The 72089-nt window shown below is 41.6% G+C and overlaps 2 protein-coding genes across 3 annotated transcripts in view; one reads left to right on the plus strand and one right to left on the minus strand.

The window, feature by feature from the left end:
* The first annotated feature begins 20075 nt into the window (after positions 1-20075).
* Positions 20076-40320, plus strand: LOC106594836 (NACHT, LRR and PYD domains-containing protein 1 homolog). Its single transcript, XM_045723048.1, has 11 exons — positions 20076-20161; positions 27513-27702; positions 30678-30721; positions 32757-32794; positions 33271-33335; positions 33468-33682; positions 33867-34126; positions 34378-34512; positions 37828-37960; positions 38037-38066; positions 38435-40320. The coding sequence occupies exons 2-11, from the start codon at positions 27587-27589 to the stop codon at positions 38767-38769; spliced, it is 1371 nt and encodes a 456-aa protein (XP_045579004.1). The 5' UTR covers positions 20076-20161; positions 27513-27586; the 3' UTR covers positions 38770-40320.
* A 10624-nt stretch (positions 40321-50944) lies between these two features.
* The window catches only part of LOC106597038 (NACHT, LRR and PYD domains-containing protein 12), a 173834-nt gene continuing 152689 nt past the window's right edge, over positions 50945-72089 (minus strand). For both annotated transcript variants that reach the window (XM_045723038.1, XM_045723039.1), the window contains 16 exons: positions 66615-66781; positions 64660-66511; positions 64403-64576; positions 62687-62860; positions 62345-62518; positions 61779-61825; positions 61087-61642; positions 60725-60816; positions 58297-58334; positions 57590-57654; positions 57243-57457; positions 56795-57054; positions 56509-56637; positions 52794-52920; positions 52687-52716; positions 50945-51995 (listed from right to left, as the gene is read on the minus strand). In XM_045723038.1, coding sequence (XP_045578994.1) covers positions 51661-51995; positions 52687-52716; positions 52794-52920; positions 56509-56637; positions 56795-57054; positions 57243-57457; positions 57590-57654; positions 58297-58334; positions 60725-60816; positions 61087-61642; positions 61779-61825; positions 62345-62518; positions 62687-62860; positions 64403-64576; positions 64660-66511; positions 66615-66781 — 4435 coding nt within the window. In that variant the 3' untranslated portion in view covers positions 50945-51660. The remainder of the gene's footprint in view (positions 51996-52686; positions 52717-52793; positions 52921-56508; positions 56638-56794; positions 57055-57242; positions 57458-57589; positions 57655-58296; positions 58335-60724; positions 60817-61086; positions 61643-61778; positions 61826-62344; positions 62519-62686; positions 62861-64402; positions 64577-64659; positions 66512-66614; positions 66782-72089) is intronic.

A 72089-nucleotide genomic window follows, 5' to 3' on the forward strand; every position in this document is an offset into this window, starting at 1 on the left:
GGCCTGTAGTATAAACCTGAATGGAGGCCTGTAGTATAAACCTGAATGGAGGCCTGTAGTATAAACCTGAATGGAGGTCTGTAGTATAAACATGAATGGAGGCCTGTAGTATAAACCTGATTGGAGGCCTGTAGTATAAACATGATTGGAGGCCTGTAGTATAAACATGAATGGAGGCCTGTAGTATAAACCTGAATGGAGGCCTGTAGTATAAACCTGATTGGAGGCCTGTAGTATAAACCTGAATGGAGGCCTGTAGTATAAACCTGAATGGAGGCCTGTAGTATAAACCTCTAAGTGTTGAACTGGGTGACGTACATCTACACTGAACAAAAATAGAAACGATTCAACAATTTACAGAGTTTTTATAACTTTTATTTAACTAGGCAAGTCAGTTAAGAACAAATTCTTATTTACAATGACGGCCTAACGGGGAACAGTGGGCTAACTGCCTTGTGCAGGGTACTTGTCAGCTCGGGATTCGATCCAGCAACCTTTCGGTTACTGACCCAACACACACTAACCACTAGGCTACCAGACGCACAGTTCATATGAGGAAATCGGTCAATTGAAATAAATTCATTAGACCCTAATCTGTATTAAATGGAACACACTGTCGTACATGTCGATCCAGAGCACCCCAAACATGCTCAATGGGCGACATGTCTGGTGAGTTTGCAGGCCATGGAAGAACTGGGACGTTTTCATCTTCCAGGAATTGTGTACAGATCCTTGCGACATGGGGCCGTGCATTATTATACTGAAACACGAGGTGATGGCGGTGGATGAATGGCACGACAATGGACCTCAGGATCTCGTCACGGTATCTCTGTGTGTTCAAATTTCCATCTATATAACGCAATTGTGTTTGTTGTCTGTAGGTTATGCCCAGTGGTGTAAAAATACTTGAAAGTACTAAAATAGTTTTTTTGGGGTATCTACTTTACTATTTATATTTGACAACTTTTACTTCACTATATTCCTAAAGAAAATAATGTACTTTTTACTCCTTACATTTTCCCTGACACCCAAAACACTGTTACATTAGCAGCATTTAGGCTGTCCACTTTGAAGAGCTGAGACAGAATGGCTCTATAAGGAATTGGAACATATAGGACCAAGCCCTGCTATCATTATAATCGAATCAGAAGCAGATATGAGCGTTATTCTCGGAACTAGAAGATAATGGTGAAGAACGGTCTAGGGAAGTTATTTTCATATAGAGAGGAAGGGACTCTATACGTTAAGCAAAGACAGAATCCTATAAAGAGAGGACTGTAATACGAGAATTTAGTCTTTTTCAATGGAAGGGCTCGGCCCTGTTGCGTGTGTAATAGGGTCCTTCCATGGAAGGGCTCGGCTTTGGCTACTCTGTATTAAAGTCTATATTGAATTCACAAAGTTCTTGCAAGAGTATTATGTTCTTAAGACAATTTTCCACGACAATTGTTATTCTGGAAAGGGTAACATGCCAAAGCGTACATTAAGCAGACCGAACAAGCAGGAACAGCCAAGGCCATGAGTACATTTACAACAGCTAACATTCCAATGTCAGAACGACATAGGAAGGAGGCAAGGGGACCTAAAGGAGCTGAAACCTGAACATACAATGCATTTCTTTGTGTGTAACATGAAGGGGTCCTGCCACCATTATAACCTAAAAAGGAATCAGAGATGGGCGTTATTGGGCGTGAACAAGCGTTATTGAGCGTGAGGGAAGTAACTTTTACATATGGAATGTACTCCCATACTCTATGTGTATAAAAGCAGAGCCGATGCTCAGGAAAGGCAGTTGATCCATCGACCGGCTCGGCTTTGCAACTCTGTATTAAAGTCTATATTGAATTCACAAAGTTCTTGCAAGAGTATTATATTCTTAAGACAATTTTCCACGACATATTTGGCGAGCTTGCCAGGAGATCGAAGAGACCTCGGACAGTGTCGTTCTTGGCTGGTGACGGTTTCTCTGGACAATCTCACAAACGGGTGGCCACCCAACTATAAACAGGTAAGCTTGTTCTTACGATAGTTTGAAATGTTTGTGTAGATTGCTTCAGGGATTCTGTCTCAGCGGAGGGGACGTCACGTAGGTCTCTCTTTAAAAACTCCTAAAAACACAGAAATACTAAGAGCTTTTGAATTCAATAGAACTGCATGCATGCATGAATTTTGGGGGGTTGTTAAATGTAATTAAATATGTACATCTGTGAGGGCTAAAAAAAGTGTGGTAAACTGTGAACTTTGCTGGTGTCGGGTGTTTAGCGGAGGGGGCTTGCGCCTGCGCTGATCGGGCAAAACAAATAAATAAGTAAATTCACAATATCGCCCCAAGATGGGGGTCGGTCTGGGTGAATAGTTAGAGAGCAGGAAAACGTCGACCCGATTAGGTTCACCACCTACAGATAAAACGCTCCGTCTAGCTAACGGGGTCGGTAAGTCTGAATGAGTGAAAAATAAAGGCCTTGAATGAGTGAAAGTTTCTCTGGAGTGGGAGTGAAACAGGACAGGGAGAAATAAAGATTGTGTGTGTGTGTGTCGGTCGGTGGAATGGAGGAGGAATGCGCAAGCCTTTCTGTGACAATAGATCGAGTGTAATAGGAAAAGGATTGCGTATAGAGCATGCTGGGAAGAAAAAAAATAAATGAAAGGATATTGATGAAAAGGAAACTATGAAAAGGTAGAACATTTACATAATACAGGTGTTAAATAACTATTCTGGAATGCATAGAACTTGTTGAATAAAGTATTAAATAAGCCACATATAGTATATACTGGTGTGTGAAGTAGAGCGATTAAAACCTACAGATAAGGCATAAGATATATACTATATGGTAAAAACAATTAACTCAGGCTATTTAGAATAAATAGTATCAACAAATACATAGAGAACAGCATCATGGTATAGGTCTATAGAACCTACTAGAGATATTACTGCACCATAAAGGACAGTATGGGGGAAGCAGTGGCCAACTAAACACTTTGAAGCTGCAGGACCCTAATGGAGCTGCAGCCTGGGAAAGGACGAGAAGAGTCAGATTACAATAGGAGAGAGAGAGAGAGAGAGACAGAGAGAGAGACAGAGAGAGAGAGAGAGAGAGAGAGAGAGAGAGGGTCTGGAGAAATCTGGTAAAGTAGGAACTAGGACTGAGAATAAATAGAGTGAAACAGGAGCAAAACAATAAGTAATAATAAGGATAGGATAAAGTGAGTGAATAAATATAAATGAGAAGGATAGACATTACAAAGAATTAAAAACAAAAGGAAAAAAAATATCAAGGAGGATTTAACAAGTTAAGGCTAAACTATAGACCATCATTAAAATGAATAGGACACCGGTAGAGATTTTGGGGACTAGATACCCCCTAAGTAAAAAAGAAATAATAAAAACGTCTATAAAATGGGAAAAACGCACCAGAAAATTAAACACCAAATGGCCCGCAGTGGGAACGTTGGATGTCACTGTGTGTGAGGAAATGGAAACGCTGATAAAGAACTATAAACCCAAGGACAAGAAACAAAAAAGGAAAAATAAACGAGAAAGAGAAAACGAAATACTAAAAATGTTTAAGGAAGAAAGAGTGGGTTTGTTACAAAGCATGAAGACAGCAAGAGAAGTACTAAAGAAGAACGATAACACAAGCAAAGAGAAAACGGAGTGGGGGACCAGCCCCCCGCCGTATTCCGATGGACAGTTTCCCATGATAACTGGACACGTGGAAATAAAAGGGGAAGTGGAAGTGACGGAAGAAAAGGAAGGGATCACCACACCTAGAGCAACGTGTGCACCTTCACATTCAACAGAACAAGGCAAGAAAAGAACTATGAAGCATATAGGAACAAAAAGAAGAAGGTTTCGATTGCTATAGTGGCCTGAGGAAAGCCCTAACAGCAATGGAAACGGAAATAGGAGAAAGGGAGACGTCAGAGCTGCAAACAAAAATAACAAAAGACCAAACGGAGGGCAACTCCAGGAAAAGCCAAAACACACTAGCAGAATGGGCATCAGGTAATAGTCCGAGCGAGGCGGAAGAGGAAGAGGAAGAGGAAGAGAATGATACATCCTGTAGGGGACAAATAGAGAGAGAAGGACAAAGAATAGAAGAGAAACTGGGACGGTCAAAATCAACACACGAAGAAAACATAAGAAGGCAAGAAAGACAGGATGAGGCCTTGGCCCGTAGTATGAATGAGAGCCTGAGAAATGAGCCTGCAGGGAAATATTGCAGGGCTCGTAGGAATGGGTCTAGGAAAGAATCTGGTTATTATGAAAAACAGTGGCAGATCCTGATAAAAGGAGAGCAAGGACACTATATACCATGGGCTGCACAGGACATGGAGGGGTTGGTTTTCCGCTTGCCAGATCTCCATGAGGGAGCAGGGAAGTGGATCAGAACCTTTGAAGAATACACGATGGGGAAATTGGTGGTGGTGGGTGACATAAAGGCATTGCTAGGGAGGGTGACGAGCGTGCAGAAACTGAGAGAAATCATGCAGGATGGTGCGATCAACGGCACAGATTGGGAGGTGACGAAGGATGGACTGATGTTCGACAGGTATAGACCTGCCGTCTGGCGTGCATTAAGGGCAGCATACCCAACGAAGTTTGACCTCAAAGCTCTGAGAGGTGAAGCTATTGGAGCTACAGAAAACCCGGCCACGTACTTACATGGACATTTGGAAAGATGGAGAATGGAAACAGAACAAGATCCAGAAGGAAATGAACTAATGACAGCAATGTTCCGAACTTCTGTGATGGAAGCCATGCCCGAGCCGGTAAGGAACAGACTGGAGGATGTGGTGGGGCTTACTTCAAAACCTTACAAAGAGTTCTGTGACTATGTGATTCATGCCGTGGAAAAACACAGGAAGGACGAACAGAGACAGATTGAACAAGGAAAAGACATTCAGAGAAAGCTGGCCCAGTTGCAGCTGGATGAATTAACCAACAAAGGAAAGAAGAAAGTCCATGCCTCAGTAACCACCCCTGTGCCCGAGGTAGGAACAATGTCTGCCGTTTCCCCAGGAGGGCCGCAACCGTCAACCCCCAGGCGGGCCCAAATGCCTACCGTACTGCTAGTAGTAAATGTATACACACAGCCCCCTAATTGGAATGGTGGAAATAAACAACAGAAAAATACACAGGCAGATCAGAGAAAGGGACCCAGGAACCCTAGGGGGCCACCTGGTGTCTGTTGGGGTTGCCACCAATCAGGACACTCCAGACGAGAATGCCCTACAAACCCCTGGCAGGATCTGACTGAAGGAAACACAAACAACAGGCGGCCACCAACAAACAACAATCCAGGTGGCTGGCAGCCGCATACAAACGGGGAATGGTGGATGGCCCGGCAACCAAAGCCAACCTTCGGGCCCTGTGAACCCATGGTCAGGGCCTAACCAAACATACTAGGGATGCCCAGAGAATCCTACAGGGGAGGGTCAGTTCCCAGTGATAACCACAAGAGCTGACCAAGAACCTATGCTGCAGGTTCAAATAGAGAACAGAGGCACACCCATGATGATAAATACTGGAGCCACTTACACATGTGTAAGTTCAAATTACGCCTCTCATCTCCCCATGTCCGGTAAATATGCCAAAACAATAGGATTCTCGGGAAATACGCAGCTAATTCCAATGACTGCTCCAATTCGTCTGACTGCTGATGGTAAATCAGCCACAATTCCAATATTAGTATCGGATCAAACACCGGTTAATCTGCTAGGAAGGGATGCTCTATGCAAAATGGGAATGCAAATTAAATGTTCTCCCGAGGGGGTATTAATAGAAAGAATAGGACTACAATTACCAGTGATAGCTACAGGAGAAACAGCTAACGTATATTGGTCGGGAGGCATTGAGGCAGATATAGACAGAACTGTAAGCAGATGGGGCAGATTCATTCGAGCCCAAAATGCTTAAAGCAGCGAGAGCAAAATCTGAATATCACTGCACAATGCAATATGACCCTCATCAGGATCCCGTGTTAGAGCAACTATGGACTATGGGGGCAAATGCTAGGAAAGCACCAATGATGTCTCAGTATGTCATCATTGGAGAAACAGGGAGCGGCCATGGATGTGATGGACGGAGACGGATCTGAATTTGTGCAAAAAATGGTTCAACGTCTCCGACTCTGTCCCTCACATCACATCGCTGGTAAATCCGGAGTTCACATCAAGGGATCTAGGAACCTATGATGAAGAAAGCTAAGAGAAAGAGATGGGATGAAACAGACAATCCGTTGATTTTTCCCATTCAGAAGATAAGGCATTTATCAAGATAATAAACACTACAATGATGACTGGTGTTCCTAGGGAAATAGAGGTCAGTGCAGGCCAACAGGTAGTGTTGGGTGAAGGAATGGGATTTGATCAGTGAACTTAGAGAAGAAATGGAAAACATCATACCACCAGAGGTATGGTCACAACATGATACAGATGTTGGGCTAGTAAAATCAGCAAGTCCTGTGAACATCAAAGTTAAACCCGGATGCTAAACCCCCATGGATCAGCCCAGTATCCTATGAAGCCTGAAGACGAAGAAGGGATATTGCACAGGATTGCCCTGCGGAAGGTCCAAACCCTCACACACTGTTGACTAATGTTCCCCATGATGCCAAATACTTTACCGTGATTGACTTGTGTGGAGCATTTTTTTAGTGTACCCCTGGCGGAAGATTGCAGGTATTTATTTGCATTTAGATTGTTAGGGTTTGACCAACTAAAAAAAACAACACATAGAATAAAATATAATTTAAGATTCATACGAATACTCCTTCTAAAAATTCTAGAGTGGGAAAAGGAGCAGAATAACTACGATAGTAATTTTAACAAACACCTTAAAGGAGGTGCAGGAATTAACGGGAGATGAGCGATACATGGAGTTAAATGATATAAAATAAATATTTATTTCGGTCCAAGGTGGAGAAGGAAGTATGAATTTGATGGAAGTTTGGATGGGTTAAAGTTGGGACTAATGGTAAGAAAGATGCATAAGGTATGTGGAGCCGAAATGAGAGATACAGTTGTAACATTGGTTTTAATCTTGCGATAGAGGAAAGGCAGAACGCTGTTAGAAAAGAGGTAATATTTTTTCCTATGAGTATGTGGCTGGAAGCGATTCTGGTCTGAATAATGGAATTGTAAAAGTTCTGTGATAAATTCTGGTTATTGAGTCGTGGTATTGATTGTTTAGTAACACCGGTGAATTGAACATTGCATGGAAAAATATCAAGTCATTAAAGTGAATTGCAGGTGGAGTTAATTTTATTTTTTACAGGGACGGTGCACATTAAACACAGTTGTGTATAATGGCAGGGTATTCCTAGCAAACAGAATGGGCCGGTTTGCAGACAAACTGAAGGCGTTTTTAAGCAATCTTGGGTCAAATTAGTCAAATAGTACGTTAAAATATGGGGTTTCATAGATTGGAAGTAAAATATTTTATCCAAGGGTAGTGTAAATTTAAGTAGCTATGGAATAAGACAGCAGACGGAGAAGTCCTCCCCTGCACTGCTGAGACCTTGATGGGTTGGAAGTAGCAGGAGGAGAGCATAAGCAAGGAAGAGAAGATAAAAGAGACACAGAAGAATTAGATAACGGTTAGTGAGTGGAGACCAGCATAGTTAAATTATAAACAGGTGAGGACAGAAATAATACTGGGACAGACAGAAAAGACATAATAAGAATAGAAGATAGGAAGAGAATTTAGTTTGGATCGCTTAACTTTAGGATATTAATTCATGGAGAGACTATCGGCTCCATAGGCATGTATTTTAGTTTTGATTTTAAGTTATGTTTTGGTAAAATTCGCTAGGAAAATATATGATAATTTTGTTGGAAGTAGTTAAATCTTAAAGCAGATAAGACACTTGACAGAGAATTGTTACAGGGTAGCTAAGGATGAATGCCCCAGGGAGAATTGGACATGTGGAAAATGAAAGGGGTGTCACGCTTGTCGTCGGTTAAAGAGGACCAAAACGCAGCAGGTATGTGAATGCTCATCTCGACGTTTTAATGAATACAAAATGAACACCAAAATAACAAACAGAAATAACGATCGACTGACAGTCTGCAAAGCATAAGGCTCAACACAGAACAATCTCCCACAAATAACAAACACACCCTAATATATGGGACTCTCAATCAAAGGCAGATAGACAACACCTGCCTTCAACTGAGAGTCCCAACCCCAATTAACCAAACATAGAAACAGACATACTAGACTAAACATAGAATAACTGAAAACCAAACAGTGCCCAAAAACCCCGGAATACTTAAATCAAATGCCCCTTCAACAAACACACCACCCCGAACCACATAAAACGAATACCCTCTGCCACGTCCTGACCAAACTACAATACCAATTGACCTTATACTGGCCAGGACGTGACAAGGGGGCAATCCTACAAGAGAAGGGCGGACATAAGGATAATTTAATAACCTTACCAAAGACACTGTCTAGATATGCAGCAAAATTGATACATGGCTTGAGCCATGTATAAATAGGGGGAGTATGGTAGAGCAGGCAATAGAACAGGTTAGGATAATTACTTAAACAAGAACATATTACTTAAACAAATTATTTTTTTGTAGAATATCCATTCCAACATTTGGAAATGGACTTATTGAACTATTCCGAATTGAGGGGAAGAAGGGGTGTTTAACAATAACAGATAAGCATAGCAAATGGGTAGAAGCGTTCCCAACTTACTTGGTGGACATGATTATGGTAAAAAAAAAATGAGGTCAAGATATTATCCCTAGTGTTGGTTTACTATTATCTATCTCTTTAAATGATGGATGACATTTTAGATAATCAGGTAGAGCCTATAGAATACCAGAGTTAGAGATACCGGAACAGGTAGACATAGAAGTTAAAGATATACTAGCAGAGCACATGAGAAGACTGTTTGTTAACCAAACCCGTATGTCCAAGATTTTGTGTCCAACAGGTGAATTACAGGAGAAGGTGATTCACTCAATCCAACCAGGAGACTGGGTGTGGATCCAGTCCCTGAGGAGAAAAGACAGGAAGCAGCCCCGTGGGGAAGGCCCATACCAGGTTCTGTTAAACCACTGCCTTTGCCATTAGAAAAGCTGAGAGAGTCACTTGGGTCCACGTTACCCACTGCAAGAAGGTATGTACACATATGAGCACTGCTGATCACACACAGAGTTAGGAGAAGAACCGAGTACCAACAGGGTCCGGGGGTCACCTCCTTAACGAAGATTCCCTATCCCGACCGTTCATCACTGTGTGTGCTCCTAGAGGTGTGAGTATGGGGTGGTACCAAGCAGAGAGACTAAGGGCAGGAGAGGGTTGGCGGTTTTTGGGAAGAGTAGAGACTCTGAGCTGCATCATAGTCTAATCTTTCTGATACATTCAGATCCACCAGATTCCGGTACTAATCAAACGATACCGTTGTCATCGAGAAGAAGTAAAAGATAAACTATATAATACACTGATGAGTGACTTACATAATAAGGAGTCAAAGAAGATCAAGATGTAGGATTTAAGGTAAACATTAAACAACTTCCTAGGAAAGCAGACAACTGTACAGGGACTGGGTGGGTCAGATTGAGGTACTCGGCCAACCCACCTAGGTTCACCTTAACTCCTGATGAGTACCAGTGTTATAGATACAAGAATGGCACCGAGAACTTGGATGATTTTAATAGCTGGAAAGTAATTGTTAATGTGACTGACTTAGGTTTGAAAGATGAATAGAAAATGCTTAACCTCACAGCACCTATAACTGATGTTGGGTGGGCTAGTACCAGCAAAGGACGCATACGACAGAAATTACCACAAAGGGTGGTTAGGAGCTTGCGCCCGGGTTTATTGGTCCAACCAGTTCAAGTTAGTCATCAGAGGCCAGTTATAGGAGGCTAAAGTAGACACAGGAGGAGTTTTGACCAGGATGGGAGTAGCTTTGTCTAGATGGATGCTATTGGCATCCACAGGGAAGTTCCAGATGAATACAAAGCTATGAATCAAATATGTGAAGGCTTTAACACTACATTATTATGGTAGTTGACAATAAATAAAAATGTGGATGGGATTAATGACATCTTTTATAATCAACAGAGATTCATGAATGAAACCGGGGATGCAGTAAAGAGGTTCTCTGACCAATTATCCACCACCTCCCTCATGACCTGGTAAAATAGACTGACTCTCGATATGTTACTGGCAAAAGAGGATGGTGTAGGTAGATTGATTAGGTTCATTGCTGCACGTACATTCCTGATAACACAGCTCATGTTTGGGAAATGGAAAAGTGTTGTTATGGGCTGCTTTCACCTGTATGATTGTGTTTGTGTTGTGTGGTTGTTGTTTGGTCCCGTGTGCGAGAGGTCTCATTTCCAGGGTTCTGGAGAGATTGATAACGGAGCAGATGGGCAACCGGAATGATGCCTTTGATGGAAGTGACCCCAGAGGACACTGAATCCAGCTCTGGGCAATGGTCCTTGGTTTGCTGTTGAGGAAGTGATTGAATAAAGCTTATCCAAAATGTTCTTATATGTGTTGAATGTAGTGGCAGGTGGATGTGAAGGGTTTTAAGTTCTGGGACAAAGAGTCTGTCCCACACATGTTAGGTGTAGCCCCTGCCATAAGAAGGTCCTCTTTTTATACGTTTTTTAAATAATATGTTCTGAATTTATCCTGTGTACTATTTGTCTTTCCTGATGTGAGGGTTTGAAGTTCCTGGGTGACTGGTAGTGAACCTAGTACAAGTGAGGTGTAGCCGGAAGGACTTGAGGGTTTTTTAAACTAATCATTTAATCATTAAATCGAAAATTTACAATTGTGTTGAGTGACACCCTAGGGGGTGTCAAAAGGGGGAATCTCAAAATTTCCCTGAAATTTTAAGAACTTATGTATTCACACCTATCAGGTGTGAAAAGGGGGATTGTTAGGGTTTGACCAACTATTTGTTAGCATAACCTATATAAAATAACAGAGCAGCTATGCTATAATATGAAGTATATAAACTATAGATAATTGAGTACTGCTATATGTTAAGAGGAAGTGGCTCATGTGATGGTGGGTCATGTGGAAAGAATACTGATGCTTTAAAACAGGGTTTTGCAAGAGCTTTTTGCTGAACAACAGCAATAACAGGATATGGGTGAAATGTATGTGCATGGGGGTGTAAGGGTTTTAGAGAACTGTGCATTGTGCAGTCACAAGATGAGACATCCGCCAGGAAGCTGGAGTGCGTCTAGAGGTTGGGACCAACCTGCACGCCAACGATAGGCTGGAATAAGTCTAAACCATATTCTAGCCTCTACTATGACAGGCCCTCAGGGAGAGGGAACTAAGTCTGTCCAGTATTTAAGGAAGAACTTGTAATGTCATACCAGATCTCTGTCTGCCCTGCGTGGTGTTACAGTGAGCCCGTATATACGAACCACATATTTACCATTCAAGTGTTTGCATTAATTAAAGTACAAAGAAATCAGAAGTTACTATGTGCTGACTATTTTGTTCTGATACCAGATTCGAATTGACGCGACCTGACAGGATAAAAAAAAAATACAAAATATCTATATATTCATAACGTAAAATAAAGAAATAGTGAAATACAGGCTATCGCGTCTATGGTTGTTGCAAATGCTTGTGTGTCGCCTACTGGTTAAATTCGTGTCTTTTCGCACGATTTGAACCACACAAAAATGCACAAAAACGCACGAAATCTGCTGAAATACATTTTGTACATATATGCGCGAATTGAATGTGAGGTTGGCCTGAAAGGAATCAGAGATGGGCGTTATTGGGCGTGAACAAGCAAAGAACTAGGGATGAAAGATAATGGTGACAGAAGGACTGAGGGAAGTAACTTTTACATATGGAATGTACTCCCATACTGTATGTATATAAAAGCAGAGCCTATGCTCAGGAAGGGCAGTTGATCCGCGGACTGGCTCGGCTTTGCTACTCTGTATTAAAGTCTATATTGAAATCACAAAGTTCTTGCAAGAGTATTATATTCTTAAGACAATTTTCCACGACATCATCCCTACTGCCTTTGATCTGGAGGACTCACTAAACAGAGAACATCTCTGTTCATCCCTACTGCCTCTGATCTGGAGGACTCACTAAACACAAATGCTTCATCTGTAAATGATGTTTGAGTGTGCCCCTGGCTAGGGTCCAAAGTATAGACTACACAGTTGTTACAGGACACATTTGATTGCCTTCGTGTTCCTGTTCACTAATGACAGCCTTCCAGATGAGCTAAATGCCTTCTATGCTCACGTTGAGGCTAGCAACAATGAACCATTTATGAGAGCACCAGCTGTTCCGGATGATTGTGTGATTACACTCTGCGTAACTGATGTAAACAGGTTTACAACATTTACAAAACCGCAGGGCCAGATGGATTACCAGGATGCGTACTTAGAGCATGTGCAGACCAGTTTCTTCACTAACATGGTTCAACCTCTCCCTGACCCAGTCTGTAATACCTACATGTTTAACCTCTCCCTGACCCAGTCTGTAATACCTACATGTTTAACCTCTCCCTGACCCAGTCTGTAATACCTACATGTTTAACCTCTCCCTGACCCAGTCTGTAATACCTACATGTTTCAACCTGACCCAGTCTGTAATACCTACATGTTTAACCTCTCCCTGACCCAGTCTGTAATACCTACATGTTTCAACCTGACCCAGTCTGTAATACCTACATGTTTAACCTCTCCCTGACCCAGTCTGTAATACCTACATGTTTAACCTCTCCCTGACCCAGTCTGTAATACCTACATGTTTCAACCTGACCCAGTCTGTAATACCTACATGTATCAACCTGACCCAGTCTGTAATACCTACATGTTTAACCTCTCCCTGACTCAGTCTGTAATACCTACATGTTTAACCTCTCCCTGACCCAGTCTGTAATACCTACATGTTTCAACCTGACCCAGTCTGTAATACCTACATGTATCAACCTGACCCAGTCTGTAATACCTACATGTTTAACCTCTCCCTGACCCAGTCTGTAATACCTACATGTTTAACCTGTTAGGGCTAGGGGGCAGTATTTACACGGCCGGATAAAAAACGTACCCGATTTAAACTGGTTATTACTACTGCCCAGAAACTAGAATATGCATATAATTATTGGCTTCGGATAGAAAACACCCTAAAGTTTCTAAAACTGTTTGAATGGTGTCTGTGAGTATAACAGAACTCATATGGCAGGCAAAAACCTGAGAAGATTCTGTACAGGAAGTGCCCTGTCTGACCATTCCTTGGGCTTCTTGACTCTTCTTATTGAAAACTTAGGATCTTTGCTGTAACGTGACACTTCCTACGGCTCCCATAGGCTCTCAGAACCCGGGAAAAAGCTGAATGATGTCGAGGCAGCCCCTGGCTGAAAAACATTAGCGCCTTTGGTAAGTGGTCGATCAGAGGACAATGACACTGAGGCGCGTGCACGAGGCGACCCCATGTTTTTATTTTCTCTCTCTTTGTACTAAAACACAGATTCCCGGTTAGAATATTATCGCTTTTTTACGAGAAAAATGGCATAAAAATGTATTTTAAACAGCGGTTGACATGCTTCGAAGTACGGTAATGGAATATTTAGAATTTTTTTGTCACGAAACGCGTCGGGCGCGTCACCCTTCTTTACCCATCGGATAGTGTCTTGAACACACGAACAAGACGCCGCTATTTGGATATAACTATGGATTATTTTGAACCAAACCAACATTTGTTATTGAAGTAGAAGTCCTGGGAGTGCATTCTGACGAAGAACAGCAAAGGTAATAACATTTTTCTTATAGTAAATCTGACTTTGGTGAGGGCTAAACTTGGTGGGTGTCTAAATAGCTAGCCCGGTGATGCTGGGCTATGTACTTAGAATATTGCAAAATGTGCTTTCACCGAAAAGCTATTTTAAAATCGGACATAGCGAGTGCATAGAGGAGTTCTGTATCTATAATTCTTAAAATAATTGTTATGTTTTTTGTGAACGTTTATCGTGAGTAATTTAGTAAATTCACCGGAAGTTTGCGGGGGTATGCTAGTTCTGAACGTCACATGCTAATGTAAAAAGCTGTTTTTTGATATAAATATGAACTTGATTGAACAAAACATGCATGTATTGTATAACATAATGTCCTAAGATTGTCATCTGATGAAGATCATCAAAGGTTAGTGCTGCATTTAGCTGTGGTTTGGGTTTATGTGACATTATATGCTAGCTTGAAAAATGGGTGTCTGATTATTTCTGGCTGGGTACTCTGCTGACATAATCTAATGTTTTGCTTTCGTTGTAAAGCCTTTTTGAAATCGGACAGTGTGGTTAGATTAACGAGAGTCTTGTCTTTAAAATGGTGTAAAATAGTCATATGTTTGAGAAATTGAAGTAATAGCATTTCTAAGGTATTTGAATAACGCGCCACGGGATTCCACTGGCTGTTATGTAGGTGGGACGAAATCGTCCCACTGGCCCTAGAGAAGTTATCCTGACCCAGTCTGTAATACCTACATGTATCAACCTGACCCAGTCTGTAACACCTACATGTTTAACCTCTCCCTGACCCAGTCTGTAATACCTACATGTTTAACCTCTCCCTGACCCAGTCTGTAACACCTACATGTTTAACCTCTCCCTGACCCAGTCTGTAATACCTACATGTTTAACCTCTCCCTGACCCAGTCTGTAATACCTACATGTTTAACCTCTCCCTGACCCAGTCTGTAATACCTACATGGTTAACCTCTCCCTGACCCAGTCTGTAATACCTACATGTTTAACCTCTCCCTGACCCAGTCTGTGATACCTACATGGTTAACCCCTCCCTGACCCAGTCTGTAATACCTACATGTTTAACCTCTCCCTGACCCAGTCTGTAATACCTACATGTTTAACCTCTCCCTGACCCAGTCTGTAATACCTACATGTTTAACCTCTCCCTGACCCAGTCTGTAATACCTACATGGTTAACCCCTCCCTGACCCAGTCTGTAATACCTACATGGTTAACCCCTCCCTGACCCAGTCTGTAATACCTACATGTTTAACCCCTCCCTGACCCAGTCTGTAATACCTACATGTTTAACCTCTCCCTGACCCAGTCTGTAATACCTACATGGTTAACCCCTCCCTGACCCAGTCTGTAATACCTACATGTTTAACCTCTCCCTGACCCAGTCTGTAATACCTACATGGTTAACCCCTCCCTGACCCAGTCTGTAATACCTACATGGTTAACCCCTCCCTGACCCAGTCTGTAATACCTACATGGTTAACCCCTCCCTGACCCAGTCTGTAATACCTACATGGTTAACCCCTCCCTGACCCAGTCTGTAATACCTACATGTTTCAACCTGACCCAGTCTGTAATACCTACATGGTTAACCTCTCCCTGACCCAGTCTGTAATACCTACATGTTTAACCTCTCCCTGACCGAGGCAGTAGTACCCACATGTTTCAAAAAGACCAGAAGAAGGTAGGAGTCTGCCAAGAATGTCAAGGTAACCTGTCTCAATTAATATTGCCCTGTAGCACTCGCATCTGTAGCCATTAAATGCATTGAAAGGGTGGTCTTGGCTCACATCAACACCATTATCCCAGAAATCTTAGACCCACTCCAATTCACATACTTCCCCAACCAGATCCACAGATTACGCAATCTCTATTGCACTTCAAGTTCCTCGGTGTCCACATCACTGAGGAATTATCATGGTCCAACGCACACCAACATAGTCGTCAACAACAACAACAACAACGCGACTTCACCCTCAGGCGGCGGAAAAAGATTCTGCATTGGGCCTACAGGTTCTACAGCTGCACCATCGAGAGCATCCTGACCGGCTGCATCACCACTTGGTGTAGGAGCAACGATAGCTTAGCTTGAGTCTGTATTGTAGACACCTATCGCTCTATAGTTGAATGTACAGACAACAGAAACAAAACTGTGTGTGTGTGTCTCAGATACTTTGACCTATAGTCTATATATATATATATATATATATATATATACACACACACACACACACACACACACACACACACACACACACACACACACACACACACACTGTTTGTTTCTGTTGACATTCAACCATAGAATTCAAAATGTGTAGAAGGGACCAATTCTCTACGGTTTCTATTTCTTTGCGACGCAGTTCCTTGTATAGTACAAGGTCCCTAGATTCAATCAGTGCTGCTTTACACCGACGATAAACAACAGCAGATTATTGGTTTTTTTTGGTTTAGGTTGAACGTCGACGGTGTTACTGCGTTGGAGCGGTCAAATCGCCAAGCGTCTCCTATGGCGGACATCGGCTGCACCAGTAAAGAAGAAATCCCTTGCAGCTTTTTTTAACCAGTTGGAAACCCTGTGTGTTTTTTATTCTACAACTCTATTAGGCTGATAGAGAGTTATGATTTCTACTGTATAGACTACACTTCCTGGTTCGGGAACTTCTAACGCGGGTGGGGTGTGGCTTCATGGCATGACCACAAGAGCAGACACCGACTTGACGGCTCCAACGCAGTACATGTCCGACGTTGTCTAAAGACAAAACAATTACAGTGACAATGAGAGGATAGATAGTAAGGTAAGAAATTGTATCACGAGGTAGGAGCACATGTCAATCATAACTTTGTACTTTTGTACCAGATGCTATTTATAGTGATATAACCTCATGTTGTTTATCTTTCAGATGAGTTCATCACTGACACCCGTTCAACAAGTAAGTAAACATGAGAGTTTACTGTGCATTAGGAAAGTATTCAGACCCCTTGACTTTTTCCACTTTTTTTTTAACGTTACAGCGTTATTCTAAAATTGATAAAATATTTTTTTCCCCCTCATCAATCTACACACAACCCCATAATGACATCACAATACCCCATAATGACATCACAATACCCCATAATGACATCACAATACCCCATGATGACATCACAAGACCCCATAATGACAAAACAAAAACAGGTCTTTAGACATTTATACAAATTTATAAAGAAACAAAAAAATAGTATTCAGACCCTTTAACTCAGTACTTTGTTGAAGCACCTTCGGCAGTGATTACAGCCTCAAGTCTTCTTGGGTATGACGCTACAAGCTCGGCACACCTGTATTTGGGGAGTTTCTCCCATTCTTCTTTGTAGATCCTCTCAAGCTCTGTCAGGTTGGATGGGGAGCGTCGCTGAACAGCCATTTTCAGGTCTCTCCAGAGATGTTAGATCGGGTTCAAGTCCGGACTCTGGCTGGGCCACTCAAGGACATTCAGAGACTTGTCCCGAAGCCACTCCTGTGTTGTTTTGGCTGTGTGCTTAGGGTCATTGTCCTGTTGGAAGGTGAACCTTCACCCCAGTCTGAGGTCCTGGGCACTCTGTAGCAGGTTTTCATCAAGGATCTCTCTGTACTTTGCTCCATTCATCTTTCCCTCGATCCTGACTAGTCTTCCAGTCCCCGCCGCTGAAAAACATCCCCACAGCATGATGTTGCCACCACCATGCTTCACCGTAGGGATGGTGCCTGGTTTCCTCCAGACGTGACGCTTGGTATTCAGGCCAAAGAGTTCAATCTTGGTTTCATCAGACCAGAGAATCTTTTTTCTCATGGTCTGAGAGTCTTTAGGTGCTTTTTGGCAAACTCCAAGTGGTCTGTCATGTGCCTTTTACTGAGGAGTGGCTTCAATCTGGCCACTCTACCATAAAGGCCTGATTGGTGGAGTGCTGCAGAGATAGTTGTCCTTCTGGAAGGTTCTCCCATCTCCACAGAGGAACTCTGAAGCTCTGTCAGAGTGACCATTGGGTTCTTGGTCACCTCCTTGACCAAGGCCCTTCTCCCCCGATGGCTCAGTTTGGCCGGGACGCCAGCTCTAAGAGTCTTGGTGGTTCCAAACTTCTTCCATTTTAGAATTATGAAGGCCACTTGGTTCTTGGGGACCTTCAATGCTGCAGACAGTTTTTGGTACCCTTCCCCAGATCTGTGCCTCGACACAATCACTCTGGAAGACAGTAGTTAGTAGAACACTTCAACTGCGTCCCAAATAGTACACTGTTCCCTTTATAGTACACTGTCTGTCTGTCTGTCTGTCTGTCTGTCTGTCTGTCTGTCTGTCTGTCTGTCTGTCTGTCTGTCTGTCTGTCTGTCTGTCTGTCTGTCTGTCTGTCTGTCTGTCTGTCTGTCTGTCTGTCTGTCTGTCTGTCTGTCTGTCTGTCTTGTCTGTCTGTCTGTCTGTCTTCACAGTGTTTGTTGTCTCGTCCACCACCGTCTTCCTCCCTACCTGTCCAGACTGTTATCTGACCCAGACTATAACCACCATCCAGACTGTTATCTGACCTGCCCAGGGACTACAGTTGAAAACTAGCTAGCTGGCTAAATCTGGCACATTTACAGAAATGTTGATTGATGTGCAGTATCCCTGTCAAATACATTTTCAATAAATAAAATGAAAAGGCATGGAATGTATTTATCTCTGTGAATATGTGTCAGTCCATCATTGATAAGTGTGATTAGTTTAATGTAGCTTTTACATTTTAGTCATTTAGCAGACACTCTTATCCAGAGTGACTTACAGTAGTGAATGCATACATTTCATAATTTTGTTTTCTCCGCACTGGCCCCCCGTGGGAATCGAACCCACAACCCTGGCGTTGCAAACACCATGCTCTACCAACTGAGCCATACGGGACCTGCTGGTCATCTATGAATGTTTGAACATCTTAAAGAACAATCTGGTCTGAAATGGCCTTTTACTCTTATCTCCACCCAGCACAGCCAGAAGAGGACTGGCCACCCCTCAGAGCCTGGTTCCTCTCTAGATTTCTAATCTCCACCCAGCACAGCCAGAAGAGGACTGGCCACCCCTCAGAGCCTGGTTCCTCTCTAGGTTTCTAATCGCAACCCAGCACAGCCAGAAGAGGACTAGCCCACCTCTCAGAGCCTGGTTCCTCTCTAGGTTTCTAATCTCCACCCAGCACAGCCAGAAGAGGACTAGCCCACCTCTCAGAGCCTGGTTCCTCTCTAGGTTTCTAATCTCCACCCCTCAGAGTCTGGTTCCTCTCTAGGTTTCTAATCTCCACCCCTCAGAGCCTGGTTCCTCTCTAGGTTTCTAATCTCCACCCCTCAGAGCCTGGTTCCTCTCTAGGTTTCTAATCTCCACCCGGCACAGCCAGAAGAGGACTGGTCCACCTCTCAGAGCCTGGTTCCTCTCTAGGTTTCTAATCTCCACCAGGCACAGCCAGAAGAGGACTGTTCCACCCCTCAGAGCCTGGTTCCTTTCTAGGTTTCTAACCTCCACCAGGCACAGCCAGAAGAGGACTAGCCCACCCCTCAGAGCCTGGTTCCTCTCTAGGTTTCTAACCTCCACCAGGCACAGCCAGAAGAGGACTAGCCCACCCCTCAGAGCCTGGTTCCTCTCTAGGTTTCTAATCTCCACCAGGCACAGCCAGAAGAGGACTGGCCCACCCCTCATAGCCTGGTTCCTCTCTAGGTTTCTAATCTCCACCCAGCACAGCCAGAAGAGGACTAGCCCACCCCTCATAGCCTGGTTCCTCTCTAGGTTTCTAATCTCCACCCAGCACAGCCAGAAGAGGACTAGCCCACCCCTCAGAGCCTGGTTCCTCTCTAGGTTTCTAATCTCCACCCCTCAGAGCCTGGTTCCTCTCTAGGTTTCTAATCTCCACCCCTCATAGCCTGGTTCCTCTCTAGGTTTCTTCCTATCCACCGTGCTTCTACATCTGCATTGCTTGCTGTTTGGGGTTTTAGGCTGGGTTTCTGTATAAGCACTTTGTGACAGCACTCTGTTGTTGATGTAAAAGGGCTTTATAAATACATGTAATTGATTTATTGATTGACCACAACAACACAGATATGACCGTTTGGCATCTTTCTGCCAAACATTGTTGTTGTCACACTGCCCTCTCCTGGTAGCACTGCAGAACATCACTTAATGATATCATAAAATAAAACATTTAAGAAAAACAATTCTTACCAGATAGAATATGAAGTTGTGGGCTGAACACCTGCATTAAGTGTATGAAGACTTTACATGACATAAATATAAACATATAATATAAACCTATACCTGTTGAACCCGCCCACTGTGTTGAAATAGGAAGTACATTTATACGGAAATAGAGGAAGAAATGGACACGGTCGGTCAAAGAAAAACGTTTCTGAGGTTTGTACTGTAGCGTTCTTTTACAATTTAACATAGAAAAGTGTTTTAGAGAAGTTAGACTATTCAAGAGAAAGGTGATTTAGGTGGTAAAACATCCGCAGAATTATAAAGTTATACAATACTGATTTCAACTTTCAATAATGATCGTGTTAGGCTTATGCTGATTCCTATATTGATTAACCTAATCAATATAACGTTTTGTTTTTGTCTTTGAGATGTGGTATTATTATTATAGGCGATTGACAGCACATTATAATAATTACGCATGATCCAGTCGAAACTGTTCTTTCACTTTCCAGGAAGAAGACGAACATTGTAATTCTTAGTAAAGCTGTCGCTAAAGAAACTAGTCCGTTTCGTCAAGTAAAAGTGACGTAAAACTATGTAAACGATGGCTAAATCAAAGTTTATGTTGGGAAAAGCTTTCTGGTGACGCAGATCAGAAAGGCGGTGGTCCGTTTTGGGTCGCTGTTGGTGCGCCGCCCCGGTGCTCATTGTTTAAAGCACATGTTGAATCGTTGTCGTCACACCATTTTCTCATGAATTCAAGTCTCGGTGCACCGGGCGTGAATCCAATCGGTGTATGGGTTAATTTACTCAACGATACGAGGAAGGACCAACCTGAATTATCCAATAGAAACTCTCGTTGTCGTTCTGAAACGTTTTGGGAACGGTTTCTCCTTTTAGGCTACTACTAAACCAGAACAAGAAACGAAAGTGTGTGTGTGTGTGTGTGTGTACACTGTTCTCTTAAAGGGTTAGGAATAAATAGCTGTCAGCTATTTTAACGGTCTGTAACGTCTACTTGGTAAAACGTTTATAATGTCTACTACCATCTTTCAATGTAAAGTCTTTGTCAGTTGTGTGTGTTGACCCCAGGAAGACTAGTTGTTGTTAAGGAGTCAGCTAATGGGGATCCAACCAGGTAGACTAGCTGTTATGGAGTCAGCTAATGGGGATCCTTTTTAAATCAAACAACAGATTGGGCTGTCTTAATTGTTTGTGACCATGGACCGTAAAATAAGAAAAGTCTCTCATGAAGTCAACCAAGTAAAAGTGATGTGCAACAAAAGGAAAATGAACTACCGGTAGTTAAATATAATATAATATAGGGCTAAATGAACTACCGGTGTCGTGGAAAATTGTCTTAAGAATAACACTCTTACAAGAACTTGTAAATTCAATATAGACTTTAATACAGAGTAGTAAAGCCGAGCCGGTCCGCGGAAACAACTGCCTTCCTCAGGCCCCGGCTCTGCTTTTATACACATACAATACATAGGTCCATCCTTTATGTAAATGAAGTCATTTCTCTTATGTTTTCCGCCACCATTGTCTTTCAACACTATGGATAACGCCCATCTTTAAGGATAACGCCCACATCTGCTTTCAATTCTAACATAACGGTGGCTGAAATCTCCTCATGTTGGTATCAAAAAATAATGGTTGTGTTACTGTCATCCTTTCCCGTGTGATTCTCTGTAAGTATATCCGGGCCTTGTTTACTTAGCTTGGGTTCATCCATCCGGCCATACATTTAGCTTGCCTGGCCGTTGTGTGGTCCCTAACATCCTGTTATCTCTTCCCATAGCTAATGTATTTATGTCTTTCCTTCCTTCAGCACGTCTGCTTTTCTCCAACACCGGTAGTTTAATATAATATAATATAGGGCTAAATGAACTACCGGCAGTTAAATATAATATAATATAGGGCTAAATGAACTACCGGTAGTTAAATATAATATAGGGCTAAATGAACTACCGGTAGTTAAATATAATATAATATAGGGCTAAATGAACTACCGGTAGTTAAATATAATATAGGGCTAAATGAACTACCGGTAGTTTAATATAATATAGGGCTAAATGAACTACCGGTAGTTTAATATAATATAGGGCTAAATGAACTACCGGTAGTTAAATATAATATAGGGCTAAATGAACTACCGGTAGTTAAATATAATATAGGGCTAAATGAACTACCGGTAGTTAAATATAATATAATATAGGGCTAAATGAAGTACTGGTAGTTTAATATAATATAATATAGGGCTAAATGAACTACCGGTAGTTTAATATAATATAATATAGGGCTAAATGAACTACCGGCAGTTAAATATAATATAGGGCTAAATGAACTACCGGTAGTTTAATATAATATAGGGCTAAATGAACTACCGGTAGTTTAATATAATATAGGGCTAAATGAACTACCGGTAGTTAAATATAATATAATATAGGGCTAAATGAAGTACTGGTAGTTTAATATAATATAATATAGGGCTAAATGAACTACCGGTAGTTTAATGTAATATAATATAGGGCTAAATGAACTACCGGTAGTTAATGTAATATAATATAGGGCTAAATGAACTACCGGTAGTTAATGTAATATAATATAGGGCTAAATGAACTACCGGTAGTTTAATATAATATAATATAGGGCTAAATGAACTACCGGTAGTTTAATATAATATAGGGCTAAATGAACTACCGGTAGTTAAATATAATATAGGGCTAAATGAACTACCGGTAGTTATTAATATAATATAGGGCTAAATGAACTACCGGTAGTTTAATATAATATAGGGCTAAATGAACTACCGGTAGTTAGAATATAATATAGGGCTAAATGAACTACCGGTAGTTAATAATATAATATAGGGCTAAATGAACTACCGGTAGTTAATAATATAATATAGGGCTAAATGAACTACCGGTAGTTTAATATAATATAGGGCTAAATGAAATACCGGTAGTTATAATATAATATAGGGCTAAATGAACTACCGGTAGTTAATAATATAATATAGGGCTAAATGAACTACCGGTAGTTAATAATATAATATAGGGCTAAATGAACTACCGGTAGTTAATAATATAATATAGGGCTAAATGAACTACCGGTAGTTTAATATAATATAGGGCTAAATGAACTACCGGTAGTTTAATATAATATAGGGCTAAATGAAATACCGGTAGTTTAATATAATATAGGGCTAAATGAAATACCGGTAGTTTAATATAATATAGGGCTAAATGAACTACCGGTAGTTTAATATAATATAGGGCTAAATGAACTACCGGTAGTTTAATATAATATAGGGCTAAATGAACTACCGGTAGTTTAATATAATATAGGGCTAAATGAACTACCGGTAGTTTAATATAATATAGGGCTAAATGAACTACCGGTAGTTTAATATAATATAATATAATATAGGGCTAAATGAACTACCGGTAGTTTAATATAATATAATATAATATAGGGCTAAATGAACTACCGGTAGTTTAATATAATATATTATAATATAGGGCTAAATGAACTACTGCTAGTTTAATATAATATAGGGCTAAATGAACTACCGGTCGTTTAATATAATATAGGGCTTAATGAAGTACCGGTAGTTAAATATAATATAATATATTATAGGGCTGAATGAAGTACCGGTAGTTTAATATAATATATTATAGGGCTGAATGAAGTACCGGTAGTTTAATATAATATATTATAGGGCTGAATGAAGTACCGGTAGTTTAATATAATATAATATATTATAGGGCTGAATGAAGTACCGGTAGTTTAATATAATATATTATAGGGCTGAATGAAGTACCGGTAGTTTTAATATAATATATTATAGGGCTGAATGAAGTACCGGTAGTTTAATATAATATATTATAGGGCTGAATGAAGTACCGGTAGTTTAATAGAATATATTATAGGGCTGAATGAAGTACCGGTAGTTTAATAGAATATATTATAGGGCTGAATGTCGTACCGGTAGTTTAACATAATATATTATAGGGCTGAATGACGTACCGGTAGTTTAATATAATATAATATATTATAGGGCTGAATGACGTACCGGTAGTTTAATATAATATATTATAGGGCTGAATGATGTACCGGTAGTTAAATATAGGGCTGAATGAAGTACCGGTAGTTTAATATAATATATTATAATATAGGGCTGAATGAAGTACCGGTAGTTTAATATAATATAGGGCTAAATGAAGTACCGGTAGTTAAATATAGGGCTGAATGAAGTACCGGTAGTTTAATATAATATAGGGCTGAATGACGTACCGGTAGTTTAATATAATATAGGGCTGAATGACGTACCGGTAGTTTAATATAATATATTATAGGGCTAAATGAAGTACCGGTAGTTTAATATAATATAATATATTATAGGGCTGAATGAAGTACCGGTAGTTTAATATAATATATTATAGGGCTGAATGAAGTACCGGTAGTTTAATATAATATATTATAGGGCTCAATGAAGTACCGTTAGTTTAATATAATATATTATAGCGCTGAATGACGTACCGGTAGTTTAATATAATATATTATAGGGCTGAATGAAGTACCGGTAGTTTAATATAATATATTATAGGGCTGAATGAAGTACCGGTAGTTTAATATAATATATTATAGGGCTGAATGAAGTACCGGTAGTTTAATATAATATATTATAGGGCTGAATGAAGTACCGGTAGTTTAATATAATATATTATAGGGCTGAATGAAGTACCGGTAGTTTAATATAATATATTATAGGGCTGAATGACGTACCGGTAGTTTAATATAATATATTATAGGGCTGAATGACGTACCGGTAGTTTAATATAATATATTATAGGGCTGAATGAAGTACCGGTAGTTTAATATAATATATTATAGGGCTGAATGAAGTACCGGTAGTTTAATATAATATATTATAGGGCTGAATGAAGTACCGGTAGTTTAATATAATATATTATAGGGCTGAATGAAGTACCGGTAGTTTAATATAATATATTATAGGGCTGAATGATGTACCGGTAGTTTAATATAATATATTATAGGGCTGAATGAAGTACCGGTAGTTTAATATATTATAGGGCTGAATGAAGTACCGGTAGTTTAATATAATATATTATAGGGCTGAATGAAGTACCGGTAGTTTAATATAATATATTATAGGGCTGAATGAAGTACCGGTAGTTTAATATAATATATTATAGGGCTGAATGACGTACCGGTAGTTTAATATAATATATTATAGGGCTAAATGAAGTACCGGTAGTTTAATATATTATATTATAGGGCTGAATGAAGTACCGGTAGTTTAATATAATATAATATTTTATAGGGCTAAATGAAGTACCGGTAGTTTAATATAATATAGGGCTGAATGAAGTACCGGTAGTTTAATATAATATAATATAATATAGGGCTGAATGAACTACCGGTAGTTTAATATAATATAATATATTATAGGGCTGAATGACGTACCGGTAGTTTAATATAATATAGGGCTGAATGAAGTACCGGTAGTTTAATATAATATAATATAGGGCTGAATGAAGTACCGGTAGTTTAATATAATATAATATATTATAGGGTTGAATGAACTACCGGTAGTTTAATATAATATATTATAGGGCTGAATGAAGTACCGGTAGTTTAATATAATATATTATAGGGCTGAATGAAGTACCGGTAGTTTAATATTATATATTATAGGGCTGAATGAAGTACCGGTAGTTTAATATAATATAATATAATATAGGGTTGAATGAACTACCGGTAGTTTAATATAATATATTATAGGGCTGAATGACGTACCGGTAGTTTAATATAATATATTATAGGGCTGAATGACGTGTTAAACGTTTAGATTGGGAGCTTTCTGGTTAAACAGATCAGAAAGGCGGTTGTCCGTTCTGCTCACTTCAGGTGCACTCGATTTAACTTGAGCCGATGTGTTCAATGATTGTCAGCACACACCATTCGTCTTTAATGCAAACCCCACCAGCCAGTGTGCAGGTGGAGATAATCTGATCGCACCTCATGTGAACTCAAGCCGTGGGCCTTTTCAGTAAACAGAACAAAACGGAGAGCGACCTACCTGAATTTGTCTAATAGAAACTCTAGTTTTTTGTTGCAGAACGTTTTCCTTTGCAGACCGTTTTTATTATGGTTTTCTACATTGTGCACCAATGAATACACCCCAGCTCAGGCTCAATCAAACGTACTCGCCTCACGTCCACCAGATGCATCAAACTCTTTGCGTTCCACAACGCTACGTTGGGGATGCCGCACTAGGCTGTGGTGTGTTCTGTGTACTGCATGAATTCAATATCTTAAACTTGTGCGTTGCTTTACCGTGCGGTGGTACAAATGGAAGAATACACACAGACTCCACCTAGCTAGCTTTTAGCGAGTTGAAAAGCAAAGCACACGTGTGTCAGCTATGGAAAATGCTGGCTAGACCTCCGGCAAAACAAAACCTCATATACATCTGGTGGACATCGGGCATTATGCTGCGTATATAACCTGGCTAAACATCCAGCAAAACAAAACCTCATATACATCTGGTGGACATTATGCTGTGTTCATAACCTGGCTAAACATCCAGCAAAACAAAACCTCATATACATCTGGTGGACATTATGCTGTGTTCATAACCTGGCTAGACATCCAGCAAAACAAAACCTCATATACATCTGGTGGACATTATGCTGCCTTCATAACCTGGCTAAACATCCAGCAAAACAAAACCTCATATACATCTGGTGGACATTATGCTGCGTTCATAACCTGGCTAAACATCCAGCAAAACAAAATCTCATATACATCTGGTGGACATTATGCTGCCTTCATAACCTGGCTAAACATCCAGCAAAACAAAACCTCATATACATCTGATGGACATCGGGCATTATGCTGTGTTCATAACCAAGTGGGAAGGTGGTGATTACCAGTTGTGCTTGTAAATAAATAGTGTTCAAAAACCATATTAATATATTGCTTTTTTAAATTTTTTATAAATAGCGTGACATAACAACCAAGATGCCCAGCGCTTCAAGCCCCAGCCTCCTCCTCCAACATCCCCTCACTCTAAATGTCAGTCTCATCTCGCGCCCAACACAGTCCAATGCATTTAAATATCTTGCCCGCTCCATAGCAAGCTGCTCTCTCTGCACCGATTGGTGAAGTCATTTAACGTAGAGCTAAATAAAAATACAAATAGAGTGATTTCAGAGGTTTAAAAAGGAACGATATAAACAGTTACTTTTTTGGGGGGGTTTGAACCGGTTCAGAATGTAATTTTGCTCGTCTAAAGAGTGGGAAAATGTATGGTTCTGTTAAGAACGAAACAATTGGAAAATAATTGAAGTTCCAACCTCTGGTTGTTACATTTTAACTGACAAATGCTGTTATCGAGGTCATTTCCTTTAGCAGGTGATGTCGTTGTGTGAACTCTGTGACCACGGACAGTGAACGTCTTGTCATTGTTAATGGTACTTCCAACAATTTTCAGAAATATTGACTGTTAATCTGTTATTTCATATTGTAGCTGAGTGAGCTGTGACTTACATCTAAAACAAGTTTCTCTGGGGAGAGAGAGAGAAGGGGACCACTGCCTCTAAAATGAGTCTGTCTGGGGAGAGCGAGGAGAGAGGAATTGCCTCTAAGAGGAGGTATTCTGAGAGAGAGCGGGCCAATGCCTCTATAAATAGTTTGCCTCAAGACACCAGTTCTACGAGGTAAGAGTTCAGTTGTAAATTTAATATATACAGTTGAAGTCGGAAGTTTACATACACCTTAGCCAAACACATTTAAACTCAGTTTTTCACAATTCCTGACATTTAATCCTAGTAAAAATTCCCTGTCTTAGGTCTGTTAGGATCACCACTTTATTTTAAGAATGTGAAATGTCAGAATAATAGTAGGGAGAATGATTTATTTCAGCTTTTATTTCTTTCACCACATTCCCAGTGGGTCAGAAGTTTACATACACTCAATTAGCATTTGGTAGCATTGCCTTTTTAAATTGTTTCACTTGGGTAAAACGTTTCAGGTAGCTTCCCACAATAAGTTGGGTGAATTTTGGTCCATTCCTCCTGACAGAACTGGTGTAACTGAGTCAGGTTTGTAGGCCTCCTTGCTCGCTCACACTTTTTCAGTTCTGCCCACAAATGTTCTATAGGATTGACGTCAGAGCTTTGTGATGGCCACTCCAATACCTTGACTTTGTTGTCCTTAAGCCATTTTGCCACAACTTTGGAAGTATGCGTGGGGTCATTGTCCATTTGGAAGACCCATTTGTGACCAAGCTTGAACTTCCTGACTGATGTCTTGAGATGTTGCTTCAATATATCCACTTAAGTTTCCTACCTCATGATGCCATCTATTTTGTGAAGTGCACCAGTCACTCCTGCAGCAAAGCACCCCCACAACATGATGCTGCCACCCCGGCCTTCACAGTTGGGATGGTGTTCTTCGGCTTGCAAGCCTCCCCCTTTTTCCTCCAAACATAACAATGGTCATTATGGCCAAACAGCTCTATTTTTGTTTCATCAGACCAGAGGACATTTCTCCAAAAAGTACAATCTTTGTCCCCATGTGCAGTTGCAAACCGTAGTCTGGCTTTTTACTGGCGGTTTTGGAGCAGTGGCTTCTTCCTTGCTGAGCGGCCTTTCAGGTTATGTTGATATAGGACTCGTTTTACTGTGGATATAGATACTTTTGTACCTGTTTCCTCCAGCATCTTCACAAGGTCGTTTGCTGTTCTGGGATTGATTTGCACTTTTTGCACCAATGTACATTCATCTCTAGGAGACAGAACTCCTTCCTGAGCTGTATGACGGCTGCGTGGTCCCATGGTGTTTATACTTGTGTACTATTGTTTGTACAGATGAACGTGGTACCTTCAGGCGTTTGGAAATTGCTCCCAAGGGTGAACTAGACTTGTGGAGGTCTACAATTTTTTTTTCTGATGTCTTGGCTGATTTCTTTAGATTTTCCCATGATGTCAAGCAAGGAGGCACTGAGTTTGAAGGTAGGCCTTCAAATACATCCACAGGTACACCTCCAATTGACTCAAATTATGTCAATTAGCCTATCAGAGGCTTCTAAAGCCATGACATCATTTTCTGGAATTGTCCAAGCTGTTTAAATGCACAGTCAACTTAGTGTATGTAAACTTCTGACCCACTGGAATTGTGATACAGTGAATTATAAGTGAAATAATCTGTCTGTAAACAATTGTTGGAAAAATAACTTGTGTCATGCACAAAGTAGATGTCCTAACCGGCTTGCCAAAACTATAGTTTGTTAACAAGAAATTTGTGGAGTGGTTGAAAAACGAGTTTTAAATGACTCCAACCTAAGTGTATGTAAACTTCCGACTTCAACTATATTTATGCACACACACACACACACACACACACACACACACACACACACACACACACACACACACACACTTATTTTAAACAACTAATTTAAGAGAAGTATTTCCAAATTACATAACATGTAGTTAGGGCTGTGACGGTCATGACATTTTGTCAGCAGGTGATTGTCAAGCATATAACTGTCTGTCTCACGGTAATTGACCGTTAATTAACAGAAACACGTTTAGCATCTCCTGTCTTCCACACACAGCCTACAAGCAACTGATTCAGACCTTTGGAACATCTACATTTTTAAAATGTCTAATAAATCCATGTAATATAGTCAACACCATCACAATAAATCCATTATTTATATTAGACGGGTCTAAAGAAACATGATATGAAGAAAATGTAGAGTATTTCAGAAGAACAGAATAGCATACTCTGAGTTGTCCTGATGTTAGGTCCTGATCTGGCTGTGCCAAATGGCTGTGGGATACACTAGTTCATTTAGCAGACAAGGTTTGCTTAGAATTTTGTTGGCATTATTTTATATTATAGAATGAAGAATACAATTGAAAATAGCTAAATAAAATATATAATAAAATAAGGATATTTCCTTAATGATTTGAGGCAGTGTTCACATGCGGCTATTCTGTGTTGAGCAGTTAACAAAGAAACAGGAAGTCCTATATGATTAATTTAGTTAGTTATTCTACTTTAGTTGTGATACAAACTTTGGCCTGTGTGTTTAGATTGTTAACCTGTTTAGGATAGGGGGCTGTATTGACACGGCTGGATAAAAAACGTACCCGATTTAATCTGGTTACCACTCCTACCCAGTAACTAGAATATGCATATACTTATTAGTGAGTATAACAGAACTCATTTGGCAGGCAAAAAACTGAGAAGGTTTCATGCAGGAAGTGGCCTGTCTGACAAGGTGTCGTTCTTCTTGTCTCTGTTTATTGAAGAGTGAGGATCTTAGCTGTCCCGTGACACTTCCTACGGCTGCCATAGGGTCTCAGAAGGCGGCAAAAAGCTGAATCGTGGCTTTGCAGGCTCTGGCTGAAAAAAAGTAGCGCGTTTGGGTAGTGGCCGGTGTAGGCCATCACTGTAAATAAGAATTTGTTCTGAACTGACTTGCCTAATTAAATGTCACCTGTAATGTCACTATCACTTTATGGAAGTTGACATAGTGGGTTATGTCACATTTGGCAAAGCACCCTGCATAGGGAGCTGTTCTGACACCCTTTGTATTTCTTATCACTGTATGTATACAATATAAAGCCTTTAAGTTGTATTTAGTTTATTCACAGTCTATCCTTCTGCTTTACCAACACCAGAGACCATGGTGGAGAGAGTTGTATCAAGTCTGGACCTGAGAAATGTGAGTGTTAACTGATTTAAATTGTTTAAAAATGAAAATAGTTTTAAAGCATTCATTATAGTTGAGTCCCAGTCAAGGAACACAATCATGATCTATTTGGTCAAAACAAACTTAAAGGTAGAGTCAGCAATATGACATAGATGCACAAAGTAAACAGCATAGTGGGTCAATTTCTACAACAACTAAGAGTGTTGGAGCGCAAGGCTAAACTTCTCCGCTGTTTTGGTCCCGTGGCTAACACTCTGTAAGCGAGTGAAGAGAACCCTTGCACATGGACAGATACTGTGTGTGACTGTGTGAGAGAGAAGTCAGGCATCTTGCTCATCGCAATATCTGTGGTGCTGCTCGTACAACATAATTTAGCTGACTCTACCTTTAAGCTCTTATCCTAGGATCTACCAGAAATCAGGCCCCCAACATCTACAAAACATGGACCAGAACGATGTTGTTTCCTGCTTCCACAAACATGAATTAATAGAACACTAATGTCAGATTATGGTATGCTAATATGTTCCATGATTCATCCAATGGCATTGAGTTGTACACCACCTCAGTCACCGGCTTCATCAATAAGTGCATTGAGGACGTCGTCCCCACAGTGACTGTATGTACATATCCCAACCAGAAGCCATGAATTACAGGCAACATCCGCACCGAGCTAAAGGCTAGAGCTGCCGCTTTCAAGGAGCAGGACACTAATCCGGGAAGCTTATAAGAAATCCCGCTATGTCCTCAGACTAACCATCAAACAGGCAAAGTGTCAATACAGGACTAAGACTGAATCCTACTACCCCGGCTCTGACGTTCGTAGTATGTGGCAGGGCTTACAAACTATTACGGACTACAAAGGGAAACCCAGCTGCGAGCTGCCCAGTGACGCAAGCCTACCAGACGAGCTACATGCCTTTTTTGCTCGCTTCGAGGCAAGCAACAATGAAGCATGCATGAGAGCACCAGCTGTTCCGGATGACTGTGATCACGCTCTCCGTAGCCGATGTGAGCAAGACCTTTAAACAGGTCAACATTCACAAGGCCGCTGTGCCAGACGGATTACCAGAGCGTGTACTCAGAGCATGTGTAGACCAACTGGCAAATGTCTGCACTGATCGAGTCTGTAATACCCACATGTTTCAAGCACACCACACTTGTCCCTGTGCCCAAGAAGGCGAAGTTAACCTGCCTAAATAACTACTGCCCCTTAGCACTCACGTCGGTAGCCATGAAGTGCTTTGAAAGGCTGGTCATGGCTCACATCAACACCATCATCCCGGAATCCCGAGACCCACTCCAATTCGCATACCGCCCCAACAGATCCACAGATGACACAATCTCTCTATTGCACTCCACACTGCCCTTGCCCACCTGGACAAAAGGAACAGCTATGTGAGAATGCTATTCATTGACTACAGCTCAGCGTTCAACACCATAGTGCCCACAAAGCTCATCACTAAGCTAAGGACCCTGGGACCAAACACCTCCCTCTGCAACTGGATCCTGGACTTCCTGACGGTCGCCCCCAGATGGTAAGGGTAGTCAACAACACAGCTGCCATGCTGATCCTCAACACCGGTTCCCCTCAGGGGTGCGTGCTCAGTCCCCTCCTGTACTCCCTGTTCACCCACGACTGCATGGCCAGGCACGACTCCAACACCATCGTTAAGTTTGCTGATGACACAACAGTGCCTGATCTGAGACAACGATGAGACGGCCTATAGGGAGGAGGTCAGAGACCTGCCAGTGTGGTGCCGGGCCAACAACCTCTCCCTCAACGTGAGCAAGACAAAGGAGATGATTGTGGACTACAGGAAAAAGAGGACCGAGCACGCCCCCATTCTCATCGACGGTGGAGCAGGTTGAGAGCTTCGAGTTCCTTGGTGTCCACATCAACAACAAACTATCATGGTCAAAACACACCAAGACAGTTGGGAAGACTTGCTCACTTATATTCATTTTTATTACAAGTCTATTTAATAATTATTAATTCATTATTACGTGAGATTGTCCATTTTTAAATAACAAATACTTTTGGCTTCAGGGATTCCTCAGAGCTGTAAGACTTGTGACCATGTTGAGGTAAGTCATAATGTAAATTCTTACTTTTACATACCTGCAGGAGTCAGGCACAGTCTCAAAGCCAGGTGTGTACTGACCAACCATTCATACTGGGATATAGACAGTCCTGTGTTCTGCTTTAGTAATATAAACACAGTCTCAAAGCCAGGTGTGTACTGACCAACCATTCATACTGGGATATAGACAGTCCTGTGTTCTGCTTGTAGTCATGCAGGATTTTAGCTGTTGTCATATTTTGTCATTAGACAGTTTAATTGATAAATCACCAGCATTCCATGCAACATTTAATAAATACATTAGATTAGTTACTTTGGTTTAATTGGCCAGTTTCCTGGACACATTGAGTCTATTCCTGGACCTTAAATAACTTTCTATTGAAACTTCCATTGAGCATGCTTTTTAGTCCAGCACTAGACTCAATCTGTGTCCAGGAAACAGGCCCCATATGTATTACTGACATGCTTGTCCTTGTTCAGGACTCCACACACTGGCTTCAGATTGAACCCTTGACTTCCACTGTCCAGGGAGTGACAATGTTCAGGTAAAGTAACTACTTTTAACATTTCATTCCACCTGCTAGTGTATTTCCCCATTACCTTTGGTAAAAGTCTTCTAATCCAACCTCTCCATTTGACCATTGACCCTCTCTACCATATCTTGTTGTTGTCCTCAGGCACAGGACACCCAAAGGGAGTTATGAGTGCACAGTGTCTGGGCTCCGCTGGCTATGTGAGAGAGATGTCATTCTGAAGTATCACTTCAGGAACTGGGAACCCTACAGTCAACTTCTGAAAGACATGCAGTACACACAAGGTGGTCCATTGCTGGACATCACTATGGAGTTAGGTGAACTGGAGGAAGTTCATCTGCCACACTGTGTCTGTTTAGGTAAAACCATATAGAAATAGTATTCAGAAAGACATTTCCATGTAACTGAATTTCACTTCCTGAATTAATGAATTAACTATTTTGGGAGTTTGAGTTTAATGTGATCTGGTACTGCATATTCTTTGTGTTTTAGTTGGATGAATAATACAATATTTGTCTCTCTCCTTTTTATTGTGTTGTTCAGGGACCAACCCTTCCCTGAGGAATGAGATGAAGATTCTTCATGTAGAGGAACATGGAGTGTCTTTAGAGGAAGTGCATGAGGTCACCAGATTCCATGCTAAGATTCTCCATCCCAAGTTCTCATCGGCCTCTGTTGTACTGAAATATATCGCCTGTTGGAACGTAGATGTCCACTGTGACGTGATCCTCTATTTGGCAGTAAAAAGGTCAACAGTCATTTCAAGGCTGTACCTGCTCCTCAGAAACTCCAGTCAGAAAGAGGTGAGGCACTATCATTGAAGTGACAACAGTAAGTTGAAACTTACTGAAGGAAAGCTGATAGTTTGTTGAAAATCTCTAGATTACCAAGACAACATGCAGCTCTGTGAGAAATCTATTTCTGTTGGATCATTCATTAGTACAGTGTAATACAAATGTTGGTCATAGTTTATATTGTATCTCAGTTAGCTGCAAGTTGTGTGAGTTATGGGACTACATTGTTCTGACTGACTACTACATTGCTCATTTTGTAGGCTGTTCAGGAACGGGAGAAAGGTCAGCTGTCCCAAGGATATTCTGAATTTCTCCTGTCAAGTCCAAATGGGTCCTTAAAGCTGAACAATTGGTTTGCACTCAAGAATCCCCTCTCCACTTCCATCAATCCAGAGGTACAGTTTTAGCAGGCTGAGGACATGAATCTGTCATATTGTATATGTCATGACTATCATTAATATGATGACTTATTTATTGAATCAATTAATTGTTACCCGATTAAAAAAATTACAAAAAGTTGAATTATTTAACAATTAACTCATTAGGAACCTGGGGCACCACGGAAGAAGTTGTTTCACGAGTTACCATCTCCTGAATTAAACTCAAGACGATATATATATATATATACACACACACACACACACACACACACACACACACACACACCTCTCGATTAGTCACTTATCAATCATTACCTCATATCAGTCTCATTCTGAACGTCGCAGACCTCTTGAATCTGCAAGAACCCAAGCCTTTTCTGATCATTCAGTACTTCACCAATTTATTTAATTATTTATTTACTAACTAACTAAATAATAATACACATACACACTTACATGAGATGAAAAGTCCCTAGTGGACTGAAACGATATGACGGCTTGTTGCACAATGGAAAGGGGATGGAGAAAAATAGAGGGAGCGATATAGAGAGTCAACGCTTGGATACATTTGGAAACTAGTAGTCAGTAATCAGAGTACTTAGCACTCCAAGCAATGTAATGCAATGTATATACGTATTTAGGCGTAGATGTCTTTGTTTGTTGTCTCTCTGTTTTAACCAATCAAGTCTTCTAATTGTTGGGGTAGTTGTAGTTCACGCTTCGACGTAATTCTCAGCTTGTCCACCAGAGGTCACAATGTCCTTCTTAGTTGTAGAGCTTCTCTGGTAGTTGTTCAAATAGAGCAGACCTGTGATTGTCTGAGATGGGATTTCTTCCTTCCCACCTCGTGTCTTTTAGTCAAAGTTCTAAGACTACTTTTACATGTTACAGCTGCAGACTGAATGTTTCTGGACTCGTAGTGGAGGTTATCTTCTCACCTCGTGTTGGTTTTTCATAGTTTCCAACCATTTTCGTAACATTCAGCTGTCCATCTGCTGGTCCCATATGTTAATTATTAGTCATTCCCTTTAACCTCTATGGGCTAGGTGGGACGCTAGCGTGCCACCCGTGGTGCACTCCATCAACAGCAGGTGCATTTCAAGAGCGGCAAATTTGAATCCAAATAAATGTCAAAATTCAAATTTTTCAAAAATACAACTATTTTACACCATTTGAAAGATAAACATCTCCTTAATCTAACCACGTTTTACGATTTCAAAAAGGTTTTACGGCGAAAGCATAAATTTAGAGTATGTTAGGACAGTACATTTACAAGAGTTGTGTGTAATGTTTTGTCAAGTCAAAGACAGGGTCACCAAAACCATAAAACCAGCTAAAATGATGCACTAACCTTTTACAATCTCCATCAGATGACACTCCTTGGACATTATGTTAGACAATGCATGCATTTTTAGTTCTATCAAGTTCATATTTATATCCAAAAACAGCGTTTTACTATGGCATTGATGTTGAGGAAATCGTTTCCCTCCAATAACCGGCAGTCAAGTCAGCGTCACAAATTAAATAATTAAAATTAGAAAACATTGGTAAAATATTATATTGTCATTTAAAGAATTATAGATTTACATCTCTTGAACGCAATCAACTTGCCAGATTTAAAAATAACCTTACTGGGAAATCACACTTTGCAATAATCTGAGCACTGCGCCCAGAAAAATACGCGTTGCGATACAGACTAGACGTCATGTTGGGGAGATCTAAAATCGAAAATACTATGTAAATAATCCATTACCTTTGATTCTCTTCATCAGATGTCACTTCCAGGTATCACAGGTCCATAACGAATGTAGTTTTGTTCAAAAAAGCTCATTTATGTCCAAAAATCTCCGTCTCGTTAGCACATGATGTAAGCCAGCCGGACTTCTCGTCATGAACGAGGGGAAAAAATATATTTCCGTTCGTTCAAACATGTCAAACGTTGTATAGCATAAATCATTAGGGCCTTTTTTAACCAGAACATGAATAATATTCAAGGTGGACGAATGCATACTCTTTTATAACGTATTGGAACGAGGGTACCCAACATGAACTCGCGCGCCAGGTGTCTAATGGGACATCATCGTTCCATGGCTCTTGTTCGGTCAGATCTCCCTCCAGAAGACTCAAAACACTTTGTAAAGGCTGGTGACATCTAGTGGAAGCAATAGGAAGTGCCAAAATATTCCTCAGCCCCTGTGTTTTTCAATGGGATAGGTTTAAAGTCAATACAACACATCAGGTATCCACTTCCTGTCAGAAAATGTCTCAGGGTTTTGCCTGCCAAATGAGTTCTGTTATACTCACAGACACAATTCAAACAGTTTTAGAAACTTTAGAGTTTTCTATCCATATATAATAAGTATATGCATATTCTAGTTACTGGGTAGGATTAGTAACCAGATTAAATCGGGTACATTTTTTTATCCAGACGTGCAAATGCTGCCCCCCTAGCCCTAACAGGTTAAGCACTCTGGCCAAAGGGGCGGTTCCATCACAATGACACAGTCTTCTGACCTCATTTGGGGGCGTCGTTTAGTTTTATGTGCAACGGACATGAAAAACGATGATCTCCTTAGAAAACGAAAATCACATTCCTATCTTAACAAAAATAGTTTCATCGTTCTTCATATTTCCTACACAACGTAAAGGATGTAAACCTGACATGCACAGTGTGAAAGCTCTTCAAGTTACATTATTTTCATTATACAGTTTTTATTGACATCACAAAATAATAAAACAATATGACATGATTATTCTTTAGATCCCCACCACATTTCTATCGTTTAAATATTGTTCCAATATTAACTTTTTCTGACATTTTTATAGTTTTGGCGGAAAAAGTTTCCTCCTGATTTCCCTCCTGCCTAATTTATGACCGGGTGTTAAGGTGTCATAACCGGCCTTCCTCTGGGAAAGAGGTCTGGCTATCTGTCAGCCATTTGCCAAGCTGATCTGAGCCCTTGGATCCTCAGCCAGGAGAGTCATGACAGTCCACCTCTGGTGGGTTCGACCTTGGAAGGATTCTGCAAGTTACAAACTGCCATAAAAATGACCACGGGATGTCCTGGTTGCAGGAGCCTTTTTTTGGTTGGCACTGAAGAGCAGGAAAGAGATTTTATTTATTTAAGGTGTCAAAACTGGCCCAACTCCCCCATCTCCTCTCCTGTGGGGTCTGGCTATCTGTCAGCCATTTGCCAAGCTGATCTTAGGCCTTGGATCCTCAGCCAGGAGAGTCATGACAATATGAATAACTGGAATATAATTATATTTCACCCTTTCTCTCTCTCTCTGTCTGTTGTCGCAACCATTGCACCATATGGCCTTCTACAGAAGATTCAGCTGTTACCTGCAGACACCACACCAAGCTGTTGTAAGATGATTATGGGAAACACAGGGGTTGACATTGAGATGGAGTTAATTGGGGATGATGAGAGGATAGCATGGAGAGATATGCTACGAACAGGTAGGAGAATATGTCAATAACTTATTTTCTGACAGATGCTATTTAGAGTGATATAACCTATTTTTGTTTCTTTCAGATAAATACATCACTGAAACCCATTCAACTAGTAAGTAAACATGAGAGATACAAACCAATGACTTGAGGGCCAGTCAACATGGTTTACTGTAGGACCTGGACTAGTCCTGATTATAAAAGACTGTCTTCAAGAACAATGACATCTCCTCCAGGACTTGATGTAGATTAGCTTGGTTCTGAATGCCCCAGACTGTTTTTCTGTGAAACTGAATATGAATGAAACAGTAATGGTGTGATGTGTTCATTGATGCATGTCGTTATTGTTCGAGAATAGGGTCTCAATGCAAAGATTCAATAATGCAATTTAGACTTTTGTCGGTCACTTTGAAAGAAGTCTGCTTCTAAATGACTGAAATGTGAATGTTCAAATGTAGTTATTTTGTAACCTGACTCTCTCAGGTGCTGTGTTGGGGGCAGGAGGTCCGGCTGAGAGCAGTCTGACTGGTTCTCCAGAGCAGCAGCTGCGTTCTGTAAGGACAGAGTTTGTGAAACGAGTATCAGGACCTGTCCTGAATGAACTGCTGGACGTACTCCTGCAACACACAGTCATCAACCAGGAGGAAATGGAGTCAGTGAAGGTGATAGCTGAGAGGACAGAGAAGGCACGTGACATCATCGACATGATGTTGAGAAAAGGAAATGAGTCATGTTCCAGGATGATCAACCTTCTTGGGGAGCTGGACCAATGTCTTTGTTCACTGCTTCAGATCAACAGTGTTGGGGTACCAACCTAATGGTAGAATGGATAGTAACAGTGTTGGGGTACCAACCTAATGGTAGAATGGATAGTAACAGTGTTGGGGTACAAAATACAAAAATAACTGTACAAATGTTATGGAGACACAGTGTTGTGTAAAAACATTGCATATAATAATTGGAATCATTTGGACCGGGGAGACCTGATCCGAGATCAACCCTCCTAATCAACACCATGGGGTGTATTCACTAGGAAACAGACCTGATCCTAGATCAACCCTCCTATTCAACACCATGGGGTGTATTCACTAGGAAACAGACCTGATCCTAGATCAACACTCCTATTCAACACCATGGGGTGTATTCACTAGGAAACAGACCTGATCCTAGATCAACCCTCCTATTCAACACCATGGGGTGTATTCACTAGGAAACAGACCTGATCCTAGATCAACACTCCTATTCAACACCATGGGGTGTATTCACTAGGAAACAGACCTGATCCTAGATCAACACTCCTATTCAACACCAAGGGGTGTATTCACTAGGAAACAGACCTGATCCTAGATCAACACTCCTATTCAACACCATGGGGTGTATTCACCCAGGAAACAGACCTGATCCTAAATCAATACTACCTGAATTTGTCCCAAAGAAACTACTATTTTGTTGCAAAACGTTGTGCTACGGTGGGTGACTAATTAATACACCCCTGATCTGACTGGGCTGTAAATCTTGGTCAAAAAAGCAACAACAATCCTCCACCACCCTCTTCAGAGGACAAATATCGTAGTTTTATTTCAGCTTTTTTGCTACACATACATTTCCATGTGCCATATATTTTTAAATTGGGATGTGATGTTTTACAAAATGTTTGAACCTTTCTAATTGTATGGTATCCACAGATTGTGAGCTAAAGATGAAAACCTTTCCTGCGGGTATTATTATGTTATTAATTGACTGACTGTGTCTTTCCAAATCACCCAACACTGCTATTTGTAAGGTTAACTTTAAGCACGTGATTTTTTTTTAACCGTTCCTGAACCTGTGAGCAGAAACTAGCTACATCGGGGCAATACCAGAATAAATGATCTATTGATTCTGTCTCTTCACAACAAAATCTACAGAGCTGAGATTGTTGTATTGTTGCCATATATATATATATCATTCTGTTGGTGGCAAGAAATGTATATAATCATTTATATTGAAAAACTGTTGAGTCAAGTGTAGTTTTTGTACCAGTTCATAAACCATATGCCATGGAATTGGTACATCGAAATTCTCCTCCCTGTTATTTTGCAACCTGTATGGCGCAGCTGTCAACATTTTTGTCCTATGATGAAACTGGTATATTTTTCCATTTATGCCAGTTCCTTTCAGCCAATTTGTATCTTTAATGTATGGCAGGCAAACAAGTTCCCTACCGTCTCCCTTTTCCACTTGCCGACTCCATTTTTGTGGTAGTGCTGCAATTAGTTGGTTGTAAATTTGGATTGAGCAGACATTCCCATATATTTTAGATAACTGCATATGTGACAACTCCATTTCAATTCATAATATCATAATAAATAAAATACAATTTTGAAACATTTTTTCCATAAAGAAGTTTTTTTATTAATCAATATATTTGAGTATAACCATAACATTTGTTGTAATATTTTTTCTATCTTTTACGGAGTATAAAACTGTTACGGGAATTAAGTTATCAATGTTCTTAAACCGAACTTCAATTAAACTACTCAGTCTGCCCCACCAGAGTGTGTAAGATTCTGGTTGAATGAAGCAGATGGAGACCCAGCCAACAATGGTCAAAACGTTTATTTATGAGAGTGCTAAAATCCATACAATGCACAAAGCCTTTTATATTAACACACACACACCCAAATGAACTCGCATCAGTAGAGAACTCCACCCCGCTTTAGGCGGCTGTATTTTTCCATAGTACGCATACATTCATTATCAAACCTTGCAACCTGTCTTCTAATCTCCTGCCAGCTAAGCCGTTCTCAGGCCATTGTTTTTCTCCCTAACTTAGGGAGGCCTCTTCTCCTGTTCCTTTCCCAAGGTCGTCTTGTCAACTCTGCCCTGCTCATTTTGAAGTAGTAACAGTGTCCTAGTCTTAAAAATCTACTCACACACAGCATTGGATTATACTCTTTAACACCTTATTATAGCCTTATAATTTCTAATACATTTCAACAGGTTATATGGTTTCTGAGTGAAATCATTTAGTCAAACCTTTAATCATATAATTTCCATTACAGTCCTCCCTATTGGCTAAATATTTCACATACACTATAACACATCTATCTTTATTGGATTCAGAAATATCACACAAAATCAAACTAATTCAGGACATCAAAGAAAACAAATGCATTTACTGTCAACACATACTTATCGATGACTGTTCGAAGCCACCTCCAATCATAACTCTTCGGATTAGGATTTTTGTTATGACCTTCATTGAAAGAAACAGTCTTCCTAAACACTAAAGATGGTCTCATCTAACATGGGCTCTTCATAATTGAATGAATCCTCCACCAGGCTCGGCGGTAGATATTTGTCGTCCCACTGGTCTGAACTTGGAATCGGTCCGTATCTCACCATCTGCTCCGTTATCGATCTCTCCAGAACCCTGGAAATGAGACCTCTCGCACAAGGGACCAAACAACAACCACACAATACAAACACACTCATACAGGTGAAAGCAGCCCACAACACAGTGATTACAACACTGATCCGTCTGGAGCTGTGTTTATTAGAAAAATAACCGTACAGCAATGAACCCCAATCATTCTACATACCCCGCCCTTTTCTGCCAATAACATATCGAGAGTCAGTCTATTTTACCAGGTCATGAGGGAGGTGGCGGATAATTGGTCAGAGAACCCCTTTACTGCATCCCCGGTTTCACTCATGAATCTCTGTTGATTATAATAGATGTCATTAATCCAATGATGTAATTAAACCAATCCACATTTTCATTTACTGTCAACTACCAAAAGAATGTAGTGGTAAAGTTTTCACCCATTTGATTCACAGCTTTGTATTCATCTGGAACTTCCCTGAGGACGCCAACAGCATCATTCTAGACAAAGCTACTCCCATCCTGGTCAAAACTCCCCGTGTCTACTTTAGCCTCCTATAACTGGCCTCTGATGACTAACTCGACCTGGTTGGACCAATAACCCCGGGGCGCAATTTCCTAACCACCCTTTTTGGTCATTTCTGTCGTATGCGTCCTTTACTGGTACTAGCCCACCGTACCTCAGTTATAGGTGCTGTGAGGTTAAGAATTTTCTCCTGTACTTCCAAACCTAAGTCAGTCACATTAACCTCTATGGACTAGGTGGGACGTTTGCGTCACACCTACTCAACAGCCAGTGGAATCCCGTGGCGCGATTTTCAAATACCTTAGAAATGCTATTACTTCAATTTCTCAAACATATGACTATTTTACAGCATTTTAAAGACAAGTCTCTCGTTAATCTAACCACACTGTCCGATTTCAAAAAGGCTTTACAACGAAAGCAAAACATTAGATTATGTCAGCAGAGTACCCAGCCAGAAATAATCAGACACCCATTTTTCAAGCTAGCATATAATGTCACATAAACCCAGAAGACAGCTAAATGCAGCACTAACCTTTGATGATCTTCATCAGATGACAACCCTAGGACATTATGTTATACAATACATGCATGTTTTGTTCAATCAAGTTCATATTTATATCAAAAAACAGCTTTTTACATTAGCATGTGACTAGCATGTGACTAGCATTCCCACCGAACACTGCCGGTGAATTTACTAAATTACTCACGATAAACGTTCACAAAAAGCATAACAATTCTTTTAAGAATTATAGATACAGAACTCCTCTATGCACTCGATATGTCCGATTTTAAAATAGCTTTTCGGTGAAAGCACATTTTGCGATATCCTAAGTAGATAGCCCGGCATCACAGGGCTAGCTATTTAGACACCCAGCAAGTTTAGCACTCACCAAAGTCAGCTTTACTATAAGAAAAATGTTATTACCTTTGCTGTCTTCGTCAGAATGCACTCCCAGGACTTCTACTTCAATAACAAATGTTGGTTTGGTTCAAAATAATCCATAGTTATATCCAAACAGCGGCGTTTTGTCCGTGCGTTCAAGACACTATCCGAAAGGGTAAATAAGGGTGACGAGCATGGCGCAATTCGTGATTTTTTTTCTTCTAAATATTCCATTACCGTACTTCGAAGCATGTCAACCGCTGTTTAAAATCAATTTTTATGCCATTTTTCTCATAAAAAAGCGATAATATTCCGACCGGGAATCTGCGTTTAGGTAAACAGATGAAAGAAAATAAAGCATTCGGTCGACTCGGGCACGCGCCTAAGCCCATAGTACTCTGATCGGCCACTTGCCAAAAGCGATAATGTGTTTCAGCCAGAGGCTGCCTCGATATCGTTCAGCTTTTTCCCGGGCTCTGAGAGCCTATGGGAGCCGTAGGAAGTGTCACGTTAGAGCAAAGATCCTCAGTCTTCAATAAAAAGAGCCAAGATGAAACACAACTTCTCAGACAGGCGACTTCCTGCATGGAATCTTCTCAGGTTTTGGCCTGCCATTTGAGTTCTGTTATACTCACAGACACCATTCAAACAGTTTTAGAAACTTTAGGGTGTTTTCTATCCAAAGCCAATAATTATATGCATATTCTAGTTACTGGGCAGGAGTAGTAACCAGATTAAATCGGGTACGTTTTTTTATCCGGCCGTGTCAATACTGCCCCCTAGCCCTAACAGGTTAATCCAATGATGTCATTAATCCAATCCACATTTTTATTTACTGTCAACTACCAAAAGAATGTAGTGGTAAAGTTTTCACCCATTTGATTCACAGCTTTGTATTCATCTGGAACTTCCCTGAGGACGCCAACAGCATCATTCTAGACAAAGCTACTCCCATCCTGGTCAAAACTCCCCCTGTGTCTACTTTAGCCTCCTATAACTGGCCTCTGATGACTAACTCGAGCTGGGTGGACCAATAACCCCGGGGCGCAATTTCCTAACCACCCTTTTTGGTCATTTCTGTCGTATGCGTCCTTTACTGGTACTAGCCCACCGTTCCTCATTTATAGGTGCTGTGAGGTTAAGAATTTTCTCCTGTACTTCAAAACCTAAGTCAGTCACATTAACCTCTATGGGCTAGGTGGGACGCTTGCGTCCTACCTACTCAACAGCCAGTGGAATCCCGTGGCGCGATTTTCAAATACCTTAGAAATGCTATTACTTCAATTTCTCAAACATATGACTATTTTACAGCATTTTAAAGACAAGACTCTCGTTAATCTAACCACACTGTCCGATTTCAAAAAGGCTTTACAACGAAAGCAAAACATTAGATTATGTCAGCAGACTACCCAGCCAGAAATAATCAGACACCCATTTTTCAAGCTAGCATTTAATGTCACAAAAACCAAAACCACAGCTAAATGCAGCACTAACCTTTGATGATCTTCATCAGATGACACACCTAGGACATTACGTTACACAATACATGCATGTGTTGTTCAATCAAGTTCATATTTATATCAAAAACCAGCTTTTTACATTAGCATGTGACTAGCATGTGACTAGCATTCCCACCGAACACTTCTGGTGAATTTACTAAATTAGTCACGATAAACGTTCACAAAAAACAGAAGAACCGAGTACCAACAGGGCCCGGGGGTTACCTCCTTAACCTGTTATGGAGGTAACCCCCCAGAATGCACTCCCAGGACTTCTACTTCAATAACAAATGTTGGTTTGGTTCAAAATAATCCATAGTTATATCCAAATAGCGGCGTTTTGTTAGTGCGTTCAAGACACTATCCGAAGAGTAAAGAAGGGTGATGCGCCCGACGCGTTTCGTGACAAAATAATTCAAAATATTCCATTACCGTACTTCGAAGCATGTCAAACGCTGTTTAAAATCAATTTTTATGCAATTTTTCTCGTAAAAAAGCGATAATATTCCGACCGGGAAACCCTGTGTTAGTTCAAAGACGAAAAAATAAAAACATGGTGTCGCCTCGTGCACGCGCCTCAATCTCATTGTCCTCAGATCGATTACTATCCAAATGCGCTATTGTTTTTCAGCCATGGCCTGCAAAGCCACCATTCATCATTCTGGCGCCTTCTGAGAGCCTATGGGAGCGTTAGAAAATGTCACGTTATGCCAGAGATCCCCTGTTTTGGTTAGAGATGATCAAGAAGGCCAAGAAATAGTCAGAGAGAGCGATTCCTGTTTGGAATCTTCTCAGGTTTTGGCCTGCCAAATGAGTTCTGTTATACTCACAGACACCACTCAAACAGTTTTAGAAACTTTAGGGTGTTTTCTATCCAAATCAAACAATTATATGCATATTGTAGTTACTGGGCAGGAGTAGTAACCAGATTAAATCGGGTACATTTTTTATCCGGCCGTGCAAATACTGCCCCCTATCCCCAACAGGTTAACGATTGCATTACAGCCATTAAAATCATCTAAGTTCTCGGTGCCATTCTTGTATCTTAACACTGGTACTCATCAGGAGTTAAAGTGAACCGAGGTGGGTTGGCCGAGTACTTCAATCTGGCCCACATCTAGATGTTCCGCTAGCGGAACACCGCTCCAATATCCAATGATAGGGCGTGGCGCGAATTACAAACTCCTCAAAAATCCCAAAACTTCAATTTCTCAAACATATGACTATTTTACACCATTTTAAAGACAAGACTCTCCTTTATCTAACCACATTATCCGATTTCAAAAAGGCTTTACAACGAAAGCAAAACATTAGATTATGTCAGGAGAGTACCCAGCCAGAAATAATCACACACCCATTTTTCAAGCTAGCATATAATGTCACAAAAACCAAAACCACAGCTAAATGCAGCACTAACCTTTGATGATCTTCATCAGATGACACTCCTAGGACATTATGTTATACAATACATGCATGTTTTGTTCAATCAAGTTCATATTTATATCAAAAACCAGCTTTTTACATTAGCATGTGACGTTCAGAACTAGCATACCCACCGAAAACTTCCGGTGAATTTACTAAATTACTCACGATAAACGTTCACAAAAAACATAACAATTATTTTAAGAATTATAGATACAGAACTCCTTTATGCAATCGCGGTGTCCGATTTTAAAATAGCTTTTCGGTGAAAGCACATTTTGCAATATTCTGAGTAGATGGCCCAGCCATCACAGGCTAGCTATTTTGACACCCACCAAGTTTTGCACTCACCAAACTCCGATTTACTATAAGAAAAATTGGATTACCTTTGCTGTTCTTTGTTAGAATGCACTCCCAGGACTTCTACTTTACACCCAATGTTGTTTTGGTTCCAAATAATCCATAGTTATATCCAAATAGCGGCGTTTTGTTCTTGCATTCAAGACACTATCCGAAGGGGGATGCGCCGGCGCGTATCGTGACAAAAAAATTCTAAATATTCCATTACCGTACTTCGAAGCATGTCAAACGCTGTTTAAAATCAATTTTGTGCGATTTTTCTCGTAAAACAGCGATAATATTCCGACCGGGAGATGTTGTTTTCGTTCAAAGACTGAAAGAAGAAATGGTGTCTTCACATGCACGCGCGCACCCGTGTCATTGTTCTCAAATCGACCACTATCCAAATGCGCTACTGTTTTTAGCCCAGGGACTGCAGAGTCATCATTCAACATTCTGGCGCCTTCTGAGAGCCTATGGGAGCCTTAGAAAATTACACGTTTCAGCAGAGATCCTCTGTTTTTGATAAAGAGGCTATAGAAGGCCAAGAAATGGTCAGAGAGGGCACTTCCTGTATAGAATCTTCTCAGGTTTTGGCCTGCCATATGAGTTCTGTTATACTCACAGACACCATTCAAACAGTTTTAGAAACTTTAGGGTGTTTTCTATCCAAATCAAACAATTATATGCATATTCTATTTTCTGGGCAGGAGTAATAACCAGATTAAATCGGGTACGTTTTTTTATCCGGCCGTGAAAATACTGCCCCCTATCCATAACAGGTTAACCTGTTTAGGATAGGGGGCAGTATTGACACGGCTGGATAAAAAACATACCCGATTTAATCTGGTTACCACTCCTACCCAGTAACTAGAATATGCATATACTTATTACATATGGATAGAAAACACCCTAAATTTTCTAAAACTGTTTGAATGGTGTCTGTGAGTATAACAGAACTCAAATGGCAGGTCAAAACCTGAGAGATTCCTTTACAGGACGTGGCCTGTCTGACCATTTGTTGAACTTCTTTTCCATCTCTATCATTTACTAAGGATCTCTGCTCTAACGTGACACTTCCCACGTCGTCCATAGGCGCTCAGAGCCCGGGAAAAAACAGAATGTCGTCATTCCAGCCCCAGGCTGAAACACATTATCGCCTTTCTCAAGTGGCCGATCAAGGGACACGGGCTTATGCGCGTGACCCCGACCGCCCCCGCCTTTGGGATTTTTTCCTCTGTTTGCCGAAAAGGAGATTCCCTGTCGGAATATTATCGCTTTTCTACGAGAAAAATGTCGTAAAAATTGATTTTAAACAGCGGTTGACATGCTTCGAAGTACGGTAATGGAATATTTAGAATTTTATTGTCACGAATTGCGCCATGCGCGTGACACTTCTTTACTATTTCGGATAGTGTCTGGAACGCACGAACAAAACGCCGCTATTCGGATATAACGATGGATTATTTTGGACCAAACCAACATTTGTTATTGAAGTAGCAGTCCTGGGTGTGTATTCTGACGAAGACAACAAAAGGTAATCAAACTTTTATAATAGTAAATATGATTATGGTGAGTGCTAAACTTGCCGGGTGTCTAAATAGCGAGCCCGTGATGCCTGGACTATGTACTTAGAATATTGCAAAATGTGCTTTCACCAAAAGCTATTTTAAAATCGGACATATCGAGTGCATAGAGGAGGTCTGTATCTATAATTCTTAAAATAATTGTTATGGTTTTTGTGAACGTTTATCGTGAGTAATTTAGTAAAATGTTAGCGAATTCCCCGGAAGTTTGAGGGGGGTATGCTAGTTCTGAACGTCACATGCTAATGTAAAAAGCTGGTTTTTGATATAAATATGAACTTGATTGAACAAAACATGCATGTATTGTATAACATAATGTCCTAGGGTTGTCATCTGATGAAGATCATCAAAGGTGAGTGCTGCATTTAGCTGTCTTCTGGGTTTTGGTGACATTATATGCTGGCTTGAAAAATGGGTGTCTGATTATTTCTGGCTTGGTACTCTGCTGACATAATCTAATGTTTTGCTTTCGTTGTAAAGCCTTTTTGAAATCGGACAGTGTGGTTAGATTAACGAGAGTCTTGTCTTTAAATGGCTGTAAAATAGTCATATGTTTGAGAAATTGAAGTAATAGGATTTTTAAGGTTTTGAAAATCGCGCCACAGGATAGCAGTGGCTGTTACGTAGGTGGGACGAATTCGTCCCGCCTAGCCTAGAGAGGTTAAAGACAAGACTCTCGTTAATCTAACCACACTGTCCGATTTCAAATAGGCTTTACAACGAAAGCAAAACATTAGATTATGTCAGCAGAGTACCAAGCCAGAAATAATCAGACACCCATTTTTCAAGCCAGCATATAATGTCACATAAACCCAGAAGACAGCTAAATGCAGCACTCACCTTTGATGATCTTCATCAGATGACAACCCTAGGACATTATGTTATACAATACATGCATGTTTTGTTCAATCAAGTTCATATTTATATCAAAAACCAGCTCTTTACATTAGCATGTGACGTTCAGAAAAAGCATACCCCCCGCAAACTTCCGGGGAATTTACTAACAGTTTGCTAAATTACTCACGATAAACGTTCACAAAAAGCATAACAATTATTTTAAGAATTATAGATACAGAACTCCTCTATGCACTCGATATGTCCGATTTTAAAATAGCTTTTCGGATGAAGCACATTTTGCAATATTCTAAGTACATAGCCCGGCATCACAGGGCTAGCTATTTAGACACCGGGCAAGTTTAGCACTCACCAATATCAGATTTACTATTATAAAAGTTTGATTAACTTTTGTTGTCTTCGTCAGAATGCACTCCCAGGACTGCTACTTCAATAACAAATGTTGGTTTGGTCCAAAATAATCCATCGTTATATCCGAATAGCGTCGTTTTGTCCGTGCGTTCCAGAAACTATCCGAAATGGTAAATAACGGTAAATTACATCTTCTTACATTACCGCTTAGCCGCCAGCGGAACCCCTAGCCAACAGCCAATGGGATAGCATGGTGCGAAATACAAAAACAACTAAAATTCCACAATTCAATTTTCTCAAACATACGACTATTTTACACCATTTGAAAGATAAACCTCTCCTGAATCCAACCACGTTGTCCGATTTCAAAAAGGCTTTACAGCGAAAGCAAAACATTAGATTATGTTAGTATACAACCACAGCAAAAAACCACAACACAGCCATTTTCTTAGCAAGGACAGCCATTTTCAAAGCAAGGTTAGCTGTCCAAAAGCACAAAACCAGCTAAAATTATGCACTAACCTTTGACGATCTTCATCAGATGACACTCCTAGGACATTATGTTAGACAATGCATACATTTTTTGTTCCATCAAGTTCATATTTATATAAAAAAAAAACATTTTACATTGGCGCGTGACATTCAGAAAATGTATTCACCCCAAAATTTCCGGTGAATTTACAAAAATACTCATCATAAACGTTGACAAAATACATAAATTATTTTAAGAATTATAGATACAGTACTCTTTTATGCACCCGCTGTGTCAGATTTCAAAATAACTTTACGTAGAAAGCACATTGTTCAATATTCTGAGTACTGAGCACCATGCTATTCAGTTAGCCGTCCAGCCACGGCATCCCCAAAACGCTGAAATATGTTAAAAATATTATCTTACCTTTGCTGATATTCGGCTGAATGCACTCGAAAGGTCTCCCACTTCCACAAGGAATGTTCATTTGTTTGATAAAGTCCATAATTTATGTCAAAATAAATCCGTTTTGATGGCGCGTCCAGATCCCCATTCCAAAATGCATCTTTCTACCGTCGACGAAAAGTTATAAAGTTCCCTCAGCGTTTGTAGTAACATGTCAAACCATGTTCACAATCAATCTTTAGGGTGTTATAATCGTAGAATTGCAATAATATTCCAACCGGACAATAGCAGATTCATTACAAAAGAAAAAGAAAAATGGCTAATCGTTCGTGAACGTGCGCGAGGTAAGGAAATGACCCCAGGTCGACCAGTTACTCTTCCGGGTGTTATTCAATCAAATTGTATTCTAGAAGCCTCAAACGAGGTTCTAATGACTGTTGACATCTAGTGGAAGCCTTAGGAAGTGCAATATGACATCACAGACACTGCATTTTAGATAGAACTTCATTTGAAATGACTACAGCCATCTGAGGTCAAACTTCCTGGTTGGATTTTTCTCAGGTTTTTGCCTGCCATATGAGTTCTGTTATACTCACAGACATCATTCAAACAGTTTTCGAAACTTCAGAGTGTTTTCTATCCAAATCTACTAATAATATGCATATCCTACCTTCTGAGTCTGAGTAGGAGGCAGTTTAATTTGGGTACGTTTTTCATCCGGCCGTGAAAATACTGCCCCCTATAGTGAAGAGGTTAATGTAAATGAGAATATTGAAAGACACTGTCAGTAGTGATGTAATTTTGTAAATGCTATATTGTGATATTGTTTCATAAAAAACGTGTTGCAATGTATATATTTTAGTATGTTTAGTCAAATGGAAATGAAGGTTTGAATAGGTAATTGCTTAATTAATTAGTGTTAATTGTTCTGAGGGGAGGGGCTAGCCCTACAAAAGGAGCCTCTCTTTCAGTTCATGGAGAGGCATTTTGGATTGAGCTGTGGATGGGGCAGCATTGTTTTTAGCTGTCCCATAAGGTATATGTTTGATGGCAGTACTGTTGTTTTTGTTTCCGGAATCACTATGTAAATAAACGCACAGAATAACTTTTGCGGCTCCGCCATCTTTTTATTTTGATAGAGTTTAGGTTTTCCAGTTTAGCCTTCTGGCCTACTCTACGTGACAGTCTGTTTCCTAGTGAATACACCCCATGCTGTTGAATAGGAGTGATAATCTAGGATCAGGTCTGTTTCCTAGTGAATACACCCCATGGTGTTGAATAGGAGGGTTGATCTAGGATCAGGTCTGTTTCCTAGTGAATACACCGCATGGTGTTGAATAGGAGTGTTGATCTAGGATCAGGTCTGTTTCCTAGTGAATACACCGTATGGTGTTGAATAGGAGGGTTGATCTAGGATCAGTTGTCCCCGGTCCAAATGATTCAGATTATAATTCTGATCCACTGTTACGAACCGGCTCATAGTCCGTAACAAAGAGGGAGACAACGTGGAGATATAGAAAAACATATTTTTTAAATAAAGTAAACTATATACAAGTAACAATGGGGTATGTAGTCAGTAGTGGAAGGGAGTGGATGTGTTCACAGATGGTGATAATGAGGGCTGTTGAGAGGTGCCAAAACAAATGAACAAATGAAATGCCACAACCAAAAACAACAGTGTGTCTGGGTGGAAAGAGTCTCCTCAATGAATGGGGGGAAAGGTGTATTTATCCCCGGGAGAGTCGTCACACACACACAATGTTTTTTCTCCATAACGTTTGTACACTGTTACTATCCATTCTACCATTAGGTTGGTAGCCCAACACTGTTTATCTATTCTACCATTAGGGTGGTACCCCAGCACTGTTACTATCCATTCTACCATTAGGTTGTTACCCCAACACTGTTACTATCCATTCTACCATTAGGTTGTTACCCCAACACTGTTACTATCCATTCTACCATTAGGTTGGTACCCCAACACTGTTACTATCCATTCTACCATTAGGTTGGTACTCGAACACTGTTGATCTGAAGCAGTGACCAAAGACAGGGGTCCAGCTCCCCAAGAAGGTTGATCATCCTGGAACATGACTCATTTCCTTTTCTCAACACCATGTCGATGATGTCACGTGCCTTCTCTGCCCTCTCAGCTATCACCTTCACTGACTCCATTTCCTCCTGGTTGATGACTGTGTGTTGTAGGAGTCCGTCCAGCAGTTCATTCAGGACAGGTCCTGATACTCGTTTCACAAACTCTGTCCGTACAGAACGCAGCTGCTTCTCTGCAGAACCAGTCAGACTGCTCTCAGCCGGACGCCCTGCCCCCAACACAGCACCTGAGAGAGTCAGGTTACGAAATAACTACATTTGTACATTTACATTTCAGTCATTTAGAAGCAGACTCCTAAAATAAAAGTATTGAGAAAACATTATCTTTTACAATAACGACCTGAACATATCACATATTCACATTTAGGGACGGTTTCACAGACATAGAAAAACAGTCTGGGGCATTCAGAACCAGGTTAATGTACATCAAGTCCTGGAGAAGATGTCATTGGGTCATTCAGAACCAGGCTAATCTACATCAAGTCATGGAGGAGGTGTCATTGGGGCATTCAGAACCAGGCTAATCTACATCAAGTCCTGGAGGAGATGTCATTGGGTCATTCAGAACCAGGCTAATCTACATCAAGTCCTGGAGGAGATGTCATTGGGTCATTCAGAACCAGGCTAATCTACATCAATTCCTGGAGGAGATGTCATTGGGGCATTCAGAACCAGGCTAATCTACATCGAGTCCTGGAGGAGATGTCATTGGGGCATTCAGAACCAGGCTTATCTACATCAAGTCCTGGAGGAGATGTCATTGGGTCATTCAGAACCAGGTTAATCTACATCAAGTCCTGGAGGAGATGTCATTGTTCTTGAAGACAGTATTTTATAATCAGGACTAGTCCAGGTCCTACAGTAAACCATGTTGACTGACCCTCAAGTCATTGGTTTGTATCTCTCATGTTTACTTACTAGTTGAATGGGTTTCAGAGATGTATTCATCTGAAAGAAACAGAAATAGGTTATATCACTCTAAACAGCATCTGTCAGAAAATGTTATGATTGACATATTCTCCTACCTGTTGGTACAATTTCTTTCCATACTATCCTCTCATCATCACCGATTAACTCCATCTCAATCTCTGTAATTTTCATAACCACCTTGAAAAAGCTTGGTGTGGTGTCTCTATGTATGAGATGAATCCTCTGGAGAGAGAGAGAGAGAGAGGTTAAACAAAAACATGGTTAAACATCAATTAAAAACACAACACCAAATCTTCCTCCACAGTAACTCAACACAACAGTCTCTGAATACCCCATATACTCAAACAGATCAATGTTAATAATTTTGTAACAGGCAAACTCAACCCTCAGTCTCGCTGCCAACATCCCCTCCAGCATTCCCATCACATCCACAGACCCCTGTCCTCGAATACTGTTCTTTCATGTTTTCCAAATTGCTAATTTAGCTGCCCCTGACACAAAGTTAAGAGAACTACACCCCTTCTACTAAACCTGTACTTTGTCCCAAATATAAAAATTTGGGAATAGAAAACCTCTCCCAGACCTGAGAATCAGCTAGTGATCAGGTCAATCATCCCCACCAACCTGGGACACTGTAAGAACAGTGTTCATCCCAACCGTGGAGTGGACCCTATCTGAAGCTGACCTGCCCACAGCGATTCACTCTTTCCCCAATTAACTCTACCTGAGGAGACCCCCTCACACACCTTTAGAGCGTTTGAGAGAACCTTAACATCCTCACCCCCTGTAATAAAAACTGTCACGTCATCTGCATACGCAGACAGTGCTATCGTGGGACCCTTCATAACCCCTGGCACAGAGAAACCAGTAAGCCTCGCTCTTAAAAAACAAAGCATTGGTTCAATTGCCAGACAATATAACTGTCCTGAAGTTGGGCATCCCTGCCCAATGCCCCTTTGGACAGGGATGGGGCAGCTCAACCCACCCCCCACCTTCATCATACATGAGGCCCCAGCATACAGTAAACTCATCCAAGACAAAATAACATCCCCAAACAGAAAGGCTTTTATTGTCTTGATGAAGTACTGGTGGTCCACACGGTCAAAAGCCTTCTCCTGATCCAAAGAAAGTAAACCCACATTCACATCAGACAGTTTACAAATGTCTAAAACATCTCTTATCAGAAACAAGTTCTCAACGATAGAGCGGTCAGGTACACAGTCAGACTGGTCCTTGTGGACCAACAGCCCCAGATATTCTTTCAACCTGTTTGAGAGACACTTAGATATCATTTTATATTCTGCACACAGCAATGCAACAGGTCACCAGTTTTTTAAAGGGCCAAATCCTCCCTTTTGGCAACAATGAAAGCACAGCACGTTGACAGGATACAGGAAGAGAATCCTCATGAAAAGATTCACACACCACTTCATAAAAATCCCCCCAATAGACAGCGGGGGTAGCACCCCAGTGCTTATAGAACTCAGATGGTAAAACATCGATGCCAGGGGCTCCGGGGTCCCTCTGAGTGAGCAACTTCAATTCAATAGATTTGATGTCCTGTTCAAGGGCCCTGATAGTCTCTTTAACTTCAATACAAGACAGAGCAGTATACTGTTGACAAGACACACATATTTGGGCCTTCCCAACCTCCCACCATTGTCTCAAGGATTAAAAAATTCTAATTAATAACCCTCAGATACATACAACCTGTCTAACCTTTCTGCACCGACATCACCTTCATTAACTACTACAGTAGAGATCAGATACATACAACCTGTCTAACCTTGCTGCACAAACACCACCTTCATTAACTACTACAGTAGTGATCAGATACATATAACCTGTCTAACCTTGCTGCACAAACACCACCTTCATTAACTACTACAGTAGAGATCAGATACATATAACCTGTCTAACCTTGCTGCACAAACACCACCTTCATTAACTACTACAGTAGTGATCAGATACATACAGCCTGTCTAACCTTGCTGCACTGACATCACCTTCATTAACTACTACAGTAGTGATCAGATACATATAACCTGTCTAACCTTGCTGCACCGACACCACCTTCATTAACTACTACAGTAGAGATCAGATACATACAACCTGTCTGACCTTGATTGATTGAGTCATCGCCAGCTGCTATCATATCAGAAATATCCATATCCTTCTCCTGATCCTCCTCAACTGAGGACACAGACCCCTGACTCCCCTCTGCCACATCCCTCTCAACACTCCTCACCTGTACCACATTACTCGTACCGGGCATCTCCTCCACTACCTAGGAGACTAGCCCCACCTGAACCCCCTCCTGTACCCCATTACTAGTAGTGGACATCTCCTCCACTACCTGGGAGACTAGCTCCACCTGAACCCCCTCCTGTACCCCATTACTCGTACCGGGCATCTCCTCCACTACCTGGGAAACTAGACCCACCTAAACCCCCTCCTGTACTCCATCACGCGTACTGGGCATCTTCTCACCAGTCTGGGGAAATGGCTCCCCAGATCCATCCTGAGCTCCTACAACAAAAATGTTCTGCTGCACATCAGACGCTATGTTCCCCTCTGTTACAAACTGCAACTCAGTACCCTCAACACAAACAACTTGTTCCTCAGCAACAGGTGCTTGTGGCTGCTCCTACCACTGTCAGCCCACCTCTCCCTACATCAGTGAGTCCAGGCGTTACGAGGACCACCTGCAAGCATGTCACTTATGGCCAACATCCCCACACTCAAATCACTGTTGACTACCCGTACTAGCATAAGCCATATACAGTCTGATGTCATACTTGACTTTAAATGATAACTCCAAAGTCTGCTCCGGTGAATCCAAAAACATAAACACCTGTCGCTGAAACAACAACCTTTTTCAGAGTCGAGTGTTTGAAACCCAATTTCCCAAACCGCAATAACTCGCGTTCCAATCGCTCATTTGCAATAAAAGGCGGTACATTCAAAATCGTAACCCTTGTTGACGGAGAAAAAGCGGCGTAACTTTTTCATAGTCTACCTTCTCTCCTACTGAGACCAGATACTCCTCCACAGTGACAGTAGCTTTAGTAACACACCTCAAGCCGTGCCCAAGTGGCAGGGACGCCGACCACATGTGGGTCGCCATCCCCACCAAAACCAGGACAATTCAACAAGAAATACAATATATCTAATTCTACCACTGAAAAAAACCTGAATCAGCAGAAAAAGGAAAACCACCAAGAAAAGTAAACAAGAAAGAAACCACAGGCGATCTAACTCCAGACAACACTCACCCTCGCTCATACAATACCCAGCATGCACCAAACACTGCCAGCATAGAGAGAGAGAGACAGAGAGAGAGACAGAGAGAGAGAGAGAGAGAGAGAGAGAGAGAGAGAGAGAGAGAGACAGAGAGACAGAGAGAGAGAGAGAGAGAGAGAGAGAGAGAGAGAGAGAGAGAGAGAGAGACAGAGAGACAGAGAGACAGAGAGAGAGAGAGAGAGAGAGAGAGAGAGACAGAGAGAGAGAGAGAGAGAGAGAGAGACAGACAGACAGACAGAGAGAGAGAGAGAGAGAGAGAGAGAGAGAGAGAGACAGCAGAGAGAGAGAGAGACAGAGAGAGAGAGAGAGAGAGAGAGAGAGAGAGAGAGACAGAGAGAGAGAGAGAGAGAGAGAGAGAGAGAGAGAGAGACAGAGAGAGAGAGAGAGAGAGAGAGAGAGAGAGAGAGAGAGAGAGAGAGAGAGAGAGAGAGAGAGAGAGAGAGAGAGAGAGAGAGAGAGATGTGACTTAAATGTCAGATTCATGTTCTTAGTCTGCAAAAACTGTACCGGTGGAAAGATGGAGGTAGAACAGGGAATGTTCAGTCTGAAGGAACTATTCAGTTCTAAGGACTGCTCTGGTCTTGTGATGGGAATCCTTTTAGACCCTTGAAACTTTGATTCCTGTTCTTCCACAGCCTGTGAAACGAGGCATGGAATACACAGCCAGTCAATGTATAGTCTAATTCAAACATTATTCAGAAAACTACCAACACACTTATCTTCATTTAATGAGTGTCAACATAAACTGCACCACTGGTTAGTTAAGGTCACCTCTATAATAATGGAACCTCACCAGTATTTGGCCGGGGTTACTGGGGAACAGGTATAGGCGTGGAATTAGTGTTTGCTTTTTCACTGTCAGATAGAGCATCAGCTCACAGTGGACATCTAAGTTCCAAGAAAATATATATCTCAGTATAACAGAGATAGCTGAGAACTTGGGATGGAGAATCTTAGCATGGAATCTGGTGACCTCATACACTTCCTCTAAAGACACTCCATGTTCCTCTACATGAAGAATCTTCATCTCATTCCTCAGGGACGGGTTGGTCCCTGAACAACACAATAAGAAGGAGACAGAAAGACAAATATTGTATTATTCATCCAACTAAAACACAAAGAATATGCAGTACCGGATCACAGTAAACTCAAACTCGCAGAATAGTTAATGAATTAATTCAGGAAGTGAAACTCAGTTACATGGAAATGTCTTTCTGAATACTATTTCTATATGGTTTTACCTAAACAGACACAGTGTGGCAGATGAACTTCCTCCAGTTCACCTAACTCCATAGTGATGTCCAGCAATGGACCACCTTGTGTGTACTGCATGTCTTTCAGAAGTTGACTGTAGGGTTCCCAGTTCCTGAAGTGATACTTCAGAATGACATCTCTCTCACACAGCCAGCGGAGCCCAGACACTGTGCACTCATAACTCCCTTTGGGTGTCCTGTGTCTGAGGGCAACAACAAGATAATGGAGAGAGGGTCAATAGTCAAATGGAGAGGTTGGATTAGAAGACTATTCCCAAAGGTAATGGGGAAATACACTAGCAGGTGGAATGAAATGTTAAAAGTAGTTATTTTACCTGAACATTTTCACTCCCTGGACAGTGGAAGTCAAAGGTTCAATCTGAAGCCAGTGTGTGGAGTCCTGAACAAGGACAAGCATGTCAGTAATACATATGGGGCCTGTTTCCTGGACACAGATTGAGTCTAGTGCTGGACTAAAAAGCATGCTCAATGGAAGTTCCAATAGAAAGTTCTTTACGGTCCAGGACTAGACTTAATCTGTGTCCAGAAACTGGCCCATTAACCAAAGTAACTAATCTAATGTATTTATTCAATGTTACATGGAATGCTGGTGATTTATCAATTAAACTGTCTAATGACAAAATATGACAACAGCTAAAATCCTTCATGACTACAAGCAGAACACAGGACTGTCTATATCCCAGTATGAATGGTTGGTCAGTACACACCTGGCTTTGAGACTGTGTTTATATTACTAAAGCAGAACACAGGACTGTCTATATCCCAGTATGAATGGTTGGTCAGTACACACCTGGCTTTGAGACTGTGTTTATATTACTAAAGCAGAACACAGGACTGTCTATATACCAGTATGAATGGTTGGTCAGTACACACCTGGCTTTGAGACTGTGTTTATATTACTAAAGCAGAACACAGGACTGTCTATATCCCAGTATGAATGGTTAGTCAGTACACACCTGGCTTTGAGACTGTTCCTGACTCCTACAGGTATGTAAAAGTAAGAATTGACATTATGACTTACCTCAACATGGCCACAAGTCTTACAGCTCTGAGGAATCCCTGAATTCAAAAGTAGTATTTAAAATGGACAATCTCATGGAATATTGAATTAATAATTATTAAATAGACTTTTAATTAAAATGAATATAAGTGATCAACAGTCTCAGAATGTACACTCATTAGCATACCATAATCTGACATTAGTTATATTAATTAATGTTTGTGGAAGCAGGAAACAACATCGTTCTGGTCCGTGTTTTGTAGATGTTGGGGTCTGATTTCTGGTAGATCCTAGGATGAGAGCTTAAAGGTAGAGTCAGCTAAATGATGATGTACGAGCAGCACCACAGATATTGTGATGAGCAAGATGCCTGACTTCTCTCTCACACAGTCACACACAGTATCTACTGTCGTGTCTTTGGCTATGCCGGATTAAGTGATATGACATGCTATTCAATAAAATACTTTCTCTGTAATTAATATTACCTGATTGAGCTAATCATGTAAAAGAAATTAACTAGAAAGTTGGGGCACCACGAAAGAGTGTTTATAGAGCTGTTATCTTCCGAATAAACTCTTAAAGACCTAGTAATATTTTACATCAATAGCAGTCAATATTAATCGTCACCTTATTTCAGTCTCATCTGAAAGTTGTAAATTCTTAGTTATCTTCACGAACCCTGGCTAACAAGTTGAATCAGCAATACAAAATTAGGTTTAATTATTTATTTACTAAATACCTAAGTAATCACACAGAATTACATATACACAGAATGCAAATTATGTCATACAGAAAACTTCCCTGGGGGACGGAACCTGTATGACTGTCACGCCTGGTCATAGAGAGGGTTTTGTTCTATATTTTGGTTAGGCCAGGGTGTGACTAGGGTGGGCGTTCTATGTTCCTTTTTCTATGTTTTTGTATTTCTTTGTTTTGGGCCGAGTATGGTTCCTAATCAGAGGCAGCTGTCTATCGTTGTCTCTGATTAGGAATCATACTTAGGCAGCCTTTTCCCACCTGTGCTTTGTGGGATCTTGTGTTTGTGTAGCTGCCTGTGAGCAGCACAGAATGTCACGCTTCGGTTTCTTCTGTATTGTTTTGGTGAGTTTCATATTTATTAAACATGTGGAACTCTAAGTACGCTGCGCCTTGGTTTACTCCTTTAGACGAACGTGACAATGACGGCTGGTTACACAAAGAGAGGGGTTGGGCTTGAATGAAAGAGCAGGAAGACTGAGGAACAAAGGGAGAAGCTGTGCTATCGTAAATACAGTATCTTATGCATACTAAATTACCGCCCATTTGGAAAAGGAAAATGCTATAAATATTTACTCTGAGCTGCGCTTCGGTAGGTTGGTCGTAGATGCTGGCCGTGTTGGCCAACAGAGACCTTCCTGTCCTCAAAAGAATGTCTCTGGTGGTAAATTGGATATGTTGTAGTATCTTCGTTGTGTGTTAGACTGGATACGTCGTCCGTCCTTTCCTAGCCCACGTTTACAGCTGCTGTTGCTAACTAAACGGCTAGGATGTCTCACTTCTTTAGTGAATAAGAGTTCAAAATTCATACCATTCACAACCAAAGCTCATGCTGAGGTTGGCTTAGTTCGGTAGTTGACATGTTAGTCCTTTTTAACGTATGGACCGTCGTCCTATCGTCCTCGGAACAGGACGTTACATTTTCGTCAAGGGCTTATATAGTGGAGGGGGAGAAGGGTGTTTCATAGTTTATAACCCATGTCTCTTCACAGGGGCGGGCCACTGATTGAGCTGGGCTCTAACCTTATGAAAATCATTTCTCTCATTTGGAAGCTAAAATTACATTTAATCTTTTCAAATAGTTTTATATTTAAACATTTAAATTGAACAACAATTCCATGTGAATCTTATAACTAGAATGTGTAGACTTTCCCAGATACAGTTTGTCGTCCTGTCATCAGTCATAATGTCTCAGATGACAACCGAACTGACATGATATTCATTAAGTACCAACGCATATTTTCAACTGGTTCTATTACCGAAATATGGTTCCTTTCCCCCCACTTGTTTGATGTTCCCAGACTCTCGATGTTCAACAATGGCTATTCAAGAGTCCTTCAGTAGAGTCGGAGAGAGGGAAGGGAGAAAGGTATTTATGGGGGGGGTCATAAACCTTAGCCACAGGCCAACGTCATGACACTACCCATGTGCAAGGGTTCTCTTCACTCTCTTAGAGTGTTAGACAAGGGAACAAAACAGCAGAGAAATTTAGATTTGCGTTCCAACACTCTTAGTTGTTGTAGAAATTGACCCACTATGCTGTTTACTTTGTGCATCTACGTCATATTGCTGACTCTACCTTTAAGTTTGTTTTGACCAAATAGATCATGATTGTGTTCCTTGCCTGGGACTCAAGTATAATGAACGCTTTAAAACTATTTTGATTTAAAAACAATTATCAGTTAACACTCACATTTCTCAGGTCCAGGCTTGATACAACTCTCTCCACCATGGTCTCTGGTGTTCTCAGGTCCAGGCTTGATCCAACTCTCTCCACCATGGTCTCTGGTGTTGGTAAAGCAGAAGGATAGACTGTGATTAAACTACATACAACTTATAAAGGCTTTATATAGCATACATACAGTCTTCATAACAATACAAAGGGTGACAGACCAGCTCCCTATGTAGGGTGCATACAAACACATTAAAACACACCACTACTACTAATCTAACTGTCTGTAGGTCCAACAGAACACATTAAAACACACCACTACTAATCTAATTATAGAAATGATTCCAGAGGAAAACAAATGATGAAACATTGCTATGACTCACCTCTGAATGTGTTGGTCATCTATCTGACACAGGGTCACTGAGGAGAAGGAAATCCCAAACCCAGGATAGAGGGGTTCGGTGAATGTGGTGTAGAATGTGTAAAGGTGTGTCAGTGTACCAGAGGAGGACACACTATAGAAGGACAAAATACCAGCTGGCCAGTCCAGATACACACCAACTCTGTTAGAAACAGGACCAGAGATGGATCTACCGACTCTAGCATGGAATAAGACTATCAATTCATAACCTCTATCATAGCAGAATAAACTCAAGGACTTCTTATTGGCTCCAATCCTACTGTCATCCTCCTTTCCCTTCCTCTTCATTCCTTTGTACACCACACCAATGATAGCCATGCCACTATCCCTCTCCACCTCCCAGTAACAACGACCTCCAGATAAGCCTTCTCTGCAGAGAACTTGGGAATGATAGTCAAATCTGTCTGGATGGTCTTCATAATGCTGCTTCTCTTTCACCCGTGTCACCTTCCTGTTCCCCTCAGACAGTATCAGGTTTGGGTTTGCTGTATTTGGGTCCAGGGTGAGATGACAGGCATCTGTAGACAAAAGGAGAGTTTAATCAAACCACATCTTCATATAAAATGTTGTTTTGTAGGTACAGAACAAGTATTGATTAGTTACTCGGTTACTATAGTTCTGAATATGCAGTTAATTAGGATTAAAGATACTTACATTTCCTCAGCCCTGATTTCAGCCTGCACTCTCCACCATGATCCACACTGTAGGACAAACAGGTTAATAACTGACAAAGACCTAATAAAGCAGTCAACATTTAAACCATATTGTTGTGTTCTGGTGCACTATCCAAGCTCATTACTAGAGACAAACAGGTATTCTATCCTACCTACTGCATACAGAACGGAGTACAATTCATTACTAGAGACATACAGGTATTCTACCCTACCTACTGCATACAGAACGGAGTACAGTTCATTACTAGAGACATACAGGTATTCTACCCTACCTACTGCATACAGAACAGAGTACAAATCATTACTAGAGACATACAGGTTTTCAATCCTGCCTACTACATACAGAACAGAGTACAGTTCCAACAGGATATCAGAGATGCAGAAGAAGAGTATTCATGTGGTGATGATGTATGCTGTGTTGGAGTGCTCAGCCTGCTGAGTAAACTTCCCCTTAATTTTACTATCATGTCCTCATGTTACTGACCCTACATCACTACATATGACACAACCACTGCTCACACTATTAGGACATCTATTCTGACTTACTTCAGCTTCATCAGTTTATATGTGGGATCCACCAGAGCAGCTGAAAGCAGTCCCCCTGCAGGGTCTCCTGGGTGATTGTAGCTCAGGTCCAGCTCTTTCAGGTGGGAGGGGTTTGGCCTCAGAGCTGAAGACAGAGCAGCACAGCCCTCCTCTGTGACCAGACAGCCAGACAGCCTACAGAGAGACACACAACAGCTCTCTTGGTTGATGTACTGGTGTCAATCATCTTGTAGGACAGCAATAAATTAGTTCATGACACAAACATTGTCATGAAACATCAGATTTTCAGAGTATTTGTTTTGCTAAGCTCAGTACTGACCTGACTGAAACAGCTGTACTTACCCCAGTGTGTGTAGTTTACAGTCTGGATCCTCCAGTCCAGCAGATAGCAGTGTAACTCCTGAGTCCTGCAGGTCATTGTCTCTCAAGTCCAGTTGTTTCAGGTGTGAGTTGGGTGAACTCAGGACTGAGGCCAGAACTGAACAGCAACCCTCTGTCAGACCACACTGACCTAGACTAGAGGGCAGAAGAGCACATGATTAACACATGTTTAACCTCTATGGGACCGGCGGGACGAATTCGTCCCACCTACGTAACAGCCAGTTGAATCCTGTGGCGCGATTTTCAAAACCTTTGAAATGCTATTACTTCAATTTCTCCAACATATGACTATTTTACAGCTATTTAAAGACAAGACTCTCGTTAATCTAACCACACTGTCCGATTTCAAAAAGGCTTTACAACGAAAGCAAAACATTAGATTATGTCAGCAGAGTACCAAGCCAGAAATAATCAGACACCCATTTTTCAAGCTAGCATATAATGTCACAAAAACCCAGAAGACAGCTAAATGCAGCACTAACCTTTGATGATCTTCATCAGATGACAACCCTAGGACATTATGTTATACAATACATGCATGTTTTGTTCAATCAAGTTCATATTTATATCAAAAACCAGCTTTTTACATTAGCATGTGACGTTCAGAACTAGCAAATTCCCCGCAAACTTCCGGGGAATTCGCTAACAATTTACTAAATTACTCACGATAAACGTTCACAAAAAGCATAACAATTATTTTAAGAATTATAGATACAGAACGCCTCTATGCACTCTATGTCCGATTTTAAAATAGCTTTTTGGTGAAAGCACATTTTGCAATATTCTAAGTACATAGCCCAGGCATCACGGGCTAGTTATTTAGACACCCGGCAAGTTTAGCACTCACCAATATCACATTTCCTATTATAAAACTTTGATTACCTTTTGTTGTCTTCGTCAGAATGCACTCCCAGGACTGCTACTTCAATAACAAATGTTGGTTTGGTCCAAAATAATCCATCGTTATATCAGAATAGCGGCGTTTTGTTCGTGCGTCCCAGACACTATCTGAAATGTTAAATCAGGGTCGCGCGCATGGCGCAATTCGTGACAAAAAAAATCTAAATTTTCCATTACCGTACTTCAAAGCATGTCAACCGCTGTTTAAAATCCATTTTTATGCCATTTTTCTCGTAAAAAAGCGATAATATTCCGACCGGGAATGTCCATTTAGCTAAACAGAGGAAAGTAAACAAAGCTTTCGGTCGACGCAGGCACGAGCCTGAGTCTCACAGTACTGTAACCAGCCACTACCCAAACGCGCTACTTTTTTTCAGCCAGAGCCTGCAAAGCCACGATTCAGCTTTTTACCGCCTTCTGAGACCCTATGGCAGCCGTAGGAAGTGTCACGGGACAGCTAAGATCCTCACTCTTCAATAAACAGAGACAAGAAAAACGACACCTTGTCAGACAGGCCACTTCCTGCATGAAACCTTCTCAGTTTTTTGCCTACCAAATGAGTTCTGTTATACTCACAGACACCATTCAAACAGTTTTAGAAACTTTAGGGGGTTTTCTATCCATATGTAAAAAGTATATGCATATTCTAGTTACTGGGTAGGAGTGGTAACCAGATTAAATCGGGTACGTTTTTTATCCGGCGGTGTAAATACTGCCCCCTAGCCCTAACAGGTTGAAACATCCACATAATAACTCATATAAAGATATTTAACTCACACTAGTGTCTGTATGTTGCAGAGTGGACTGGTTAGTCCAACACAGAGCAGCTCCACTCCTCTGTCTCCCAGGTCATTGTTGCTGAGGTCCAGTTCTCTCAGGGGGGAGTTTGGTGTCTGCAGAGCTGAGACCAGAGTCTTACAGGATTCATATGTGAGTTTACAGCGATCCAGTCTGGAGAGAGGAGATAATCTGTTAGATATACAAATCCTTCATTATAATGATACTGTATACATCAACTCAATAACAGAACTTACAGTGCTCTCTTGCAGGTTTTAACTACCGGCAGCAACCTCTGATAACCTTCCTCTGATGTGTTGTATGTCTTCAGGTCAAACTCCTCCAGCACCTCCTCTGACATCAGTAACAGGTAGGCCAGGGCTGAACATTGGTCAGGTTCTAGTCTTGTTTCTGAAAGAGTTCCTGATCGCAGGGAGGTCTGCATGTCTTCAACTAGAGAGTTGGCACAAAGTTCATTCAGACAGTGAAACAAGTTGATGATCCTTTCTGGTGAGGATTCTCTTTTGATCTTGTATGAAAGGTACCCGACTGTTCTCTTAACTGTTTTCTCATTGGTCTCTGTCGTACATCCTGTCTGTGTCAGAAGGCATCGTAACAGATTCTGATTGGACTCCAGTGAGAGACCCAGAAGGAAGCGGAGGAACAGGTCCAGGTGTCCATTCTCACTCTTCAAGGCCTGGTACACTGCGCTCCTGAGTAAGTCAGACAACTGGATTGACTCATCATCGTAATCCTCAAAATCATCGTAATACTCATAATCATCAGCATCGTAATCATCACCATCATCATTATTGGGGGAGAAAACATTTTCCTTCTTGTCCAGACATGATTCTAAAGCATGCACTGCTGCTAGAAACTCCTGAATGCTCAGATGCACAAAGCTGTAGACCTTCTCTTGGTACAACCCAGATTCTTCTTTAAAGATCTCTGTACACAATGCTGAGTACACTGATGCCTCTGTGACATCAAGGCCACACTCTCTCAGGTCTTCCTCATAGAAGATCAGGTTGCCCTTCTGCAGCTGTTGGAAAGCCAGCTTTGCCAGTTTCAGGATCATCTCTTTGTCTGACTGAGACAGGTCCTTTGGGTTTGTCTCTGTTGCTTTGTTGTACTTCTTGTTCTTCACAATGGTTTGGATGAGCATGAAGTGTGAGTACATCTGGGTCAGAGTTTTGGGGACTTCATCCTTCTCTGCCTCTTTCAGTATCATCTCAAGGACAGTGGCTGATATCCAACAGAAGACTGGCATGTGGCACATGATGTGGAGGCTCCTTGATGTCTTCATGTGTTTGATGATATCATTGGCCAGATTCTGATCTGGGATTTTCTTCCTGAAATACTCCTCCTTCTGTGGATCATTGAACCCTCGTACCTCTGTCACCTGGTCAACACACTCAGGAGGGATCTGATTGGTTGCTGCAGGCCTTGAGGTTATCCAGAGGAGAGCAGAGGGAAGCAGATTCCCCTCGATGAGGTTTGTCAGCAGCACGTCCACTGAGGTTGGCTTCGTGACATCACAGCACTTCTCATTGTTTTTGAAGTCTAGAGGAAGTCGACACTCATCCAGACCATCAAAAATGAAAACAGTTTTGGTTTCACCATCTTCAATGCTGTCAATCTCTTTCAGCTCTGGGAAGTAGTGGGAAAGAAGTTGCATCAGACTGTATTGGTCCTTTTTCAGGTTCAGATCACGGAAAGGAAGAGGAAACATGAAATGAACGTCCTTATTTTCTTTTCCCTCTGCCCAGTCAAGGATGACCTTCTGCACAGAGACTGTTTTTCCAATGCCAGCGATTCCTTTTGTCAGCACAGTTCTGATAGGTTTGTCTTGTCCAGGTAAAGGCTTGAAGATGTCGTTGCATTTGATTGGTGTCTTTTGTGTGGTTTGTTTCTTGGATGCCATCTCTATCTGTCTAACCTCATGTTTATTATTGAGCCCTCCACTTCCACCCTCTGTGATGTAGAGCTCTGTGTAGATGTCCTTTAACAGACTTTGGTTTCCATAGTGTCCAATTCCTTCAGATATGTGTTGATACTTGTGTTTCAGTTTAGCCTTAATGTCTTGTTGAACTGTCAGCAGAGTTTGACCTGTAGGAAAACAATGAGAGTTGGGACTCATAAGTTTGTGTGTATGTGTTTTATAAGGGCCTTTGTACCGTTCTTTGTAATATTGTATGAAATACAGTCTTACTTCTTCTGTCCAGAAGGTTGTGTGGGATCTTTAATGGATCCTCACTGTCCAAACTCTCCACTTCCTTATTGTCATCTGGAAATGGTTCCTGGCTGAAAGCAGGTGGCTGATCACTCTTCATTGATAGCAGGCTGGTTGTAGGGGACTCTGCTCTGGGCTTCTGGACACTGAACAAAACAGGGAGACAGATCACCTCATCAATATCTCATCAACTTCATTTTAACAACTGTATAATGGACCTTCTGCTGTATAAATCCAGATGTTTCTTTTTAAATGAATCCACAATTGGGAAAACAGCAGCACTGAGTGGTATCTACTCTGTCTTTTATAAAGCTAGCCATCTTCAGTTAGCTAGCCATCTTCAGTTAGCTAGCCATCTTCAGTTAGCTAGCCATCTTCAGTTAGCTAGCCATCTTCAGTTAGCTATCCATCTTCAGTTAGCTAGCCATCTTCAGTTAGCTAGCCATCTTCAGTTAGCTAGCCATCTTCAGTTAGCTAGCCAGCTTCAGTTAGCTTCACATTCCAGGTCCGGCTTCACCCATACTATGATGGTGTATACTCCCGCTGCTAAGTCTAGTAGGCTTATAACTGTGTGTTGCACATGGCTAGTCGAACTCCAAACTCTTCATTTAGGCAGGTTAACATTTACATTTACATTTAAGTCATTTAGCAGACGCTCTTATCCAGAGCGACTTACAAATTGGTGCATTCACCTTATGATATCCAGTGGAACAACCACTTTACAATAGTGCATCTAAATCTTTTAAGGGGGGGGGGTTAGAAGGATTACTTTATCCTATCCTAGGTATTCCTTAAAGAGGTGGGGTTTCAGGTGTCTCCGGAAGGTGGTGATTGACTCCGCTGTCCTGGCGTCGTAAGGGAGCTTGTTCCACCATTGGGGTGCCAGAGCAGCGAACAGTTTTGACTGGGCTGAGCGGGAACTGTGCTTCCTCAGAGGTAGGGGGGCCAGCAGGCCAGAGGTGGATGAACGCAGTGCCCTTGTTTGGCTGTAGGGCCTGATCAGAGCCTGAAGGTATGGAGGTGCCGTTCCCTTCGTAGGCAATCACCATGGTTTTGTAGCGGATGCGAGCTTCAACTGGAAGCCAGTGGAGAGAGCGGAGGAGCGGGGTGACTTGAGAGAACTTGGGAAGGTTGAAAACCAGACGGGCTGCGGCGTTCTGGATGAGTTGTAGGGGTTTAATGGCACAGGCAGGGAGCCCAGCCAACAGCGAGTTGCAGTAATCCAGACGGGAGATGACAAGTGCCTGGATTAGGACCTGCGCCGCTTCCTGTGTGAGGCAGGGTCGTACTCTGCGAATGTTGTAGAGCATGAACCTACAGGATCGGGTCACCGCCTTGATGTTAGTGGAGAACGACAGGGTGTTGTCCAGGATCACGCCAAGGTTCTTAGCACTCTGGGAGGAGGACACAAGGGAGTTGTCAACCGTGATGGCGAGATCATGGAACGGGCAGTCCTTCCCCGGGAGGAAGAGCAGCTCCGTCTTGCCGAGGTTCAGCTTGAGCTGGTGATCTGTCATCCACACTGATATGTCTGACAGACATGCAGAAATGCGATTCGCCGCCTGGTTATCAGAAGGGGGAAAGGAGAAGATTAATTGTGTGTCGTCTGCATAGCAATGATAGGAGAGACCATGTGAGGATATGACAGAGCCAAGTGACTTGGTGTATAGCGAGAATAGGAGAGGGCCTAGAACAGAGCCCTGGGGGACACCAGTGGTGAGAGCGCATGGTGCGGAGACAGATTCTCGCCATGCCACCTGGTAGGAGCGACCTGTCAGGTAGGACGCAATCCAAGCGTGGGCCGCGCCGGAGATGCCCAACTCGGAGAGGGTGGAGAGGAGGATCTGATGGTTCACAGTATCAAAGGCAGCAGATAGGTCTAGAAGGATGAGAGCAGAGGAGAGAGAGTTAGCTTTAGCAGTGCGGAGAGCCTCTTTGACACAGAGAAGAGCAGTCTCAGTTGAATGCCCAGTCTTGAAACCTGACTGATTAGGATCAAGAAGGTCATTCTGAGAGAGATAGCAGGAGAGCTGGCCAAGGACGGCACGTTCAAGAGTTTTGGAGAGAAAAGAAAGAAGGGATACTGGTCTATAGTTGTTGACATCGGAGGGATCGAGTGTAGGTTTTTTTCAGAAGGGGTGCAACTCTCGCTCTCTTGAAGACGGAAGGGACGTAGCCAGCGGTCAAGGATGAGTTGATGAGCGAGGTGAGGAAGGGGAGAAGGTCTCCGGAAATGGTCTGGAGAAGAGAGGAGGGGATAGGGTCAAGTGGGCAGGTTGTTGGGCGGCCGGCCGTCACAAGACGCGAGATTTCATCTGGAGAGAGAGGGGAGAAAGAGGTCAATGCACAGGGTAGGGCATTGTGAGCAGGACCAGCGGTGTCGTTTGACTTAGCAAACGAGGATCGGATATCGTCAATCCTTCTTTTCAAAATGGTTGACGAAGTCATCCGCAGAGAGGGAGGAGGGGGGGAGAGGGGGAGGAGGATTCAGGAGGGAGGAGAAGGTAGCAAAGAGCTTCCTAGGGTTAGAGGCAGATGCTTGGAATTTAGAGTGGTAGAAAGTGGCTTTAGCAGCAGAGACAGAAGACGAGAATGTAGAGAGGAGGGAGTGAAAGGATGCCAGGTCCGCAGGGGAGGCGAGTTTTCTTCCATTTCCGCTCGGCTGCCCGGAGCCCTGTTCTGTGAGCTCGTAGTGAGTCGTCGAGCCACGGAGCAGGAGGGGAGGACCGAGCCGGCCTGGAGGATAGGGGACAGAGAAAATCAAAGGATGCAGAAAGGGAGGAGAGGAGGGTTGAGGAGGCAGAATCAGGAGATAGGTTGGAGAAGGTTTGAGCAGAGGGAAGAGATGATAGGATGGAAGAGGAGAGAGTAGCAGGAGAGAGAGAGCGAAGGTTGGGACGGCGCAATACCATCCAAGTAGGGGCAGAGTGAGAAGTGTTGGATGAGAGCGAGAGGGAAAAGGATACAAGGTAGTGGTCGGAGATTTGGAGGGGAGTTGCAATGAGATTAGTGGAAGAACAGCATCTAGTAAAGATGAGGTCAAGCATATTGCCTGCCTTGTGAGTAGGGGGGGAAGGTGAGAGGGTGAGGTCAAAAGAGGAGAGGAGTGGAAAGAAGGAGGCAGAGAGGAATGAGTCAAAGGTAGACGTGGGGAAGTTAAAGTCACCCAGAACTGTGAGAGGTGAGCCATCCTCAGGAAAGGAACTTATCAAGGCGTCAAGCTCATTGATGAACTCTCCAAGGGAACCTGGAGGGCGATAAATGATAAGGATGTTAAGCTTGAAAGGGCTGGTAACTGTGACAGCATGGAATTCAAATGAGGAGATAGACAGATGGGTCAGGGGAGAAAGAGAGAATGTCCACTTGGGAGAGATGAGGATTCCAGTGCCACCACCCCGCTGGCTCGATGCTCTAGGGGTATGCGAGAACACGTGGGCAGACGAAGAGAGAGCAGTAGGAGTAGCAGTGTTATCTGTGGTAATCCATGTTTCCGTCAGCGCCAGGAAGTCTAGGGACTGGAGGGTAGCATAGGCTGAGATGAACTCAGCCTTGTTGGCTGCAGACCGGCAGTTCTAGAGGCTGCCGGAGACCTGGAACTCCACGTGGGTCGTGCGCGCTGGGACCACAAGGTTAGAGTGGCAGCGGCCACGCGGTGTGAAGCGTTTGTATGGCCTGTGCAGAGAGTAGAGAACAGGGATAGACAGACACATAGTTGACAAGCTACAGAAGTGTTGTTTCTTGTATTATTGTCTCTTGTGTCTTTAGAGAACTGTTTCACTTTGATATACTTTTTCTTCTGTCCTGATTTTCTCTTTCTTTTCTTCTGTTAACTAGATATTCTTTGTTGTTCTTAACTCAGGGCTAACTCCACTTATCCTGAATGAAATGTCTGAGCCACTAGTTGAGGACCAATGAAATCAGATACCCTTCCTCTCACACAGATTTGGTCATCCTCCCATTCATTTGAGGAAGATAACCGATTTAAAGATTGCAGAGCTATATGATTAATACATTGACATGATTGGTTGACGGTAGGTGGGGGCGGGAGGTACTGTATAAACACAAACTCACTTCCTTGACAACAGCTCTGCACTGCTCCTCGAAGAACAGGAAGTATGAACGCACTGACTTCTGCAGAGGCCGTATCACCGTAAAATGCTGCACGGCAAATGCAGACGTCAGATTGACCATGCAGAGCCTTTATTTTTGTATTTAACCTTTATTTAACTAGGCAAGTCAGCGGTGTTGCAATCTACTGCAGAGATAGCTTGCAGAGTTCTGTCTTACTATCCAGGTCTGTACCCAAACAATTCGAGTTCCTACTTTTAAAAATCCAACTTTCCAGAAACAAGTCTCTCACTGTTGCCGCTTGCTATAGACCACCCTCTGCCCCCAGCTGTGCTCTAGACACCATATGTGAACTGATTGCCCCCATCTATCTTCAGAGCTCGTGCTGCTAGGTGACCTAAACTGGGACATGCTTAACACCCCAGCCATCCTACAATCTAAGCTTGATGCCCTCAATCTCACACAAATTATCAGTGAACCTACCAGGTACAACCCCAAAGCTGTAAACACGGGCACCCTCATAGATATTATCCTAACCAACTTGCCCTCCAAATACACCTCTGCTGTTTTCAACCAAGATCTCAGCGATCACTGCCTCATTGCCTGCATCCGTAATGGGTCTGCGGTCACACGACCACCCCTCATTACTGTCAAACGCTGCCTAAAACACTTCAGCAAGCAGGCCTTTCTAATCGACCTGGCCCGGGTATCCTGGAATGATATTGACCTAATCCCGGTAGTAGAGGATGCCTGGTTATTCTTCAAAAGTGCCTTCCTCACCATCTTAAATAAGCATGCCCCATTCAAAAAATGTAGAACAAGGAACAGATATAGCCCTTTGTTCACTCCAGACCTGACTGCCCTCGACCAGCACAAAAACATCCTGTGGCATTCTGCATTAGCCCCCATGATATGCAACTTTTCAGGGAAGTTAGGAACCAATATACACAGGCAGTTAGGAAAGCTAAGGCTAGCTTTTCAAGCAGAAATGTGCATCCTGTAGCACAAACTCAAAAAAGTTCTGGGACACTGTAAAGTCCATGGAGAATAAGAGCACCTCCTCCCAGCTGCCCACTGCACTGAGGCTAGGAAACACTGTCACCACCGATAAATCCACTGTAATTGAGAATTTCAATAAGCATTTTTCTACAGCTGGCCATGCTTTCCACCTGGCTACCGCTACCCCGGCCAACTGCACTGCACCCCCCCACAGCAACTCGCCCAAGCCTCCCCCATTTCTCCTTCACCCAAATCCAGATAGCTGATGTTCTGAAAGAGCGGCAAAATCTGGACCCCTACAAATCAGCCGAGCTAGACAATCTGGACCCTCTCTTTCTAAAACTATCTGCCGAAATTGTTGCAACCCCTATTACTACCCTGTTCAAC

Source organism: Salmo salar, chromosome ssa08, assembly GCF_905237065.1.
Source record: "Salmo salar chromosome ssa08, Ssal_v3.1, whole genome shotgun sequence".
In the NCBI taxonomy this organism is placed as follows: domain Eukaryota; kingdom Metazoa; phylum Chordata; class Actinopteri; order Salmoniformes; family Salmonidae; genus Salmo; species Salmo salar.

Bases quoted from the DNA above. Each gene is read 5' to 3' on its own strand.
- LOC106594836 (XM_045723048.1), top strand. From the start codon at position 27,587: ATGAGTCTGTCTGGGGAGAGCGAGGAGAGAGGAATTGCCTCTAAGAGG. The intron at 30,722-32,756 runs GTGAGTGTTAAC...TTTTGGCTTCAG, and splicing joins CAAGTCTGGACCTGAGAAAT to GGATTCCTCAGAGCTGTAAG. The intron at 34,127-34,377 runs GTGAGGCACTAT...CTCATTTTGTAG, and splicing joins GAAACTCCAGTCAGAAAGAG to GCTGTTCAGGAACGGGAGAA.